This window comes from Vigna unguiculata, chromosome 6, assembly GCF_037176805.1.
Source record: "Vigna unguiculata cultivar grain cowpea cultivar isolate G323 ecotype 2 chromosome 6, ASM3717680v1, whole genome shotgun sequence".
In the NCBI taxonomy this organism is placed as follows: domain Eukaryota; kingdom Viridiplantae; phylum Streptophyta; class Magnoliopsida; order Fabales; family Fabaceae; genus Vigna; species Vigna unguiculata.
Window position 1 is genome coordinate 23,687,163 of NC_140797.1, and position 72,089 is coordinate 23,759,251.

Sequence of the window (72,089 nt, forward strand, 5' to 3'; positions counted from 1 at the left end):
TTTAAAAAGGAAGCTTGTTCATAGTGCTTTATTATGCAAAGTTTGTGGATGACTTTTGGTAGGCTTAAATTCAGTTACAATCAACCATTAAGTAGCGGATCATTATTAGCCTGAGTGGATTATTAATTAATAGCTTTAAGCATGTTGATATTGAAATTTATGTGTGTTTTATAATTCTGATGGTTAAAGCTCCTATATAAGTTGAACGTTTTTCATCAATGAAGGCAAGCTGAGTTTTATTCAAAAAATAAACGAGTTTTATCTCATCTATCTTAGTGAGAGTGATTCTCCTAAGTTCTTGAGTGATTCAAGAATCCATGAGTTTAATCAAAGGTCCTTTATCCCTTTGTGTCTTTCAACTCTTAGGCTTATCTTCCATTCTTGGAAGTGTGATGTCTATCAATTTCCATTCCATTTTCTCGTTTTAAATAATTTCTCAAATTTTTTGCTTGCTAGCATTCAAACAATGATAGATCAGTCAAACGAATCGAACTTGTGGATTCACATTGTTTGGTATTCAGAGCCTGGATACTAGATTTGAAATAGGAAACGAAGTTTATTATACAAAGTGTTTAACCGAAGGCCATCCATGTTTAGTTGCATTCGATTACGGAAGCGAAAACAATGTTGTGAGCCAAAGATTGGTGGAGAAACTCCAGTTACCAGCAACCTTTCATCTGGATGAAGCATGGATCAAATTCAGTACATGGCAATGTGTGAAAAAAGTATTATGTGATATTGCTCCCGTGGACTCTTGCCATCTTTATTTGGGATGGGCATGGCTTCGTTTTCAAACACTCCATCTTGATGAACGTTCCCTTTATTTGAGGCATGAGGGACATCAAAAGAAGTAGAAATTTATGACACCAAGACAAGTCAGTAAGGATCAACGTAGGCTGAAGGAGAAAATAGAGAAGGAAAGAATAGAAAAAGAAGTAATATAATCTGCAGAAGGAAGGGAAAATAAGAAAAAAGAAATGGAATTAGAGAAAAATATGATGAAAACTTTATTCGTCAATGTTTTTTCTTCTATAGTTTGTGATGTCATTTTACAGGAACAAAAGGATAAGCATGTGAATGAAACACACCAACTTCCATGTTTAAAAAGGAAGCTTGTTCATAGTGTTGTATTATGCATTTGGTACGTCGATAAGAAACAAATTCGTCAAACACAATGAATGGAATTATTTATTGTTACATATCAAGATGGGGTACCGTTGCCAAGAAATGTTATCGAGGGATTGCAACCATTGGAATGTAACAAATATCAAGTTGAATTTGATCCTGGAAGAAGAGAATTAGTTTCAACTTGTGAAAAAATAAAAGTCGTTCACAAGACCATAATAAACTTACATTAAAACTAGTGTCTTAAGATTCGGGACAAATCTTCTCAAAGAAGGAGGACATGATGTGAATTGCATATGGGTCAAATGGAGGATGACTTGCGCCGTGTTGGTGCAGTTTCTTTTATTTAAATAAGGGACCAATGCTTTGTAAAATTGGTTGACCAAATTGTGTTTGTCTTTAAGCAGGTTGATATTGAAATTTATATGTCTTTTGTAATTCTGATGGTTAAAGCTCCTATATAAGTTGAACGTTTTTCATCAATGAAGGCAAGCTGAGTTTTATTCAGAAAATAAACGAGTTTTTTCTCATCTATCTTAGCGAGAGTGATTCTCTTAAGTTCTTGAGTGATTCAAGAATCCATGAGTTTAATCAAAGGTCCTTTATCCCTTTGTGTGTTTCAACTCTTAGGCTTATCTTCCATTCTTGGAAGTGTGATGTCTATCAATTTCCGTTCCATTTTCTCACTTTAAATAATTTCTCAAATTTCTTTCTTGTTAGCATTCCAGCAATGATAGATCTGTCAAACGAATCGAACCTGTGGATTCACATCGTTTGGTATTCACAGCCTGGCTACTAGATTTGGAATAGGAAACGAAGTTTATTATACAAAGTGTTTAACCGAAGGCCATCCATGTTTAGTTGCATTCGATTACGGAAGCGAAAACAATGTTGTGAGCCAAAGATTGGTGGAGAAACTCCAGTTACCAGCAACCTTTCATCTGGATCAAGCATGGATCAAATTCAGTACATGGCAATCTGTGAAAGAAGTATTATGTGATATTGCTCTGATGGACTCTTGTCATCTTCTTTTGGGATGGGCATGGCTTCGTTTTAAAACACTCCATCTTGATGAACGTTCCCTTTATTTGAGGCATGAGGGACATCAACAGAAGTAGAAATTTATGACATCAAGACAAGTCAGTAAGGATCAACGTAGGCTGAACAAGAAAACAGAAAAAGAAAAAATAGAAAAAGAAATGGAACTAGAGAAAAATATGATGAAAACTTTATTCGTCAATGTTTTTTCTTCTATAGTTTGTGATGTCATTTTATAGGAAGAAAAGGATAAGCATGTGAATGAAACACACCAACTTCCACGATTAAAAAGGAAGCTTGTTCACAGTGCTTTATTATGCATTTGGTCCGTCGATAAGAAGCAAATTCGTCAAACACAATGAATGGAATTATTTATTGTTACATATCAAGATTGGGTACCGTTGCCAAGAAATGTTATCGAAAGATTGCAACCATTGCAATGTAACAAATATCAAGTTGAATTTGATCCTGGAAGAAGAGAATTAGTTTCAACTTGTGAAAAACTAAAAGTCATTCACAAGATCATAATAAACTTACATTAAAACTAGTGTCTTAAGATGTGGGACAAATCTTCTCGAAGAAAGAGGGTATGATGTGAATTGCATATGGGTCAAATGGAGGATAACTAATGCGCCGTGTTGATGTAGTTTCTTTTCTTTAAATAAGGGCCCAATGCTTTGTAAAATTGGCTGACCAAATTGTATTTTGGCTTAACCAATTAATGGGCTTTAGTTTTGCTTTATCTTCAAGTTGAAATAAGGGTCCATATGCCAACTTAAGAACCAACCTTTGGAAGATCAAGAGGACCCTTGCTCAAAGTTTGTGGATGACTTTTGGTACCCTTAAATTCAGTTACAATCAACCATTAAGTAGCGGATAATTATTAGCCTGAGTGGATTATTAATTAATAGCTTTAAGCAGGTTGATATTGTAATTTATGTGTCTTTTGTAATTCTGATGGTTAAAGCTCCTATAGAAGATAAACGTTTTTCATCAATGAAGGCAAGCTAAGTTTTATTCAGAAAATAAACGAGTTTTATCTCATCTATCTTAGTGAGAGTGATTCTCCTAAGTTCTTGAGTGATTCTAGAATCCATGAGTTTAATCAAAGGTCCTTTATCCCTTTGTGTGTTTCAACTCTAAGGCTTATCTTCCATTCTTGGAAGTGTGATGTCTATCAATTTCCATTCGATATTCTCGTTTTAAATAATTTCTCAAATTTCTTGCTTGTTAGCATTCCAACAATGATAGATCAGTCAAACGAATCGAACCCTGTGGATTCACATCGTTCGGTATTCAGAGCTTGGCTATCTAGATTTGGAATAGGAAACGAAGTTTATTATACAAAGTGTTTAACCGAAGGCCATCCATGTTTAGTTGCATTCGATTACGGAAGCGAAAACAATGGTGTGAGCCAAAGATTGGTGGAGAAACTCCAGTTACCAGCAACCTTTCATCTGGATCAAGCATGGATCAAATTCAGTACATGGCAATCTGTGAAAGAAGTATTATGTGATATTGCTCCCGTGGACTCTTGCCATCTTCTTTTGGGATGGGCATGGCTTCGTTTTAAAACACTCCATCTTGATGAACGTTCCCTTTATTTGAGGCATGAGGGACATCAAAAGAAGTAGAAATTTATGACACCAAGACAAGTCAGTAAGGATCAACGTAGGCTGAAGGAGAAAACAGAAAAAGAAAGAATAGAAAAAGAAGTAATATAATCTGTAGAAGGAAGGGAAAATAAGGAAAAAGAAATGGAACTAGAGAAAAATATGATGAAAACTTTATTAGTCAATGTTTTTTCTTCTACAGTTTGTGATGTCATTTTACAGGAACAAAAGGATAAGCATGTGTATGAAACACACCAACTTCCATGTTTAAAAAGGAAGCTTGTTCATAGTGCTTTATTATGCATTTGGTCCGTCGATAAGAAGCAAATTCGTCAAACACAATGAATGGAATTATTTATTGTTACATATCAAGATGGGGTACCGTTGCCAAGAAATGTTATCGAGGGATTGCAACCAATGGAATGTAACAAATATCAAGTTGAATTTGATCCTGGAAGAAGAGAATTAGTTTCAACTTGTGAAAAAATAAAAGTCATTCACAAGATCATAATAAACTTACATTAAAACTAGTGTCTTAAGATGCGGGACAAATCTTCTCGAAGAAAGAGGGTATGATGTGAATTGAATATGGGTCAAATGGAGGATAACTAATGCGCCGTGTTGATGCAGTTTCTTTTCTTTAAATAAGGGCCCAATGCTTTGTAAAATTGGCTGACCAAATTGTATTTTGGCTTAACCAATTAATGGGCTTTAGTTTTGCTTTATCTTCAAGTTGAAATAAGGGTCCATATGCCAACTTAAGAACCAACCTTTGGAAGATCAAGAGGACCTTTGCTCAAAGTTTGTGGATGACTTTTGGTACCCTTAAATTCAGTTACAATCAACCATTAAGTAGCGGATGATTATTAGCCTGAGTGGATTATTAATTAATAGCTTTAAGCAGGTTGATATTGTAATTTATGTGTCTTTTGTAATTCTGATGGTTAAAGCTCCTATAGAAGTTGAACGTTTTTCATCAATGAAGGCAAGCTGAGTTTTATTCAAAAAATAAACGAGTTTTATCTCATCTATCTTAGTGAGAGTGATTCTCCTAAGTTCTTGAGTGATTCTAGAATCCATGAGTTTAATCAAAGGTCCTTTATCCCTTTGTGTGTTTCAACTCTAAGGCTTATCTTCCATTCTGGGAAGTGTGATGTCTATCAATTTCCGTTCGATATTCTTGTTTTAAATAATTTCTCAAATTTCTTGCTTGTTAGCATTCCAACAATGATAGATCAGTCAAACGAATCGAACCCTGTGGATTCACATCGTTTGGTATTCAGAGCCTGGCTATCTAGATTTGGAATAGGAAAGGAAGTTTTTTATACAAAGTGTTTAACCGAAGGTCATCCATGTTTAGTTGCATTCGATTACGGAAGCGAAAACAATGTTGTGAGCCAAAGATTGGTGGAGAAACTCCAGTTAGCAGCAACCTTTCATCTGGATCAACTATGGATCAAATTCAGTACATGGCAATGTGTGAAAGAAGTATTATGTGATATTGCTCCCGTGGACTCTTGCCATCTTCTTTTGGGATGGGCATGGCTTCGTTTTAAAACACTCCATCTTGATGAACGTTCCCTTTATTTGAGGCATGAGGGACATCAAAAGAAGTAGAAATTTATGACACCAAGACAAGTCAGTAAGGATCAACGTAGGCTGAAGGAGAAAACAGAAAAAGAAAGAATAGAAAAAGAAATAATATAATCTGCAGAAGGAAGGGAAAATAAGGAAAAAGAAATGGAACTAGAGAAAAATATGATGAAAACTTTATTAGTCAATGTTTTTTCTTCTACAGTTTGTGATGTCATTTTACAGGAACAAAAGGATAAGCATGTGAATGAAACACACCAACTTCCATGTTTAAAAAGGAAGCTTGTTCATAGTGCTTTATTATGCATTTGGTCCGTCGATAAGAAGCAAATTCGTCAAACACAATGAATGGAATTATTTATTGTTACATATCAAGATGGGGTACCGTTGCCAAGAAATGTTATCGAGGGATTGCAACCATTGGAATGTAACAAATATCAAGTTGAATTTGATCCTGGAAAAAGAGAATTAGTTTCAACTTGTGAAAAACTAAAAGTCATTCACAAGATCATAATAAACTTACATTAAAACTAGTGTCTTAAGATGTGGGACAAATCTTCTCGAAGAAAGAGGGTATGATGTGAATTGCATATGGGTCAAATGGAGGATAACTAATGCGCCGTGTTGATGTAGTTTCTTTTCTTTAAATAAGGGCCCAATGCTTTGTAAAATTGGCTGACCAAATTGTATTTTGGCTTAACCAATTAATGGGCTTTAGTTTTGCTTTATCTTCAAGTTGAAATAAGGGTCCATATGCCAACTTAAGAACCAACCTTTGGAAGATCAAGAGGACCCTTGCTCAAAGTTTGTGGATGACTTTTGGTACCCTTAAATTCAGTTACAATCAACCATTAAGTAGCGGATAATTATTAGCCTGAGTGGATTATTAATTAATAGCTTTAAGCAGGTTGATATTGTAATTTATGTGTCTTTTGTAATTCTGATGGTTAAAGCTCCTATAGAAGATAAACGTTTTTCATCAATGAAGGCAAGCTAAGTTTTATTCAGAAAATAAACGAGTTTTATCTCATCTATCTTAGTGAGAGTGATTCTCCTAAGTTCTTGAGTGATTCTAGAATCCATGAGTTTAATCAAAGGTCCTTTATCCCTTTGTGTGTTTCAACTCTAAGGCTTATCTTCCATTCTTGGAAGTGTGATGTCTATCAATTTCCATTCGATATTCTCGTTTTAAATAATTTCTCAAATTTCTTGCTTGTTAGCATTCCAACAATGATAGATCAGTCAAACGAATCGAACCCTGTGGATTCACATCGTTCGGTATTCAGAGCTTGGCTATCTAGATTTGGAATAGGAAACGAAGTTTATTATACAAAGTGTTTAACCGAAGGCCATCCATGTTTAGTTGCATTCGATTACGGAAGCAAAAACAATGTTGTGAGCCAAAGATTGGTGGAGAAACTCCAGTTACCAACAACCTTTCATCTGGATCAAGCATGGATCAAATTCAGTACATGGCAATGTGTGAAAGAAGTATTATGTGATATTGCTCCGATGGACTCTTGTCATCTTCTTTTGGGATGGGCATGGCTTCGTTTTAAGACACTCCATCTTGATGAACGTTCCCTTTATTAGAGGCATGAGGGACATCAAAAGAAGTAGAAATTTATGACACCAAGTCAAGTTAGTAAGGATTAACATAGGCTGAAGGAGAAAACAGAAAAAGAAAGAATAGAAAAAGAAATGGAACTAGAGAAAAATATGATGAAAACTTTATTCGTCAATGTTTTTTCTTCTACAGTTTGTGATGTCATTTTACAGACAAAAGGATAAGCATGTGAATGAAACACACCAACTTCCATGTTTAAAAAGGAAGCTTGTTCATAGTGCTTTATTATGCAATTGGTCCGCCGATAAGAAGCAAATTCGTCAAATACAATGAATGGAATTATTTATTGTTACATATCAAGATGGGGTACCGTTGCCAAGAAAAGTTATCGAGGGATTGCAACCATTGGAATGTAACAAATATCTAGTTGAATTTGATCCTGGAAGAAGAGAATTAGTTTCAACTTGTGAAAAAATAAAAGTCATTCACAAGATCATAATAAACTTACATTAAAACTAGTGTCTTAAGATTCAGGACAAATTTTCTCGAAGAAGGAGGGTATGATGTGAATTGCATATGGGTCAAATGGAGGATGACTAATGCGCCGTGTTGATGCAGTTTCTGTTATTTAAATAAGGGCCCAATGCTTTGTAAAATTGGTTGACCAAATTGTGTTTGTGCTTAACCAATTAATAGGCTTTAGTTTTGCTTTATCTTCAAGTTGAAATAAGGGTCCATATGCCAACTTAAGAACCAACCTTTGGAAGATCAAGAGGACCTTTGCTCAAAGTTTGTGGATGACTTTTGGTAGGCTTAAATTCAGTTACAATCAACCATTAAGTAGCGGATCATTATTAGCCTGAGTGGATTATTAATTAATAGCTTTAAGCATGTTGATATTGAAATTTATGTGTGTTTTATAATTCTGATGGTTAAAGCTCCTATATAAGTTGAACGTTTTTCATCAATGAAGGCAAGCTGAGTTTTATTCAGAAAATAAACGAGTTTTATCTCATCTATCTTAGTGAGAGTGATTCTCCTAAGTTCTTGAGTGATTCAAGAATCCATGAGTTTAATCAAAGGTCCTTTATCCCTTTGTGTCTTTCAACTCTTAGGCTTATCTTCCATTCTTGGAAGTGTGATGTCTATCAATTTCCATTCCATTTTCTCGTTTTAAATAATTTCTCAAATTTTTTGCTTGCTAGCATTCAAACAATGATAGATTAGTCAAACGAATCGAACTTGTGGATTCACATTGTTTGGTATTCAGAGCCTGGATACTAGATTTGGAATAGGAAACGAAGTTTATTATACAAAGTGTTTAACCGAAGGCCATCCATGTTTAGTTGCATTCGATTACGGAAGCGAAAACAATGTTGTGAGCCAAAGATTGGTGGAGAAACTCCAGTTACCAGCAACCTTTCATCTGGATGAAGCATGGATCAAATTCAGTACATGGCAATGTGTGAAAGAAGTATTATGTGATATTGCTCCCGTGGACTCTTGCCATCTTTATTTGGGATGGGCATGGCTTCGTTTTCAAACACTCCATCTTGATGAACGTTCCCTTTATTTGAGGCATGAGGGACATCAAAAGAAGTAGAAATTTATGACACCAAGACAAGTCAGTAAGGATCAACGTAGGCTGAAGGAGAAAATAGAGAAAGAAAGAATAGAAAAAGAAGTAATATAATCTGCAGAAGGAAGGGAAAATAAGAAAAAAGAAATGGAATTAGAGAAAAATATGATGAAAACTTTATTCGTCAATGTTTTTTCTTCTATAGTTTGTGATGTCATTTTACAGGAACAAAAGGATAAGCATGTGAATGAAACACACCAACTTCCATGTTTAAAAAGGAAGCTTGTTCATAGTGTTGTATTATGCATTTGGTCCGTCGATAAGAAACAAATTCGTCAAACACAATGAATGGAATTATTTATTGTTACATATCAAGATGGGGTACCGTTGCCAAGAAATGTTATCGAGGGATTGCAACCATTGGAATGTAACAAATATCAAGTTGAATTTGATCCTGGAAGAAGAGAATTAGTTTCAACTTGTGAAAAAATAAAAGTCGTTCACAAGACCATAATAAACTTACATTAAAACTAGTGTCTTAAGATTCGGGACAAATCTTCTCAAAGAAGGAGGACATGATGTGAATTGCATATGGGTCAAATGGAGGATGACTAATGCGCCGTGTTGGTGCAGTTTCTTTTATTTAAATAAGGGACCAATGCTTTGTAAAATTGGTTGACCAAATTGTGTTTGTCTTTAAGCAGGTTGATATTGAAATTTATATGTCTTTTGTAATTCTGATGGTTAAAGCTCCTATATAAGTTGAACGTTTTTCATCAATGAAGGCAAGCTGAGTTTTATTCAGAAAATAAACGAGTTTTTTCTCATCTATCTTAGCGAGAGTGATTCTCTTAAGTTCTTGAGTGATTCAAGAATCCATGAGTTTAATCAAAGGTCCTTTATCCCTTTGTGTGTTTCAACTCTTAGGCTTATCTTCCATTCTTGGAAGTGTGATGTCTATCAATTTCCGTTCCATTTTCTCATTTTAAATAATTTCTCAAATTTCTTTCTTGTTAGCATTCCAGCAATGATAGATCTGTCAAACGAATCGAACCTGTGGATTCACATCGTTTGGTATTCAGAGCCTGGCTACTAGATTTGGAATAGGAAACGAAGTTTATTATACAAAGTGTTTAACCGAAGGCCATCCATGTTTAGTTGCATTCGATTACGGAAGCGAAAACAATGTTGTGAGCCAAAGATTGGTGGAGAAACTCCAGTTACCAGCAACCTTTCATCTGGATCAAGCATGGATCAAATTCAGTACATGGAAATCTGTGAAAGAAGTATTATGTGATATTGCTCTGATGGACTCTTGTCATCTTCTTTTGGGATGGGCATGGCTTCGTTTTAAGACACTCCATCTTGATGAACGTTCCCTTTATTTGAGGCATGAGGGACATCAACAGAAGTAGAAATTTATGACATCAAGACAAGTCAGTAAGGATCAACGTAGGCTGAAGAAGAAAACAGAAAAAGAAAAAATAGAAAAAGAAATGGAACTAGAGAAAAATATGATGAAAACTTTATTCGTCAATGTTTTTTCTTCTATAGTTTGTGATGTCATTTTATAGGAAGAAAAGGATAAGCATGTGAATGAAACACACCAACTTCCACGATTAAAAAGGAAGCTTGTTCACAGTGCTTTATTATGCATTTGGTCCGTCGATAAGAAGCAAATTCATCAAACACAATGAATGGAATTATTTATTGTTACATATCAAGCTTGGGTACCGTTGCCAAGAAATGTTATCGAAAGATTGCAACCATTGCAATGTAACAAATATCAAGTTGAATTTGATCCTGGAAGAAGAGAATTAGTTTCAACTTGTGAAAAACTAAAAGTCATTCACAAGATCATAATAAACTTACATTAAAACTAGTGTCTTAAGATGTGGGACAAATCTTCTCGAAGAAAGAGGGTATGATGTGAATTGCATATGGGTCAAATGGAGGATAACTAATGCGCCGTGTTGATGTAGTTTCTTTTCTTTAAATAAGGGCCCAATGCTTTGTAAAATTGGCTGACCAAATTGTATTTTGGCTTAACCAATTAATGGGCTTTAGTTTTGCTTTATCTTCAAGTTGAAATAAGGGTCCATATGCCAACTTAAGAACCAACCTTTGGAAGATCAAGAGGACCCTTGCTCAAAGTTTGTGGATGACTTTTGGTACCCTTAAATTCAGTTACAATCAACCATTAAGTAGCGGATAATTATTAGCCTGAGTGGATTATTAATTAATAGCTTTAAGCAGGTTGATATTGTAATTTATGTGTCTTTTGTAATTCTGATGGTTAAAGCTCCTATAGAAGATAAACGTTTTTCATCAATGAAGGCAAGCTAAGTTTTATTCAGAAAATAAACCAGTTTTATCTCATCTATCTTAGTGAGAGTGATTCTCCTAAGTTCTTGAGTGATTCTAGAATCCATGAGTTTAATCAAAGGTCCTTTATCCCTTTGTGTGTTTCAACTCTAAGGCTTATCTTCCATTCTTGGAAGTGTGATGTCTATCAATTTCCATTCGATATTCTCGTTTTAAATAATTTCTCAAATTTCTTGCTTGTTAGCATTCCAACAATGATAGATCAGTCAAACGAATCGAACCCTGTGGATTCACATCGTTCGGTATTCAGAGCTTGGCTATCTAGATTTGGAATAGGAAACGAAGTTTATTATACAAAGTGTTTAACCGAAGGCCATCCATGTTTAGTTGCATTCGATTACGGAAGCGAAAACAATGGTGTGAGCCAAAGATTGGTGGAGAAACTCCAGTTACCAGCAACCTTTCATCTGGATCAAGCATGGATCAAATTCAGTACATGGCAATCTGTGAAAGAAGTATTATGTGATATTGCTCCCGTGGACTCTTGCCATCTTCTTTTGGGATGGGCATGGCTTCATTTTAAAACACTCCATCTTGATGAACGTTCCCTTTATTTGAGGCATGAGGGACATCAAAAGAAGTAGAAATTTATGACACCAAGACAAGTCAGTAAGGATCAACGTAGGCTGAAGGAGAAAACAGAAAAAGAAAGAATAGAAAAAGAAGTAATATAATCTGTCGAAGGAAGGGAAAATAAGGAAAAAGAAATGGAACTAGAGAAAAATATGATGAAAACTTTATTAGTCAATGTTTTTTCTTCTACAGTTTGTGATGTCATTTTACAGGAACAAAAGGATAAGCATGTGTATGAAACACACCAACTTCCATGTTTAAAAAGGAAGCTTGTTCATAGTGCTTTATTATGCATTTGGTCCGTCGATAAGAAGCAAATTCGTCAAACACAATGAATGGAATTATTTATTGTTACATATCAAGATGGGGTACCGTTGCCAAGAAATGTTATCGAGGGATTGCAACCATTGGAATGTAACAAATATCAAGTTGAATTTGATCCTGGAAGAAGAGAATTAGTTTCAACTTGTGAAAAAATAAAAGTCATTCACAAGATCATAATAAACTTACATTAAAACTAATGTCTTAAGATGCGGGACAAATCTTCTCGAAGAAAGAGGGTATGATGTGAATTGCATATGGGTCAAATGGAGGATAACTAATGCGCCGTGTTGATGCAGTTTCTTTTCTTTAAATAAGGGCCCAATGCTTTGTAAAATTGGCTGACCAAATTGTATTTTGGCTTAACCAATTAATGGGCTTTAGTTTTGCTTTATCTTCAAGTTGAAATAAGGGTCCATATGCCAACTTAAGAACCAACCTTTGGAAGATCAAGAGGACCTTTGCTCAAAGTTTGTGGATGACTTTTGGTACCCTTAAATTCAGTTACAATCAACCATTAAGTAGCGGATGATTATTAGCCTGAGTGGATTATTAATTAATAGCTTTAAGCAGGTTGATATTGTAATTTATGTGTCTTTTGTAATTCTGATGGTTAAAGCTCCTATAGAAGTTGAACGTTTTTCATCAATGAAGGCAAGCTGAGTTTTATTCAAAAAATAAACGAGTTTTATCTCATCTATCTTAGTGAGAGTGATTCTCCTAAGTTCTTGAGTGATTCTAGAATCCATGAGTTTAATCAAAGGTCCTTTATCCCTTTGTGTGTTTCAACTCTAAGGCTTATCTTCCATTCTTGGAAGTGTGATGTCTATCAATTTCCGTTCGATATTCTCGTTTTAAATAATTTCTCAAATTTCTTGCTTGTTAGCATTCCAACAATGATAGATCAGTCAAACGAATCGAACCCTGTGGATTCACATCGTTTGGTATTCAGAGCCTGGCTATCTAGATTTGGAATAGGAAAGGAAGTTTTTTATACAAAGTGTTTAACCGAAGGTCATCCATGTTTAGTTGCATTCGATTACGGAAGCGAAAACAATGTTGTGAGCCAAAGATTGGTGGAGAAACTCCAGTTAGCAGCAACCTTTCATCTGGATCAACCATGGATCAAATTCAGTACATGGCAATGTGTGAAAGAAGTATTATGTGATATTGCTCCCGTGGACTCTTGCCATCTTCTTTTGGGATGGGCATGGCTTCGTTTTAAAACACTCCATCTTGATGAACGTTCCCTTTATTTGAGGCATGAGGGACATCAAAAGAAGTAGAAATTTATGACACCAAGACAAGTCAGTAAGGATCAACGTAGGCTGAAGGAGAAAACAGAAAAAGAAAGAATAGAAAAAGAAGTAATATAATCTGCAGAAGGAAGGGAAAATAAGGAAAAAGAAATGGAACTAGAGAAAAATATGATGAAAACTTTATTAGTCAATGTTTTTTCTTCTATAGTTTGTGATGTCATTTTACAGGAACAAAAGGATAAGCATGTGAATGAAACACACCAACTTCCATGTTTAAAAAGGAAGCTTGTTCATAGTGCTTTATTATGCATTTGGTCCGTCGATAAGAAGCAAATTCGTCAAACACAATGAATGGAATTATTTATTGTTACATATCAAGATGGGGTACCGTTGCCAAGAAATGTTATCGAGGGATTGCAACCATTGGAATGTAACAAATATCAAGTTGAATTTGATCCTGGAAGAAGAGAATTAGTTTCAACTTGTGAAAAAATAAAAGTCATTCACAAGATCATAATAAACTTACATTAAAACTAGTGTCTTAAGATGCGGGACAAATCTTCTCGAAGAAAGAGGGTATGATGTGAATTGCATATGGGTCAAATGGAGGATAACTAATGCGCCGTGTTGATGCAGTTTCTTTTCTTTAAATAAGGGCCCAATGCTTTGTAAAATTGGCTGACCAAATTGTATTTTGGCTTAACCAATTAATGGGCTTTAGTTTTGCTTTCTCTTCAAGTTGAAATAAGGGTCCATATGCCAACTTAAGAACCAACCTTTGGAAGATCAAGAGGACCTTTGCTCAAAGTTTGTGGATGACTTTTGGTAGGCTTAAATTCAGTTACAATCAACCATTAAGTAGCGGATCATTATTAGCCTGAGTGGATTATTAATTAATCGCTTTAAGCATGTTGATATTGAAATTTATGTGTGTTTTATAATTCTGATGGTTAAAGCTCCTATAGAAGTTAAACGTTTTCCATCAATGAAGGCAAGCTGAGTTTTATTCAAAAAATAAACGAGTTTTATCTCATCTATCTTAGTGAGAGTGATTCTCCTAAGTTCTTGAGTGATTCTAGAATCCATGAGTTTAATCAAAGGTCCTTTATCCCTTTGTGTGTTTCAACTCTAAGGCTTATCTTCCATTCTTGGAAGTGTGATGTCTATCAATTTCCATTCGATATTCTCGTTTTAAATAATTTCTCAAATTTCTTGCTTGTTAGCATTCCAACAATGATAGATCAGTCAAACGAATCGAACCCTGTGGATTCACATCGTTTGGTATTCAGAGCCTGGCTATCTAGATTTGGAATAGGAAAGGAAGTTTTTTATACAAAGTGTTTAACCGAAGGTCATCCATATTTAGTTGCATTCGATTACGGAAGCGAAAACAATGTTGTGAGCCAAAGATTGGTGGAGAAACTCCAGTTAGCAGCAACCTTTCATCTGGATCAAGCATGGATCAAATTCAGTACATGGCATTGTGTGAAAGACGTATTATGTGATATTGCTCCCACGGACTCTTGTCATCTTCTTTTGGGATGGGCATGGCTTCGTTTTAAAACACTCCATCCTGATGAACATTCCGTTTATTTGAGGCATGAGGGACATCAAAAGAAGTAGAAATTTATGATCCCAAGACAAGTCAGTAAGGATAATTGTAGGCTAAAGGAGAAAACAGAAAAAGAAAGAATAGAGAAAGAAGTAATATGAACTGCAGAAGGAAGGGAAAATAAAGAAAAAGAAATGGAACTATAGAAAGTTTATTCGTCAATGTTTTTCCTTCTACATTTTGTGATGTCATTTTACAGGAACAAAAGGATAAGCATGTGAATGAAACACACCAACTTCCATGTTTAAAAAGGAAGCTTGTTCATAGTGCTTTATTATGCATTTGGTCCGTCGATAAGAAGCAAATTCGTCAAACACAATGAATGGAATTATTTATTGTTACATATCAAGATGGGGTACCGTTGCCAAGAAATGTTATCGAGGGATTGCAACCATTGGAATGTAAAAAATATCAATTTGAATTTGATCCTGGAAGAAGAGAATTAGTTTCAACTTGTGAAAAAATAAAAGTCATTCACAAGATCATAATAAACTTACATTAAAACTAGTGTCTTAAGATTCAGGACAAATCTTCTCGAAGAAGGAGGGTATGATGTGAAATGCATATGGGTCAAATGGAGGATGACTAATGCGCCCTGTTGATGCAGTTTCTTTTATTTAAATAAGGCCCCAATGCTTTGTAAAATTGGCTGACCAAATTGTGTTTGTGCTTAACCAATTAACAGGCTTTAGTTTTGCTTTATCTTCAAGTTGAAATAAGTGTCCATATGCCCACTTAAGAACCAACCTTTGGAAGATCAAGAGGACCTTTGCTCAAAGTTTGTGGATGACTTTTGGTAGCCTTAAATTCAGTTACCATCAACCATTAAGGAGCGGATCGTGATTAGCTTGAGTGGATCATTAGTTAATAGCTTTAATCGGGTTGTAATTGAAATTTATGTGTCTTTTGTAATTCTTATGCTTAAAGCTCCTATATAAGTTGAACCATTTTCATCAATGAAGGCAAACTGAGTTTTATTCAGAAAAGAAACGAGTTTTATCTTATCTATCTTAGTGAGAGTGATTCTCCTAAGTTCTCGAGTTATTCAAGAATCCATGAGTTTAATCAAAGGTCCTTTATCCCTGATGGCTTCTTCTTGTCTCCATTGAAGCTTGCATGAAGAATGGAGGCTCCATGAATGGTGTTGGATGTGGAAGCATGAAAGAAAGAAGCTTAAGGTGTTTGGTTTGGTGTAGGTGAAAGGTTTCTTAAGAGAGGTGAGGCCAACTCCTAAGGAAGAAGACTAGAGTAAACTAGAGAAGAGTTTACTCTAAGGTGAGCTCAAAAGATATTTGTGCACAAATTTGGGCAACAATTCATTACTCAATTTCAAGCTGAAAAATACATCTCCTAAGCCTTCTATTTATAGCCTAAAATGAGACCAAGGGGTCTCCAAAAAGTGGAGGGAAAAAGGAGTCTAGAAAGTTGAATTTTGGAGCCAAAAAGGAGCATGTGGGAGGTGTGACTTGCCACCTAAGCAAGTCATACTTGTCTTACCATGGGAAGCTAACTCTCATCCTTGGAGAGCAAGTTTGAGAAGCTTCTAGGCTTTTCTAGAGTAGACACACTACTCTTGGCCCATTTGGCCCAATTCCCCTTTTTGGTCCAAAATTACTTCTAAAGCCCAATTTCCTCTAAGGCCCAATACATGGCCCAAACAAAACCCTATTCTACTGGGCCCAAAATACAAAGCCCAAAATAAAATCCTAATCTAGTATTTACAAGCAAAATGTCCTAGGTTAGGTCTTCACATCTTCCTTGGCCCATGTGAAGTTCATCTTGGGCCTTGCATGCGCATTTGAGGCTCATTCCTCTTGTATTCTCCTAGCCATGGCTCTTGTTGTAGGTCCCTTGGCTCGAGGCATCTCATCATCCCCTCCCTCTTGAGAAGGATTTGTCCTCAAATCTATAGTCTCTGCCTCATCATCTGTACCACCTGCAAAAGGTATTAAGTCAGCAACATTAAAGGTGGCATGCACATCATAGCCTTCAGGCAACTCTAGCTTATACGCATTATCATTTACTCTTTTCAGCACTTTAAAGGGACCATCACCTCGAGGACTAAGTTTAGACTTCCTTTGCTTAGGAAATCTATCTTTTCTAAGGTGTAGCCACACCCAATCCCCTTCTTCAAAAATCATTTCCCTCTTCCCCTTATTGTTGTACTTAGCATACCTCTCTGTTTGTTGCTAGATTTGGCTTTTAATCTTTTCATGCATTTTTTTAACAAAATCAGATTTTGCCACCCCTTCTTTATGAATAAAATCAAAAGATGTAGGAAGTGGTAGCAAGTCCATGGGAGTGAGAGGATTAAAGCCATAAACAGCTTCAAATGGAGAGATTTTAGTAGTCCTATGAACTACTCTATTGTAGGCAAACTCAATATGGGGAAGGCATTCATCCCAAGATTTGTGGTTCCCTTTCAAAATTGCCCTTAACATAGTAGACAAAGACCTATTAACAACTTCAGTTTGCCCATCAGTTTGTGGGTGACATGAAGTAGAGAAATTAAGCCTAGTTCCTAACCTTGACCAAAGTGTTTTCCAAAAGTGGCTAAGGAACTTGGTGTCTCTATCAGAAATTATGGTGCGGGGTATACCATGAAGCTTGACCACATCTCTAAAGAAAAGCCTAGCAATGTTGCTAGCATCATCCACTTTGTGGCAGGGTATAAAGTGTGTCATTTTGCTAAAACGATCTACCACCACAAAAATGGAATCAAAACCCCTTTGTGTTCTTGGGAGTCCTAAGACAAAATCCATACTTATATCTTCCCAAGGGGCTCAAGCAACAGGCAAGGGGGTGTATAATCCATGAGGCATTGTTTTAGACTTAGATTGTAAGCATGAAATACATCTATTACAATGCCTTTGGACATCCTTCCTCATATGGGGCCAAAAGAATTTCTCTTTTAAAAGACCTAGGGTTTTTTCTACCCCAAAATGACCCATTAATCCCCCTTCATGTGTTTCTTGAACAAGGAGTTTTCTTTGTGAACATAGGGGAATACAAATTTTTCCTTCTTTAAACAAATACCCCTCATTCACATAGAAACCTCCTTGAGGTCTTTCCATACATTCAGCATAAGTAGAGGAAAACTCAGAATCTTGATTATACATTTCTGGAATGTGATCAAATCCAAGAATTTGGGCTTCCAATTTTGAAAACAAGGTGTGCCCCTTCTAGACAAGGCATCAGCCACCACATTACTTTTGCCCTTCTTGTACTTTATCACATAAGGAAATTGTTCCAAGAATTCCATCCACTTAGCATGTCTTTTATTCAACTTATGTTGGCCCTTCAAATATTTTAGCGACTCATGGTCACTATGAATGACAAACTCTTTGGACACAAGGTAGTGTTCCCAAGTTTGAAGGGCCCTAACTAAGGCATACAATTCTTTATCATAGGTGGGATAGTTGAGGGAGGCACCATGAAGTTTTTCACTGAAATAAGCAATTGGGTGCCCTCCTTGCAACAACACAACACCTATTCCTATACCGGATGCATCACACTCTAGCTCAAAGGTTTTTGAAAAGTTTGGTAAAGCTAGAATGGGTGCATTGGTGAGATTTTCCTTGAGTTGTTGAAAAACAGACTCTTGTTTTTCACCCCAATTAAAAGATATATCTTTCTTGACAAGTTCATTGAGGGGTGAAGCCAAAGTAGAGAAGTTAGGAACAAACCTCCTATAAAAGCTTGCCAAACCATGGAAGCTCCTAACCTCTCCAACATTTTCAGGAGTAGGCCATTCTTGGATGGCCTTTATTTTTGTAGGGTCAACATGGACCCCATTTTTGTTCACAACAAAACCTAAGAAAACTACACTATCTACACAGAAAGTACATTTCTCTTTATTAGCAAACAAACTATTTACCCTAAGGATGGTAAGGACAGACCTCAGATGGTCTATGTGCTCATGCAAGCTCTTGCTATAAATCAAGATATCATCAAAATAGACAACCACAAAATTTCTTATACACTCTCTAAAGACATGGTTCATTAGCCTCATGAATGTGCTAGGTGCATTAGTAAGCCCAAAGGGCATCACCAACCACTCATATAGTCCAAATTTGGTCTTAAAAGCGATTTTCCACTCATCACCTTCTTTGATTCTTATTTGGTGATAACCACTCTTTAGATCAATTTTAGAAAACATGAGGGACCCATGCAACTCATCAAGCATGTAATCAAGCCTAGGGATTGGATGCCTATATTTAATGGTGATGTTATTTATGGCTCTACAATCACAGCACATTCTCCATTTCCCATCCTTTTTAGGTACTAACAAAACAGGCACAACACAAGGGCTAAGGCTCTTTTGAACCAAACCCTTCTCCAACAACTCTTGGACTTGAGACTCTATCTCCTTTGTTTCTTGAGGATTTGTCCTATAGGCTGGTCTATTTGGTAGACTAGCCCCAGACACTAAATCTATTTGATGTTCAATTCCTCTAAAGGGAGGAAGCCCAATAGGCCCCTCCTTAGGGAATATATCCTCAAACTATTTCAAAAGATTTTCAATTTTAGGAGGTAGATTCTGAAGTTCAAGAGCTGTGGCAGTACATGTGAGTGTTCCTTTACACAACAAGAGGCATGAAGGTTGTTCATCATTGAGAACTTGGTTCAAAGATTTTATAGTCAAAATGTTCTCATGTTGAATGACCTTGGGAGAAGGAACACCAATCTCTCCCACCTCAAATTCATCTTTAGTTACTCTTTTTGGGAGAGAGGGAGGACTTTTTTTTTATCCTCTTTTCTCTCCTTTTCCAACTTCTTTCTCATTTGGATTTGATCCTCTACCACTTGGGATGGTGATAAAGGATGCAAGACAAATTTTCTATCCTTGTGAGTGAAGGTGATTTCATTGGTAAGACCATTATGCATGGTTTTCTTGTCAAATTGCCAAGGTCTTCCCAATAAAACATGGCAAGCTTCCATAGGTACTACATCACATAGCACACTATCTTCATATCTCCCTATGGATAACTTGACCTTCACTTGATGTTGGACTGTCAAATCCCCACTTTCATTAAGCCAATGCAATTTGTAAGGTTTTGGGTGGGGAATGATAGTCAAAGCCAACTTATCAACCAACCTTGTACTACAACAATTGCAACATGAACCACTATCAACAATGAGAGAACAAATGTTTTCTAAAATTTTACATCTTGTATGAAAGATGTTCTCTCTTTGTGTTGGCTCTTTTGGAATGGGTTGGTTGCTAAGAAGTCTTCTAATCATTAGAAGGTCTCCTTCACAAGGATTGGCAATTTCCTTAGCCTCATCATTAGACTCCTCACTAGAAGTCTCACTCTCACTTTCCTACTCATCATGGCTACTATAGTGGTCAACACCCTTTAAGATCATGGTCTTTTTGGTGGGGCATTGAGATGCAACATGACCTCTACCAAGACACTTGAAACATTTGATTTCACTAGTGCGAGTGTGTGAAGATGTGCCTTACCTTGGTTTCTCCTTTTCCTTGAAACTTTTGGAGGGTTCCTCTTTGACTTGTTTACCCTCGCTCTTGAATTCTTTCTTGGTATAAGAGTTCGAGTAGTCATTTCGAAAATTTTTCCTTAGAATTTGTTGCTCTAGCTTTATGCAAAGTTGAACCAAGTCATTTAAGTCTTGGTAGGGCAACAATGCTACTCTATCTCTTATCTCAAGACTTAAGCCACTAAGAAACCTTGCAATGGTGGTATCCTGGGACTCCCTAATCCCAGCCCTCATCATATATAACTCCATCTTTTGTCTATATTCTACCACTTTCATTTTATTTTGATGGAGTCTTTGGAGCTTATCCATTAGCTCTCTATGATAATATGAGGGAATATGTCTTCTCCTAAGGGCTCCTTTGAGGTCATTCCAATATTTGACCTCGGGACTTTGATTGATTCTCCTATCTCTTTCGAGGGCAGTCCACCAATACATAGCATTGCCCTGAAAGCTAAGGGTAGCTAAGGGTACTTTCATCTCCTCACTTATTTGATGGCAAGCAAAGAGTTGCTCAACCTTCATTTCCTAATCAAGATAAGCTTCAACATCATCTTTCCCATAAAAGTGAGGGAGGTCTATTCTAATGGCTCTTGGTTCCCTAGGCTCTCTTCTTTCTTTTCTTAGAGGAGGAGGAGGTTGATAGAAGTTGTCAACTAGTCTACTATCTTCTTCATAGTGTGTGACTAGTGTTGGAGTGTGGGACTACAAATGTTGACTCCTATTACTCATCCTCTCATGCAACCTTTCCATATTTCTTGTTCCCCTCCTCTCTTCATCTAAAAGTTGATGAAACCTATCTCTTTCTTGTTTTTCCCTTTCCCTTGCAATTATTTCATCTTCCTTCCAACGTAGTAGTGCTCTCAAATCAAAGGCAATTTGTTTCAAACTTATTTCTTCTTCATTTGAAGCACTCATACATTGAGAAGGAGGTTGAGACATTTTTTTTAGAAGACTTTGGTCTTTAAAAGAAAATTTCAAAGAAGAAGTAGATAGCAAAAGCTTTTAGTTCTCCTCCAGGAAAGAGAGGTGAATCACTTAGATTGCTTACATACCAAGTCTTTCCTAACCAAGGGAACTTGAAACTTTTGTACAAAACTTCTTAAATGAAATTAATTCAAAGACTAAGTTGACACACGCTAAACTATCAAACAAGAAAATTAAAAACAAGAAAGATTATAAGCTATATGCGGCCTAAGTTTTGGTAGAAGTAGAAGGCACTTGGAAACTTCAAACTTCACCACTAAAAGCGCTTCACTAATGTATAGAAGAGGTTCTAGTTAGGAGATGGGATTGAGTACCTAAGACTCCCCCAAGACACCTAACTAGGCCATGAACACAAGAAGGAAAGCATTCCAATTTTACAACTCAATTTGAATACAATTAAAGTGCACAAAATGTAAAAGGTCTTCTTGGCTTTGTCTTCTTGGCTTGGTCCTACCAAGTGTTTCACTCTTGCACTTCCTCTTGATCTCACCAAAGAGGATTCTCTTTCGGGACTAGGTACTCCACCTCCTAGGATGCTACCTTAGGAAAATTATATCACCTCCAAAAAGAAGTATGCACCAAATATAGAAACCAAACCAGAAGAGGTCAAGAAATAAGGCAAGAAAAGCACAAAATTATAATTGCTAAACCAAAAGTGAATAATGCCATTACAAACTCAAAGGATTACCAAAGAAATGACAAACTAGAAATAAGGTAAAGAAACAAGATAAGCACTCAAATGAATTACCTAACGAATGGCACTAGAATGGATGAAAAACAACCAAAATAAACTAGAAAACTGCACTGAAATTTGAATTTTCACTCACTGCCAGTCCAAAAACGTGAATTCAGGCCTCTGCTTCAGATATTTTTCATTTTTTCAGTTCTCAACATTTTTCAATGATTCTTTTTTTCACTTTTTCGTCTATGTCTTAGCTAAAAGAGGAAAAAATTAGATTTGGATTTTCACTGGCCAATTTTTTATGATAAATCAAATACAAACAGTGTGCAGTCAGACAGAAACTGGAACAGCAGTAAAATGCAACAAAATAATGCTCTCAAACTCAAGTGATGGTAGTGATTCTTGTGTACTTCTTTTGCCACTTTGTTTTGATCTTTTCTTTTCATTCTTTTTGGCACTTGCTTGTATTCTTTTTGTGCTCTTTTTCTTTCTTTTTATAGCTCTTACAACAGCTAGTTTCCACCAAAAAACAGAATCACCACCACACTATGCTTGATCATTTGCATTTTAATGGAAACAAAAAGCACAAAGGAGAAGGAAACTTAAAGGAATCAAAAGAAGATCATGAAACACAATGAAACACAATGGAAATTGACTCTAAGACATTGCTAAGATCTAAATAGCAATCTGAACTCAAAAACAGAAATGAAAAAGCACCAAAGCACAATTAATTGAAAGGAAATTTAGTGTGGTTTATGGTGATTTTAAGCAAGCACAAGGAAAATTCCCACTGGACATTAAGATAACTAAGGTTATCTAGATGTGAAGGTTCATTTCCAAGGCTCAAAGAGAGAAGAGAATGTTAATTTTTAAGGATTAAAAACTGCACTCAAATCTGAAAAAAAAATTCAGCAACACATCACCAACAAATTCAAAGAAAATTAAAAGCTAAACAAGGAATTAATGACATATATGGACTAAACATGACTCTAGACAAAACATATAGATCTTAAAATCAAAATAAACTCAAGAATCAAGAGAATGAACTGAACAAAAACAACAAATACTCAATTAAAATGAAAAGTAAGCGGTAGAAACCAAATAGAACACCTAAAGCACACAAGGATGGTTCAAGATGAACCAAATGAAGATGAACCAAAGTAAAAAGACATTAATACTCAAAATAAAATGAACAAAAACAGCAAGACAAGTAGGAGAAGTGATGAACAACACAGAATTGAAAGAAAAATGGAGAAGAAGCACTTAACTCACTAAAACCAAGGCTCATGATACCACATGATGGCTTCTTCTTGTCTCCATTGAAGCTTGCATGAAGAATGTAGGCTCCATGGATGGTGTTGGATGCGGAAGCATGAAGGAAAGAAGCTTAAGGTGTTTGGTTTGGTGTAGGTGAAAGGTTTCTTAAGAGAGGTGAGGCCAACTCCTAATGAAGAAGACTAGAGTAAACTAGAGAAGAGTTTACTCTAAGGTGAGCTCAAAAGATATTTGTGCACAAATTTGGGCAGCAATTCATTACTCAATTTCAAGTTGAAAAATACATCTCCTAAGCCTTCTATTTATAGCCTAAAATGAGACCAAGGGGTCTCCAAAAAGTGGAGGGAAAAAGGAGTCTAGAAAGTTGAATTTTGGAGCCAAAAAGAAGCATGTGGGAGGTGTGACTTGCCACCTAAGCAAGTCACACTTGTCTTGCCATGGGAAGCTAACTCTCATCCTTGGAGAGCAAGTTTGAGAAGCTTCTAGGCTTTTCTAGAGTAGACACATACTCTTGGCCCATTTGGCCCAATTCCCCTTTTTGGTCCAAAATTACTTCTAAAGCCCAATTTCCTCTAAGGCCCAATACATGGCCCAAAGAAAACCCTATTCTACTGGGCCCAAAATACAAAGCCCCAAATAAAATCCTAATCTAGTATTTACAAGCAAAATGTCCTAGGCTAGGTCTTCACATCTTCCTTGGCCCATGTGAAGTTCATTTTGGGCCTTGCATGCGCATTTAAGGCCCATTCCTCTTGTATTCTCCTAGCCATGGCTCTTGTTGTAGGTCCCTTGGCTCGAGGCATCTCATCAATCCCTTTGTGTGTTTCAACTCTTAGGCTTATTTTCCATTCTTGGAAGTGTGATGTTTATCAATTTCCGTTCCATCTTCTTTTATGTCTCCATTTTCTCGTTTTAAATAATTTCTCAAATTTCTTGTTTGTTAGCATTCCAAAAAAGATAGATCAGTCAAACGAATCGAACCTTGTGGATCCACATCATTTGGTATTCAGAGCCTGGCTATCTAGATTTGGAATAGGAAAGGATGTTTATTATACAAAGTGTTTAACCAAAGGCCATCCATGTTTATAGTTGCATTCGATTACGGAAGCGAAAACATTGTTGTGAGCCAAAGATTGGTGGAGAAACTCCAATTACCAACAACCTTTGGACTAGATCAAGTATGGATCAAATTCAGTACATGGCAATGTGTGAAAGAAGTATTATGTGATATTGCTCCCATGGATTCTTGTCATCTTCTTTCGGGATGGGCATGGCTTCGTTTTAAAACACTACATCTTGATGAACGTTCCCTTTATTTGAGGCATGAGGGACATCAAAAGAAGTAGAAATTTATGACACCAAGACAAGTCAGTAAGGATCAACGTAGGTTGAAGGAGAAAACAGAAAAAGAAAGAATAGAAAAAGAAGTAATATAATCTGCAGAAGGAAGGGAAAATAAGGAAAAAGAAATGGAACTAGAGAAAAATATGATGAAAACTTTATTCGTCAATGTTTTTTCTTCTACAGTTTGTGATGCCATTTTACAGGAACAAAAGGATAAGCATGTGAATGAAACACACCAGCTTCCATGTTTAAAATGGAAGCATGTTCATAGTGCTATATTATTCATTTGGTCCGTCGATAAGAAGCATATTCGTCAAACACAATGCATGGAATTATTTATTGTTACATATCAAGGTGGGGTACTGTTGCCAAGAAATGTTATCGACGGATTGCAACCATTGAAAAGTAACAAATATCAATTTGAATTTGATCCTGGAAGAAGAGAATTAGTTTCAACTTGTCCAAAAATAAAAGTCCTTCACAAGATCATAATAACCTTACATTAAAACTAGTGTCTTAAGATTCAGGACAAATCTTCTCGAAGAAGGAGGGTATGATGTGAATTGCATATGGGTCAAATGGAGGATGACTAATGCGCCATGTTGATGTAGTTTATTTTATTTAAATAAGGGCTCAATGCTTTGTAAAATTGGCTGACCAAATTGTGTTTGTGTTTAACCAATTAACGGGTGATGAGTCATTATTTTCTTCTATTCCACTAGCATTTGTCCACCCATTAGACAGTTGATTAGTGCTTAATTGTGTGAAAGAAGTATTATGTGATATTGCTCCCATGGACTCTTGTCATCTTCTTTACGGATGGGCATGGCTTCGTTTTAAAACACTCGATCTTGGTGAACGTTCCATTTATTTGAGGCATGAGGGACATCAAAAGAAGTAGAAATTTATGACACCAAGACAAGTCAGTAAGGATCAACGTAGGCTGAAGGAGAAAACAGAAAAAGAAAGAATAAAAAAAGAAGTAATATAAACTGCAGAAGGAAGGGAAAATAAAGAAAAAGAAATGGAACTAGAGAAAGTTTATTCGTCAATGTTTTTTCTTCTACAGTTTGTGATGTCATTTTACAGGAACAAAAGGATAAGCATGTGAATGAAACACACCAAATTCCATGTTTAAAAAGGAAGCTTGTTCATAGTGCTTTATTATGCATTTGGTCCGTCGATAAGAAGCAAATTCGTCAAACACAATGCATGGAATTATTTATTGTTACATATCAAGGTGGGGTACTGTTGCCACGAAATGTTATCGACGGATTGCAACCATTGGATAGTAACAAATATCAAGTTGAATTTGATCCTGGAAGAAGAGAATTAGTTTCAACTTGTGAAAAAATAAAAGTCCTTCACAAGATCATAATAAACTTACATTAAAACTAGTGTCTTAAGATTCGAAACAAATCCTCTCGAAGAAGGAGGGTATGATGTGAATTGCATATGGGTCAAATGGAGGATGACTAATGCGCCGTGTTGATGCAGTTTCTTTTATTTAAATTAGGGCCCAATGCTTTGTAAAATTTGCTGACCAAATTGTGTTTGTGCTTAACCAATTAACGGGTGATGAGTCATTATTTTCTTCTATTCCACTAGCCTTTGTCCACCCATTAGACAGTTGATTAGTGCTTAATTGTTCATCATTAGCGTGTTTTTCATCTGTTGGGCTTTATTGGGCCATTGTTACGAATTTGGACTAATTTCACATTATTTGGCCTAATTTTTGTTTTTAATTATTTTTAGGTATTTGGGTGAAGCAATTTTGGAGCTTGGACATTAATATTTAGTTGAAGTGACTTTCCACATCATTGCCACATCATTTCCATGTCATTTCCACGTCAGCAAAGTCAATGGGTCAACATTTGAGGCCCAGAGTGGCATTTTTGTAAATCTGAGTGGCAGAGTGGCAGTTTTGTAAATATGAGTGGCATGGGTGATATGACCACGAATTAGGTCTGCATGAAAGGAGGCCAGCCGCTCCATCATCTTCAACCTCTCTTCAAAAACCTCCATTTTCGTTCTCCAAGCTTCCATGGACGCCCTTCTTGCGGATTTTCACGTTTTTGGCTCATTTTTACCGTTTTTATGCATATTTGACAGCACCCATTGAGGGTTTTACGTTTTGAATTCGTTTTCTTGCTTGGGCAGTTCATTTTGTGGGTTTTATTGAGTTGGAACATTACCCATTCATGGGGATTTCGCATTTATATATGACAACACCGTTTTGCATTCCATTTAGGCTTTGAAATCTCTATTTTTGCTCTTAAATTGCATTTTTCAGATTTCATAAGTTAGGGTTCTTGGTTCTGTTTTTGTAATTCCAGTTTTGAAGTGTTTAATTGCTCATTTCCATGTCTAGCTAAATTCGTGTATTGACTCCTTGATGAAAAATGAAATGAAGCTTTGAGGTTGTGCTTGTTTTGTGAAATCTGCCATGTTTTTTGTTCTGAATTCGTGGAATGCATGTAGTGAATCTGTTAATGCTTAATTTACAGAGTAATTACATATGTTTTGGTTAAGATACGTTCATGCTTAATGTATGTAGGTTGGGTGTCACGAATTTAAGGATGTGTGCATTGCTTAATTGCATAATGAAGCTAGATTGTAATTTTCGCTTAGTGAATTATTATCTAGTGGATTGAGACAAGGCAGAGTTGGTGTTAATTTGGTGGCCTATGATAAGTGAAATTGCGTTTGAATCAAGGATGTCAATATGGTTTTAATCACTGTAGCCTTTAATTTAATCTGTTGATTAGGATTCTGAATCTGTCTGCCAACCCCCCTGTGTTTTATTGTTGTGTTCATCTGGAAATTTCGCTTTGAATGAAAATATTGGTCGTTGGGAGACGACTTGGTTCACTTTCATGTACTGCATTTAATATGTTTTAATTTGGTGGGGTACGGCCTCTATCAAATTTGGCGTCGTTGCCGGGGACCAATCGTTTCGTTCAAAGTAAAATTTCCAGTGTGTTTGTGTTTTGTGTTTTGGTGTGTGTGTGTAGTTCAAGTGTGGTTGAGTTGGTATATGTTCATTGTGATGTTAATGTTGTGTTAAGTTCAGTGCCTGTTTCCATTCCTGTGTGTTTCTGTGTAGTGTAGTGAATAGTGTAGTGAATAGTGTCGCAGCGCGCATGCATAGTGTCATTTGTAATAGTGAATAGTGTTTGAATAGTGTCCGAATCTGGCATTTAACTTCTGGATTTTTGTTTTGGTAGTTACGGAGCTTGTTTTGACTTGAAATTTTTTTCCCCCACTTCTAAGACGTTGAACTTGATAGGAAAAATAGCTAGAGCAGTTGGTATGGTCTGAGTTAAGAGATTCAAAAAAATTTTGGACTGATTTTTAGTGAAACTTCAAAGGACCATAACTTTTGCTCTGGTTATCAGAATCACTATTATTTTATATGTATTTGGGGTAGAATTTGATTTCCTACGTTGTGGCAAACCGCTCAGCCCGTTTGCAAACTCAGATTCTCCAGAAAATGCCATTTTCTACATTTTAGCAATTTTTTTTTTATTTTTCTTCATTTTTTCCACTTTTGAAAAATTGTTAAAAATACTTGTGCTTTGAGTTTTGATCTGATTTTTTTTTTGTGCTTCTGTTTGACCACTCAAAGGAATATCCTACCAATTTTCAAGTCATTTGGAGGTCGTTTGAGTATACTTGTAGTTATACCCTTTGTTATGCCAATATCACTACAATTAATGCTTTTTGGTGCATGACTAGGGGAAACCCAAGTGAATTACAACCATTTGACCCTGAGATTGATAGGACATTCCACAGAGGAAGTATGCATCCTAGGAATCCATCTTTGCATGCTGAATATTCAGTGACATTTCCTGATTCTTCTGATTCTCATCACATTCCTGACACTCCTCATTCTTTGCATTCTGAGCATACTGTTTATTCTGAGCATTTTCATTTTCATACTGATAACATGGCTCAACCTCCTCCACCTCATGAGAGAACCATGAGTGAGCTCACTACACCAGAGTTCACTTATGATAGTTTATGCATACAATACCCTGAGGAGGAGGTTCGATATGTGCTGAAAACTGGTTTAATACACTTGTTGCCAAAGTTTCATGGTCTTGCAGGTGAGGACCCGTGCAAACACTTGAAGCAGTTTCATGTCGTCTGTTCCACCATGAAGCCTGCAGATGTACAGGAGGACCATGTATACTTGAAGGCTTTCCCTCATTCTTTGGAGGGTAATGCGAAAGACTGGCTGTACTACCTAGCACCCAGGTCCATCACAAGCTGGGATGACCTGAAGAGATTGTTCCTTGCCAAGTTCTTTCCTGCTTCAAGGACAATAGCCATAAGGAAGGAGATTTCTGGCATCAAGCAGCAATCTGGGGAGACCCTTTATGAGTACTGGGAGAGGTTCAAGAATCTCTGTTCAAGCTGTCCACACCATCAGATTTCTGAACATCTCCTTCTGCAGTATTTTATGAAGGCTTGCACCACATGGATCGAAATATGATTGATGTCGCAAGTGGTGGTGCCCTTGGTAACATAACCCCAGCTGCAGCCAGACAACTAATAGAGAACATGGCTTCAAATTCTCAACAATTTGGCACAAGGAGTGATGCCATAGTTGTTAGAGGTGTTCATGATGTAGGAGCAGCCGAGTACACAAAGAAGTTGGAAAGTAAGATTGATGCTCTTACTACACTGGTCAATCAACTTGCTTCCAATCAGAGAGCTCCAGCTACAAGAGTTTGTGGCCTTTGTACATCTGTTGATCATTTTACAGACTCTTGCCCAGCATTGCAACAACAGCCTTCTTCTTCTACACCAGTGGACACACCTCAGGCTTATGCAGCAAATATTTTCAACAACAATAGGCCTCAACAACAACAAAACCACCATGATTTGTGATGAGTCATTATTTTCTTCCATTTCACTAGCCTTTGTGTACCCATTAGATAGTTGATTAGTGCTTAATTGTTCATCATTAGAGTGTTTTTCATCTGTTGGGCTTTATTGGGCCATTGTTCCGAATTTGGACTAATTTCACATTATTTGGCCTAATTTTTGTTTTTAATTATTTTTAGGTATTTGGGTGAAGCAATTTTGGAGCTCGGACATTAATATTTAGTTGAAGAAACTTTCCACATCATTGCCACATCATTTCCACGTTAGCAAAGTCAATGGGTCAACATTTGAGGCCTAGAGTGGCATTTTTGTAATTCTGCGGCTCATAATGGCAGTTTTGTAATTCTGAGTGGCAGGGGGTGATATGACCATGAATTAGGTCTGCATGAGAGGAGGCCAGCCGCTCCATCATCTTCAATCTCTCTTCAAAACCTCCATTTTCGTTCTCCAAGCTTCCATGGACGCCCACCTTGCGGTTTTTCACGTTTTTGGCTCATTTTTACCGTTTTTATGCATATTTGACAGCACCCATTGAGGGTTTTACGTTTTGGATTCGTTTTCTTGCTTGGGCAGTTCGTTTTGTGGGTTTTATTGACTTGGAACAATACCCATTCATGGGGTTTTCGCATTTATATATGATAACACCGTTTTGCATTCCATTTAAGCTTTGAAATCTCTATTTTTGCTCTTAAATTGCGTTTTCAGATTTGATAAGTTAGGGTTCTTGGTTCTGATTTTTAGTGAAACTTCAGAGGACCATAACTTTTGCTCTGGTTATCAGAATCACTATTATTTTATATGCATTTGGGGTAGAATTTGATTTCCTACGTTGTGGCAAACCGCTCAGCCCGTTTGCAAACTCAGATTCTCCAGAAAATGCCATTTTCTACATTTTAGCAATTTTTTTTTTATTTTTCTTCATTTTTTCCACTTTTGAAAAATTGTTAAAAATACTTGTGCTTTGAGTTTTGATCTGATTTTTTTTTTTGTGCTTCTGTTTGACCACTCAAAGGAATATCCTACCAATTTTCAAGTCATTTGGAGGTCGTTTGAGTATACTTGTAGTTATACCCTTTGTTATGCCAATATCACTACAATTAATGCTTTTTGGTGCATGACTAGGGGAAACCCAAGTGAATTACAACCATTTGACCCTGAGATTGATAGGACATTCCACAGAGGAAGTATGCATCCTAGGAATCCATCTTTGCATGCTGAATATTCAGTGACATTTCCTGATTCTTCTGATTCTCATCACATTCCTGACACTCCTCATTCTTTGCATTCTGAGCATACTGTTTATTCTGAGCATTTTCATTTTCATACTGATAACATGGCTCAACCTCCTCCACCTCATGAGAGAACCATGAGTGAGCTCACTACACCAGAGTTCACTTATGATAGTTTATGCATACAATACCCTGAGGAGGAGGTTCGATATGTGCTGAAAACTGGTTTAATACACTTGTTGCCAAAGTTTCATGGTCTTGCAGGTGAGGACCCGTGCAAACACTTGAAGCAGTTTCATGTCGTCTGTTCCACCATGAAGCCTGCAGATGTACAGGAGGACCATGTATACTTGAAGGCTTTCCCTCATTCTTTGGAGGGTAATGCGAAAGACTGGCTGTACTACCTAGCACCCAGGTCCATCACAAGCTGGGATGACCTGAAGAGATTGTTCCTTGCCAAGTTCTTTCCTGCTTCAAGGACAATAGCCATAAGGAAGGAGATTTCTGGCATCAAGCAGCAATCTGGGGAGACCCTTTATGAGTACTGGGAGAGGTTCAAGAATCTCTGTTCAAGCTGTCCACACCATCAGATTTCTGAACATCTCCTTCTGCAGTATTTTATGAAGGCTTGCACCACATGGATCGAAATATGATTGATGTCGCAAGTGGTGGTGCCCTTGGTAACATAACCCCAGCTGCAGCCAGACAACTAATAGAGAACATGGCTTCAAATTCTCAACAATTTGGCACAAGGAGTGATGCCATAGTTGTTAGAGGTGTTCATGATGTAGGAGCAGCCGAGTACACAAAGAAGTTGGAAAGTAAGATTGATGCTCTTACTACACTGGTCAATCAACTTGCTTCCAATCAGAGAGCTCCAGCTACAAGAGTTTGTGGCCTTTGTACATCTGTTGATCATTTTACAGACTCTTGCCCAGCATTGCAACAACAGCCTTCTTCTTCTACACCAGTGGACACACCTCAGGCTTATGCAGCAAATATTTTCAACAACAATAGGCCTCAACAACAACAAAACCACCATGATTTGTGATGAGTCATTATTTTCTTCCATTTCACTAGCCTTTGTGTACCCATTAGATAGTTGATTAGTGCTTAATTGTTCATCATTAGAGTGTTTTTCATCTGTTGGGCTTTATTGGGCCATTGTTCCGAATTTGGACTAATTTCACATTATTTGGCCTAATTTTTGTTTTTAATTATTTTTAGGTATTTGGGTGAAGCAATTTTGGAGCTCGGACATTAATATTTAGTTGAAGAAACTTTCCACATCATTGCCACATCATTTCCACGTTAGCAAAGTCAATGGGTCAACATTTGAGGCCTAGAGTGGCATTTTTGTAATTCTGCGGCTCATAATGGCAGTTTTGTAATTCTGAGTGGCAGGGGGTGATATGACCACGAATTAGGTCTGCATGAGAGGAGGCCAACCGCTCCATCATCTTCAATCTCTCTTCAAAACCTCCATTTTCGTTCTCCAAGCTTCCATGGACGCCCACCTTGCGGTTTTTCACGTTTTTGGCTCATTTTTACCGTTTTTATGCATATTTGACAGCACCCATTGAGGGTTTTACGTTTTGGATTCGTTTTCTTGCTTGGGCAGTTCGTTTTGTGGGTTTTATTGACTTGGAACAATACCCATTCATGGGGTTTTCGCATTTATATATGATAACACCGTTTTGCATTCCATTTAAGCTTTGAAATCTCTATTTTTGCTCTTAAATTGCGTTTTCAGATTTGATAAGTTAGGGTTCTTGGTTCTGATTTTTAGTGAAACTTCAGAGGACCATAACTTTTGCTCTGGTTATCAGAATCACTATTATTTTATATGCATTTGGGGTAGAATTTGATTTCTCACCTTGTTCTAACCTGCTACGCCGGTTTGCAAACTCAGATTCTCCAAAAAATGTCATTTTCTACATTTCAGCAATGTTTTTTGTGATTTTTCTTCATTTTTTTTACTTTTGAAAAATTGAAAAAAATACTTATGCTTTGAGTTTTGATCTGATTTTTTTTGTGCTTCTGTTTGACCAGTCAAAGGAATATCCTACCAATTTTCAAGTCATTTGAAGGTCATTTGAGTATACTTGTAGTTATACCCTTTGTTATGCCAATATCACTACAATTAGTGCTTTTTGGTGCATGACTAGGGGAAACCCAAGTGAATTACAACCATTTGACCCTGAAATTGATAGGACATTCCATAGACGAAGTAGGCATCCTAGGAATCCATCTTTGCATGCTGAATATTCAGTGACATTTCCTGATTCTTTTGATTCTCATCACATTCCTGACACTCCTCATTCTTTGCATTCTGAGCATACTGTATATTCTGAGCATTTTCATATTGATAACATGGCTCAACCTCCTCCACCTCATGAGAGAACCATGAGTGAGCTCACTGCACCAGAGTTCACTTATGATAGTTTATGCATACAATACCCTGAGGAGGAGGTTCCATATGTGTTGAAAACTGGTTTGATACACTTGTTGCCAAAGTTTCATGGTCTTGCAGGTAAGGACCCGTGCAAACACTTGAAGCAGTTTCATGTCGTCTGTTCCACCATGAAGCCTGCAGATGTACAAGAGGACCATGTATACTTGAAGGCTTTCCCTCATTCTTTGGAGGGTAATGCGAAAGACTGGCTGTACTACCTAGCACCCAGGTCCATCACAAGCTGGGATGACCTGAAGAGATTGTTCCTTGCCAAGTTCTTTCCTGCTTCAAGGACAACAGCCATACGGAAGGAGATTTCTGGCATCAAGCAGCAATCTGGGGAGACCCTTTATGAGTACTGGGAGAGGTTCAAGAATCTCTGTTCAAGCTGTCCACACCATCAGATTTCTGAACATCTCCTCCTGCAGTATTTTTATGAAGGCTTGCACCACATGGATCGAAATATGATTGATGCCGCAAGTGGTGGTGCCCTTGGTAACATAACCCCAGCTGCAGCCAGACAATTAATAGAGAACATGGCTTCAAATTCTCAACAATTTGGCACAAGGAGTGATGCCATAGTTGTTAGAGGTGTTCATGATGTAGGAGCAGCCGAGTACACGAAGAAGTTGGGGAGTAATATTGATGCTCTTACCACATTGGTCAACCAACTTGCTTCCAATCAGAGAGCTCCAGCTGCAAGAGTTTGTGGCCTTTGTACATCTGTTGATCATTTTACAGACTCTTGCCCAGCATTGCAACAACAGACTTCTTCTTCTACACCAGTGGATACCCCTCAGGCCTATGCAGCAAATATTTTCAACAACAATAGGCCCCAACAGCAACAACAAAACCACCATGATTTGTCAACCAACAGATATAATCCAGGATGGAGGAATCACCCTAATTTGAGATGGGGAAACCAGGGAAACCAGGGTAACCAGCAGCCCCAACAATTTCAAAATGTGCAACCACCTCCACAACAAAGAGTTGCACCTGCACCACAAGCTGCTCCTGTTCCACCTGTACCCACACCAGCTCCTGCTGCAGCACCTGCACCTTCTTCTTCTACTTCATTGGAGGAGTTAGTCAGGATGATGACCCTTCAAAATATGCAATTTCAGCAGGAGACTAGGGCCTCAATCCAGAGTTTGACAAATCAAATGGGGCAGATGGCCACTCAGCTAAACCAGGCACAGGCTCAGAATTCTGACAAGCTTCCATCACAGACGGTGGAAAATCCTAGGAATGTGAGTGCCATTACTTTGAGATCCTAGAAGAACATTGAAGTTCCCACTTCCGAGCCTACACCTCCAAAGGAAGCCGACCCTGCCACACTTCAGAGAAAGCGTGATGCTCATGCAGCTGATCCTTCCACATCTGGTGCGACTTCTACACCTTCCACCTCTACTGCTGCACCTTCGATACCACTTCCTTTCCCTCCAAGAGCCATTCCAAGCAAAAAGATGGAAGAGGTTGACAGGGAGATCTTAGAAACTTTCAGGAAGGTGGAGGTGAACATACCTCTGTTGGATGCCATTAAACAGATTCCCAGATATGCAAAGTTCTTGAAGGAGCTATGCACGCACAAGAGGAGGCTAAAGGGAAACGAAAAGATCAGCATGGGCAGAAACGTGTCAGCATTAATAGGTAAATTTGTTCCTCAGATTCCTGAGAAGTGCAAGGACCCAGGTACATTTTGTGTACCTTGCATCATAGGTAATAATAAATTTGAAAATGCAATGCTTGATCTTGGTGCTTCAATAAATGTAATGCCTCTGTCTATTTTTAAATCTCTTTCTCTTGGACCCCTGCAACCTACGGGTGTGGTGATTCAGTTGGCAAATAGAAGTGTTGTCCACCCCGCAGGTTTGGTTGATGATGTTTTGGTTCGTGTCGGTGAATTGATTTTCCCAGCTGATTTTTACATTCTTGAAATGGAAGAGGGATTTTCACATGGTTTTGCACCAATCATTTTAGGCAGACCATTTTTGAAAACTGCACGAACCAAAATTGATGTCCATGCAGGTACTTTGTCCATGGAGTTTGATGATATTGTTGTGCGATTCAACATTCTGGATGCCATGAAACATCCTTCTGAGGATCATTCTGTTTTTCACGTGGATATTATTGATGATGTTGTTGATGGATTGATTTCTGATTTCCACTCTTTCCATACATTAAAACATTCATCCGTGTCCGAGTTATCTGAATTTGCATGCATTGATGTTCTTGATTCTTATTTTGATTCTGATGATGCTGAATATGATGTGGATAATGTTGAATGTACAGAGTTTGACTCTCTGGATGTTGTACCTATTCACTTTGATGTTATACAATCAGGTTGCACTAACCATGTTGCAGGAAGTACATATGCATCTGATTGTTATGCTCAGGTACAGGCTATGGAACCCATTTCTCCCTCCCCTCTGGTTCCTGATATTCAGCCAGCATCCAGTACTTTAGAGTTGAAACCACTGCCAAATAACCTCAAGTATGTCTACTTAGAGGAGGAGGACAAACTGCATGTCATCATTTCCACATCCCTCACTGCTGAACTTAAATTGCGTTTTCAGATTTGATAAGTTAGGGTTGTTGGTTCTGATTTTTGTGATTTCAGTTTTGAAGTGTTTAATTACTCATTTCCATGTCTAGCTAAATTCGTGTATTGACTCCTTGATAAAAAATGCAATGAAGCTTTGAGGTTGTGCTTGTTTTGTGAAATCTGCCATGTTTTTGTTCTGAATTCGTGGAATGCATGTGGTGAATCTGTCAATGCTTAATTTACAGAGTAATTGCATGTGTTTTGTTTAAGATACGTTCATGCTTAATGTATGTAGCTTGGCTGTCACGAATTTAAGGATGTGTGCATTGCTCAAGTGCATAATGAAGCTAGATTGTAATTTTCGCTTAGTGAATTATTATCTAGTGGATTGAGACAAGGCAGGGTTGGTGTTAATTTGGTGGCCTATGATAAGTGAAATTGCGTTTGAATCAGGGATGTCAATACGGTTTTAGTCACTGTAGCATTTAAATTAATCTATTGATTAACATTCTGAATTTGTCTGCCAACCCCCCCCCCCTGTGTTTTATTGTTGTGTTCATTTGGAAAATTCGCTTTGAATGAAAATATTGGTCGTTGGGAGACGACTTGGTTCACTTTCATGTACTGCATTTAATATGTTTTAATTTGGTGGGGTACGACCTCTATCAAATTTGGCGTCGTTGCCGGGGATGACTTTCCCGATGAAAGTTTGTTGACACTCTCTACTTCTTCCTCACCTTGGTTTGCTAACATTGTTAATTATCTTGCTGCTTCTATTTTTCCTCCCCTAGCATCCAGAGCTCAATGTGATAAACTCAAGAGCGATGCTAGGTATTACATTTGGGATGACCCCTATCTGTGGAAAATGTGCAGTGATCAGGTTACCAGGAGATGCATTCCGGACCATGAGATTGACTCGGTCCTCAAATTTTGTCATTCATCTGCACCTGGTGGTCACCTTGGCACGCAAAGGACAGCTCGTAAGGTGCTAGATTGCGGATTTTATTGGCCCACCATCTTCAAAGATGCGTGGAGGATTTGTAGCACATGTGAGGAATGCCAACGAGTAGGAGGAGCCATTTCTTGGAGACAATAGATGCCTCAACAACCCATGCTATTTTGTGAGGTGTTTGACGTCTGGGGTATAGATTTCATGGGCCCTTTCCCTGTCTTTTTTGGTTTCACTTACATCTTGCTTGCTGTTGATTATGTTTCAAAATGGGTGGAAGCCAAAGCCACTAGAACTAATGATGCTCGAGTTGTTGTGGATTTTGTTAGGTCTCACATATTTTGCAGGTTTGGAGTTCCTCGAGCTATTGTTAGTGACCAAGGCACCCATTTTTGCAACAGATCCTTGGGGGTTGTGCTTCAAAAGTACGGGGTTGTGCATAAACTTTCTACACCATATCACCCCCAAACTAATGGGCAAGCCGAGATCTCAAATAGAGAAATCAAGAGGATCTTGGAGAAGATTGTGCAGCCCAACAGGAAGGATTGGAGCAATAGACTTGAGGACGCTCTATGGGCTCACAGGACTGCTTACAAGGCACCTATCGGGATGTCTCCTTATCGGGTTGTCTTTGGTAAGCCATGCCACCTTCCAATGGAGATAGAGCATCGAGCCTACTGGGCTGTCAAGTCATGCAACTTCTCTCTTGATCAAGCTGGGGAGGAAAGGAAGCTGCAGTTGAACGAGTTGGATGAGATCCGTTTGGAGGCATATCAGAACTCTATGTTCTACAAGGAGAAGACCAAGAGATTCCATGATAGCTCCATTGCTAGAAAGGAATTTGTTGTTGGTCAGCAAGTTTTACTGTATAACTCCAGACTTGGACTCATGGGGGGTAAGTTGAGATCAAAGTGGATTGGTCCTTTTGTTGTCACTAATGTTTATCCTTATGGTACAGTTGAAATCAAAAGCCAGTCCACAGATAAGAGCTTCAAAGTGAATGGGCATCGTCTTAAGCCATTCCTCAGCAATCCTGCCTTGGTGGATACTGTTGTGGAGGAAACTTCCCTGCTTGACCCCACTGCTGTTTCACCATGATTCAGGGAGTTTTCTTTCCCCTTCTTCTTTACTTTTATTGCACTTGTCCAGGTTTTTCTGTCTGTTGTTGTTTCCGTTTGTTTGATTCCTTTTTGTTAATTTGTGTTAGTTAGTGTTATGTTTTTGCTTTCTATTTGGAACACTCACTTCACTTTTGGAGTATGAGTTGTTGGTTATTCTGTTAACTGATATCCTTGCTTTGTCTTTGCATGTCAAGTTACTTTTGGAATTGTTTTATCCTGTGTGAGAATTTGAGCCACTCTCTGTTCTTTGTTGTGTGATACTGCCTCTTGAATGCTTGCACAGTGGTCTTTGCTTGACTCTTTCTGATACTTTCCTGATACACATGCATGTTTGGATATGATTTAGGCAATTTTGTTTTGTGAGCCTATAGCCAGATGAGCCTACCTTGAACTATTTCTGTTGATACCCCTTTTTGAGCCTGCATACCCTTTCATTGTTCTACAGCTCATTACAAGCCCTTAGCCTGAAAAACCATGATTATTCCTACCTTAGGAAATTTTGGAGCTTTGGAATTGTTTTAGGAATGGGTGCTCAATTAAGTGTGGTTGCGCACAACAAGTGTGGTTGTGCGCGCACTTGTTGTTGGTTGGTTCTTGGAATTGCTCATTTGTACACCAAAGTGGGATTTCAAAATTGTTATTTCTCTGCATGTTCTTTGTATAAAAAAAAAGAGAGAGAAACAAAAAGAAAAGAAAAGAAAATAAAGAAAAGAAATAAAAAGTAGTTTGGATTTGAGCATTGTGTGAGAATCGAAGTTGGAAGTGTTGGTGTTTGGGATTACTTTCATGATTGATTGAGACTTATTCCCCATTGCTCCTCTATTTCCTTGGTTGCTTAGCTACTTATCCATATGTTCCACACCTTGTCCTCAGCCCAATTACAACCTTGAAAAGTCCTTCTGATCTTGATCTGCATGTGTTTCTGGTTTGGTTGTTTGTTCTAGAGGCTTGCCAAGTCTGTTTGATGTTTGTTTTTCAAGGGTGCTTTGAGAGTAAACAGTAGCCTACAGATTTGAGTGATACAGTGCATATTTCGTGAGGTTATGTTGCTTTCAATTCTCTCCTTAAGCTGAACTGAGTACTTGACATGTTTTGAACTGCTTGGATGATGTTCACGGATACCTTGCAGCTTTGAATCCTTCTGTGTTAGATGTGTTTCCATTTGTCTATGTCGAGTCCGTTTGTCATGTGTCTGTTTGTCTTGTGTCTTTTTGTCTCTCTTGTTATGTTTGTGATGTCCTTGCTTTGCTTTACTCTTTAATTTTGCCCAGGAGTGCAAAAGGGTAAGTGTGGTCGATTTTGACGAGTCATTATTTTCTTCCATTTCACTAGCCTTTGTGTACCCATTAGACAGTTGATTAGTGCTTAATTGTTCATCATTAGAGTGTTTTTCATCTGTTGGGCTTTATTGGGCCACTGTTCCGAATTTGGACTAATTTCACATTATTTGGCCTAATTTTTGTTTTTAATTATTTTTAGGTATTTGGGTGAAGCAATTTTGGAGCTTGGACATTAATATTTAGTTGAAGAAACTTTCCACATCATTACCACATCATTTCCATGTCATTTCCACGTTAGCAAAGTCAATGGGTCAACATTTGAGGCCCAGAGTGGCATTTTTGTAATTCTGCGGCTCATAATGGCAGTTTTGTAATTCTGAGTGGCAGGGGGTGATATGACCACGAATTAGGTCTGCATGAGAGGAGGCCAACCGCTCCATCATCTTCAATCTCTCTTCAAAACCTCCATTTTCGTTCTCCAAGCTTCCATGGACGCCACCTTGCGGTTTTTCACGTTTTTGGCTCATTTTTACCGTTTTTATGCATATTTGACAGCACCCATTGAGGGTTTTACATTTTGAATTCGTTTTCTTGCTTGGGCAGTTCGTTTTGTGGGTTTTATTGACTTGGAACAATACCCATTCATGGGGTTTTCGCATTTATATATGATAACACCGTTTTGCATTCCATTTAAGCTTTGAAATCTCTATTTTTGCTCTTAAAATGTGTTTTCAGATTTGATAAGTTAGGGTTCTTGGTTCTGATTTTTGTGATTTCAGTTTTGAAGTGTTTAATTACTCATTTCCATGTCTAGCTAAATTCGTGTATTGACTCCTTGATAAAAAATGCAATGAAGCTTTGAGGTTGTGCTTGTTTTGTGAAATCTGCCATGTTTTTGTTCTGAATTCGTGGAATGCATGTGGTGAATCTGTCAATGCTTAATTTACAGAGTAATTGCATGTGTTTTGTTTAAGATACGTTCATGCTTAATGTATGTAGCTTGGCTGTCACGAATTTAAGGATGTGTGCATTGCTCAAGTGCATAATGAAGCTAGATTGTAATTTTCGCTTAGTGAATTATTATCTAGTGGATTGAGACAAGGCAGGGTTGGTGTTAATTTGGTGGCCTATGATAAGTGAAATTGCGTTTGAATCAGGGATGTCAATACGGTTTTAGTCACTGTAGCATTTAAATTAATCTATTGATTAACATTCTGAATTTGTCTGCCAACCCCCCCTGTGTTTTATTGTTGTGTTCATCTGGAAAATTCGCTTTGAATGAAAATATTGGTCGTTGGGAGACGACTTGGTTAACTTTCATGTACTGCATTTAATATGTTTTAATTTGGTGGGGTACGACCTCTATCAATTTGTCAACCAATAGATATAATCCATGATGGAGGAATCACCCTAATTTGAGATGGGGAAACCAGGGTAACCAGCAGCCCCAACAATTTCAAAATGTGCAACCACCTCCACAACAAAGAGTTGCACCTGCACCACAAGCTGCTCCTGTTCCACTTGTACCCACACCAGCTCCTGCTGCAGCACCTGCACCTTCTTCTTCTACTTCATTGGAGGAGTTAGTCAGGATGATGACCCTTCAAAATATGCAATTCCAACAGGAGACTAGGGCCTCAATCTAGAGTTTGACAAATCAAATGAGGCAGATGGCCACTCAGCTAAACCAGGCACAAGCTTAGAATTCTGACAAGCTTCCATCACAAACGGTGGAAAATCCTAGGAATGTGAGTGCCATTACTTTGAGATCTGGGAAGAACATTGAAGTTCCCACTTTCGAGCCTACACCTCCAAAGGAAGCCGACACTGCCACACTTCAAAGAAAGCGTGATGCTCATGCAGCTGGTCCTTCCACATCTGGTGTGACTTCTACACCTTCTACACCTTCCACCTCTACTGCTACACCTTCCATACCTCTTCCTTTCCCTCCAAGAGCCATTCCAAGCAAAAAGATGGAAGAGGTTGACAGAGAGATCTTAGAAACTTTCAGGAAGGTGGAGGTGACCATACCTCTGTTGGATGCCATTAAACAGATTCCCAGATATGCAAAGTTCTTGAAGGAGTTATGCACGCACAAGAGGAGGCTAAAGGGAAACGAAAAGATCAGCATGGGTAGAAATGTGTCAGCATTGATAGGTAAATCTGTTCCTCAGATTCCTGAGAAGTGCAAGGACCCAGGTACATTTTGTGTACCTTGCATCATAGGTAACAATAAATTTGAAAATGCAATGCTTGATCTTAGTGCTTCAATAAATGTAATGCCTCTATCTATTTTTAAATCTCTTTCTCTTGGACCACTGCAACCTACGGGTGTGGTGATTCAGTTGGCAAATAGAAGTGTTGCCCACCCCGTAGGTTTGGTTGATGATGTTTTGGTTCGTGTCGGTGAATTGATTTTCCCAGCAGATTTTTACATTCTTGACATGGAAGAGGGATTTTCACATGGTTCTGCACCAATCATTTTAGGCAGACCATTTTTGAAAACTGCACGAACCAAAATTGATGTCCATGCAGGTACTTTGTCCATGGAGTTTGGTGATATTGTTGTGCGATTCAACATTCTGGATGCAATGAAACATCCTTCTGAGGATCATTCTTTTTTTCACGTGGATATTATTGATGATGCTGTTGATGGATTGATTTCTGATTTCCACTCTTTGCATGCATTAAAACATTCATCCGTGTCTGAGTTATCTGAATTTTCATGCATTGATGTTCTTGATTCTGATACTGATTCTGATGATGCTGAATATGATGTGGATAATACTGAATGTACAGAGTTCGACTCTCTGGATGTTGTACCTATTCACTTTTATGTTATACAATCAGGTTGCACTAACCATGTTGCAGGAAGTACATATGCATCTGATTGTTATGCTCAGGTACAGGTTGTGGAACCCATTTATCCCTCCCCTCTGGTTCCTGATATTCAGCCAGCATCCAGTACTCTAGAGTTGAAACCACTGCCAGACAACCTCAAGTATGTCTACTTAGAGGAGGAGGACAAACTGCCTGTCATCATTTCCACCTCCCTCACTGCTGAACAAGAGCAGAGGTTGTTGCAAGTTCTTAAGAAGCATAAGAAGGCAATTGGATGGACATTGGCTGACATCCCTGGTATTAGCCCATCAACATGCATGCACAGGATATTGTTGGAAGATGGAGCAAAGCCAGTGAGACAGCCACAAAGGCGACCCAACCCTGTTATCTCGGATGTTGTAAAGAAGGAGGTGACCAAGCTTCTACAAGCTAGGATCATCTACCCCATTTCTGACAGTCAGTGGGTTAGCCTCATCCATGTTGTTCCAAAGAAGATTGGCCTCACTGTAGTCAAGAATGAAAAAGAGGAGTTGATTCCAACAAGAGTGCAAAACAGTTGGAGGGTTTGCATTGACTATAGAAGGCTAAATCAAGAAACTAGAAAAGACCACTTCCCCCTGCCTTTTATTGATCAGATGCTTGAGCACTTGGCAGGTAAGTCCCACTATTGCTTTCTTGATGGGTTTTCTGGTTATTTTCAAATTCACATTGCACCTGAGGACCAAGGAAAAACCACATTCACCTGCCCCTTTGGCACTTTTGCCTATAGGAGGATGTCGTTTGGCCTATGCAATGCCCCTGGCACATTCCAGCGGTGCATGCTTAGCATTTTTAGTGATTTTCTTAAAAAATGTATAGAGGTGTTTATGGACGACTTTACTGTATATGGGTCCTCATTTGATGCATGTTTGGATAGTTTGGACAGAGTTTTAAACAGGTGCATCCAATCTAACCTTGTTCTCAATTTTGAGAAATGTCATTTCATGGTAGAACAAGGCATAGTATTGGGGCACATAATTTCAAAAAAGGGCATTGAAGTTGACCCTGCCAAGATCTCAATTATTTCACAATTTCCTTACCCCTCTTCTGTGCGAGAGGTTCGTTCTTTTCTTGGCCATGCAAGGTTTTACAGGCGCTTCATTCTAGACTTCAGTAAGAAGGCCCTCCCACTGTCCAACTCATTGCAAAAAGATGTTGACTTCATCTTTGATGAAGGATGCAAAGAGGCTTTTGATTGCCTCAAGAAGGCCCTGACCACAACTCCAATCATTCAGGCGCCCGACTGGACAGCCCCATTTAAGCTTATGTGTGATGCATCCAACTATGCATTAGGGGCTGTTCTAGCTCAAAGGATTGATAAGCAGCCGAGGGTAATCAACTACGCCTCCAGGACATTAGATGTTGCCCAAGCAAACTATACCACAACAGAAAAGGAGCTCCTTGCGGTAGTTTTTGCACTTGAAAAGTTTTGATCTTATCTGCTTGGTTCTCCTGTTGTTCTGTTTACTGACCATGCAGCTCTTAAGTTGGTGAAGGATTATCTTGTTTCCTTTTAGAGTTATGAATATGGTGAAGTTGTTTAAGAAAGCTTTTTGAAAATTCCCATTGGACATTAAGATAACATGCTATCTAGATGTGAAGATTCATTTCTCAAGCTCATGAAAGGAAGAAGAGAGCTGGATTCAAGCTTAAACACACACAGCGATAATAACACTAAAGAGCAAAATGAAAGAAGAAACAATAAAAATGGAAAGCATAGAAGATGAAGAATGGAAGAAGCACGCCACTCATAGGGGGGGATCTAAGCCAACCAAGCCCTAGAGATGAGTGATGGTGCCGCCACTTGCAAGCAAGATAAGGCAAAGGTGAGTTCACTTCTAGGAAGGAGAGCTCACGAAAACTGGTGGTTGAATGCACAAAGTTTATAACAAAATGATCAACCCTTTTACAAGATAAGGAGCACCCTTTAAATAGGAGTTCATAGGGGTCCTTTAGCAAATACAAAAACATGAAAAAAGATTAACTAGCAAACCCTAAACCTAATGTTAGAGTGAGTCTTGGCCAAGTGAAGGGAGATGATTGGTGGAGGCATTCCCATGAGGATTCTAGGCCAAAAGAGGAAGGAGACCAAGTGACCTTCTAAGGCATAAACCACAAAGGCAAAAGGAGACAAGGTACATGTCTACTTTTGCTTTTGCTTTATGCTTTTTGCTTTCCTCTCTCTTCCACTTCATCCAAGTGCTCCAATCACCAAGTGCCACCTAGCCATGCTCAACTTTCTCTTAATTACCTACAAAACAAGACAAACAAGGATTAACATGTTGGTTTAAGTTAATCTAATCTTGGTCAAAGGTCAACTTTGGATCAAAGTCAACAAGTCAACCAAAATAAATCAACTAGAAACCAACTTAGGGAATTCAAACTAAAGTAATGCAAAACAAAGATAAAGGTGAAGGAATAGAAGACTCCCCTCTAGACATGCTTCTAGTGATCCTTCTTGAGGGAGCTTCTAAGGAGGTGGTCATGTCTTCATCATCCTCCCCTTCTTGGAGAGAATTCGACCACGAATTTTTAAACCTTACATCAAAAGGAGAAAGGTCACAAACATTAAATGAGTTACTTATGTTGTAGCTTGGGGGTAAGTTTAACTCATAAGCATTGTTGTTAATTCTCCTAATGACTTGAAAGGGGCCATCCCCTCTAGGGAGGAGCTTAGACTTCCTTTGAGTAGGGAATCTCTCCTTTCTCAAATGAAGCCAAACCCAATCTCCCTCTTGGAAGATGACTTTCTTTCTTCCCTTATTACCATCCTCTTGTTGTTTCTTAACTCTCCTCTCAATGGTTTCCTTGACTTGTGAATGCAAGTCTTGGATGTACTTGGCTTTGGCCTCACCATCTTGGCAAGTCCATGCCTCATGAGTGGGTAGGGGAAGGAGGTCTAAGGGAGTTAGGGGATTGAACCCATACACAACCTCAAAAGGGGAATGAGAAGTAGTGGAATGCACAACCCTATTGTAGGCAAACTCTATGTGGGGAAGAAGTTCCTCCCACTCTCTAATGTTTTGCACTATCATACATCTTAGCATTTGCCCTAGGGTTCTATTAACCACCTCGGTTTGGCCATCACTTTGGGGATGACAAGTGGTGGAGAAAAGAAGCTTGGTGCCAAGTTTACCCTACAAGGTTCTCCAAAAATGGCTTAGGAACTTGGAGTCCCTATCACTTACAATGGACCTAGGTAGGCCATGTAGTCTTACCACTTCCTTGAAGAAAAGATTTGCAATATAAGTTGCATCATCAATCTTATGGCAAGGAATGAAATGGGCCATCTTAGAGAACCTATTCACCACTACAAAAATGGAATCCCTACCTTTTTTGGTCCTTGGGAGGCCTAAGACAAAATCCATAGAAATGTCAACCTAAGGCTTGGAAGGGATAGTGATATCGCTGTCGTTAGGCGATCAAATTACCACTACTTTAGCAACTTCAGTATTGCCAGTTAGTAGTGAACAAAATAGTTAGGGTTAAGATAACCCTGAGTCGTCTCACAACGAATACGGAATTGATCTCAAATATTTGATTCTTAAAAATGCAATTAAAACTAGCAATTATAAAAATATGGGGGTTTTGATATGCAAAGAAAATGACACGGAAGATTGTAAACACAGTAATAGTAAATAGGTCAATTCCACTGCTTTTTCTAAATAAGATTCTTCATTGGTTATCTAGAGATTATTGTTAAATTAATTATTGTTGTTGATTTACAAATCAATCAATGTAAATACTCAATTCATTTGTTGGCATCCTCACTTTTAATCAAAGTACAGTCTCAATTAAAAGTGAGAATTGTTAGATTATCCATAGTAAATTCAATCAAAGTACAGTCTCAATTAATTTTACTATGCCTAATCATGTCTATTCCTTTGTTTCTTTACCAAATAGAAAACTTAATTAATCAAAGTAAAGTCTTGACTAATTTTAGTTAAAGTAATTACCTCTAATCAAATTAAAGTCTCAATTATTGGCAAAAACTTATTTAATCAAATGAAAGTTTCTAAACAAAATCAAAGTAAAGTCTCAATTTAATTTAAAAACCTTTTAACTCATATGATTAGCATGCATGTAGATTTAAAATCATTATTTTCTATTCGATTAAGAAGCAAAGGACATAGATAAACAAAAACCACAACAATAATCAAAATAACAAAACATATAAATTCATCTAACCTCAGAATCCAGTTAAGAAATTACAGTGGAATCAACCCCTAAAAGCTTAGCCCTCCATGGCTTTGATGGAATACATGATAATATGATGAAGGAAAGAAAATAAAAGAGAGAATGAGAGATGTGGTGGAGACGGTATCTGCCGAAACCGGAGAGTTCTAAGTCTCTAAGCTGTAAGTTGTAAATTGTGTCACTTCTGCTCCCTTAAGTCTCTTTATATAGGCTTCCACTGGACTTTGGGCTTTATCTGTCAGTTGCTAAAATCTTTTATTTTTATTTAATTAATTAGCAACTTAATTCCTGTCAAATTTCCAATTCTGCCCCTCTTATTTAAGCATTTTTACAAAATTGATCAGAATTTGACCAGAGTTTGACCAGTTGACCAGAGTTTGACCAGTTGACTGCCTATCAGATGCTGACACGTGGCGTAGAGTGCACTTTCCAGAATTAGGGTTTCACTTTCACACTCTTCTCCCTCCCTCGTGACGGCGCGGCTGCTCCGACGTGGTGGCTTCTCTTCCGGCGAGGACAGGTGCGTGAACGGAGAAGACGGAACTGTGGTGGTGTTGCGGAGGCGCGCTGCAGAGGTTGGATGCGGCTGCCATGGCTGGAACGCTGCAGAGATGGTGAAGCTGCGATGGAGATGCGCTCACCGGCGTGAAGGTGCAGATTCGTGGCTGCTGGTACGCGGTGGTTCAAGCGAAGGTGGCGGAGGTTTGTGGACGCTGCTGGTACGCGAATGATGGTTGCAGGTGCTCGCGGAGAAGATGATCGCGATGGATGGTGTGGCAGTTTCCATGGCTATTGTTGCGGTGCGAACGTGGTAAGGACAACAAACGATGGTTCTGCATCAATGGTGGATTCAAAACTGGTGTAGCCATGGCTGCTGCGTGAGGAAGAAGAACTTGCTCCATGGCTGCTGCGTGATCTGTGGTGCGCGAGGAAGAAGAAGCTCGCTGATGGTTGACGATGGAAGAAGATGGTGGTGCTGCCATAGAGTGCGCGAGGTGCAGAGAACTTGAATGGTGCGGTGGAGATGGAGGTTGAAGATGGTTGGTGGGAAAACAAGCTTCCATGGTGGATGACGGAGATGGCGGCGTGAAGGTTGCGAGAATGGAGGCTGCTGTTTCCGGCGAGTTGCAGTGGTGGCCGGCGAGGAGATGGCGGCGGCGGCTGCAATGGTGGGTGGAAGGAAAATTAGGGTTAGGGTTTCATGTGTGAGATGGAGGAGATGATGACGTGGCAAGATCTGAGTGGTCAATTTGGTGAGTGGAGGATTATGACGCGTGACAGCTTATGGTTGGCTAATTTTAAAAGGTGAGGATTGCCACATGGCATGATCTGGTTGAGTGGAGTTTAAGTGGTAGGAGGGGTGCAACTTAGTGAAAACTGGGGGTGCAGAACAGGGTTTTTGGTGGTCCACTTTGCAGGAGTGTGCAAATAAAATCTGGGGGTGCATTTAGCTCCTGATTTATTCTTTTCCAGAATTTCCTGATTTTGGACTTATTTTGTAACTTTAAATATTTTAAATCCACGCTATTAATGACCAAAAATAAATTCCAGCTGCATTAACAAACGTTAGAATATCCAATAATATTTTATGCAACTAAAATCAATTTTTACGCCACTTTTACCAAACTTACTCAAAAAATCCAATAATCAAAAATCCTAATTAAATCAATATTTTAGCACAGAAAATTCAATTAAATCCCCAAATTTAAATATTAAATGAGGGCAAAAATTTGAACTCATCACACACCCACACTTATCCTTTTGCACTCCTGGGCAAAATTGAACAATTTCAAAACTTTTTTCTGAGGTCTTTTATTCCATATTTTCAGTGGATTAAAGAAATTAGGGTTAAGTATGTTTTTAGTCCCTAAACTTTGATTCAAAATTGGAATTCGTCCCTGTCCAAAACTTCAATATATTTTGGTCCCTAAACTTTAAAAATGAATGAATATAGTCCTTTTAACTCAATTACGTTAATTTTTTTTAAAGTGTGAAACATATTTATCAGTAGATATTGAACTAAGAATGTATCAAACAATGTAAAAAACTCCAATACTAATATGAAAAGTGTTCGACATGTCAAAAAAAGTTAACATAATTGGGTTAAAAGGACTATATTCATTCATTTCTAAAGTTTAGGGACCAAAATGTATCGAAGTTTCAGACAGGGACAAATTCCAATTTTGAATCAAAGTTCGGGGACTAAAAACATACTTAACCCAAGAAATTAATACCAATGGAAACAGATCAAACTTCTAGAAATCATGTTGTCATGCACATACAAATGGATAAAATTCTGTTTTTCACACATGAGTTAATCTTTTGAGTTTACAAGATAATCAAATATGAAAGAGAAACACTCAAGTCAAATGTGTATTTTCTCACCAAGATTCGCTCAAGTGTTTTGGCTTGTGTTTTCACTCAAAATACCCATGCAAGTAAATACTCTCAATGCTTAGCAAGACTCTAATATTCACAGCTTTCAGAAAACATGCATTCAAAAGTCATGAGGACTTTTCACAGGTTATAATGAGGCCAAGGCAAAGGTAGGAAAAACTTTAGGATTTGTGTGTTTTTGAAATAGTAGGGAAGTAAGAGTTATGGAGCATAATTTCAAAAACAATCCTTACTTCTCTTTTTTTCTTTTATCCTTTGTTGCTCTTTTTCAGACAACAATCACTTTTCATTTCAACACTCTGTCATCAACAATTATTTTCCTTTTTGCCATTTTTATAACTTTGTGGGGGAAATACTCACCCCCACACTTTATTCCTCAACCAATCTCAACATAATCCACTAGCTCCTTCTTTCTCCCTAAGGTAAGGAAAAACATGGTCTTTTTCTTTTTAAGGTTTAACAGTATGCTCAAAACAAGAAAAAGAGGTTTAAGCTCAAGGGGCTACCAATGGATCAATGTCATGGTTAGCTTATTTGGCCAAGTAGCTAAAAACAAGAAATGCCTCAGTCATATCAAATCATGCATGTTCACCTAAGATGCAAAACAACAGAATCAAGCTAAACATTTGAGTACCGACAAGACATGAGCAAATCACACAAGAAAAATAGGCATGACACACGGTAGTTCATCCTTACAATAAAGCTCAAAACTCACAAGGTCAAAAACTCTTTAACAAAAGATTTATTCCAGAAACTCTCAAATCAACTTAATCAAGTAAATCACAGAAACAATCCATTCATAGCACATGACTCTTATTTTCCCAGAATTATGACCGTTCCAATTAGTAAATCAAATCCAAAAATCCAATGTCAATATGTTTTATTGAAAACAAAAACTTTTTTTTAAAAAAAAAAAAATAGAAAAGGAAAAACAAAACAAATAGAAAACAAAAACAGAAAAGGGGGAAATCTCCCCACACCCCCACACTTTATCCATGCATTGTCCTCAATGTATTCAATATGCATAAAATGCAAAGAAAAAGTATGAAGTGTACTTACCTCCTCAAGGTGGAAGGTATGAGGGAGAAGTCAAGTTCATCCCATCCATCGTCTTGTTCAACATATCTTAATTTTCATTGAATATCCGAAGACGATGCCCATTAACTTTAAAAGTTCTTGCTGATGATTCTTCCTTGATCTCCACTGCTCCATAAGGGAAGACTTCTGTAACAATGTATGGTCCTTCCCAAGTAGAACGCAACTTACCACTCATGTGACCAAGCTTGGATTTGTATAGTAACACCTTCTGGCCTACCTTGAAATCCTTTCTAGCCACAAGCTTTTGGTCATGGAACTTCTTGGTTTTCTCTTTGTAGAACTTTGAATTTTCATAGGCTGCAAGCCTAATCTCCTCTAGTTCTTGCAACTGAAGTTTTCGCTCATTTCCTGCTTCTTCCAAATCCAAGTTGCATGCTTTCACGGCCCAATAGGCCCAATGTTCAATCTCCACAGGTAGATGACAAGCCTTTCCAAAAACCACCCTGAAAGGTGACATACCTATAGGTGTTTTGTAGGCTGTCCTGTGTGCCCAAAGTGCATCATCCAATCTTGTGGCCCAATCCTTTCGACTAGGCTTCACTACTTTCTCTAATATCTTTTTAATCTCCCTGTTAGAGATCTCTGCTTGCCCATTAGTTTGGGGGTGATATGGTGTAGCAATGCGATGTGTCACCCCATACTTCTTCAACATGTTCTTAAGTAGCCTATTACAGAAATGAGTCCCCTGGTCACTGATGATGGCCCGTGGTATCCCAAATCTGCAGAAAATGTTAGACCTGACAAAACTCATAACAACTCGAGAATCATTAGTCCTTGTAGCTATGGCTTCCACCCATTTGGAGACATAGTCTACAGCAAGCAAAATATAAGAAAACCCAAAAGAAGGAGGAAAAGGACCCATAAAATCAATACCCCAAATATCAAATACCTCACAATACAGCATGGGTTGTTGAGGCATTTCATCCCTTCTTGTAATGGATCTGGCTGCCCTTTGGCACTGCTCACAATTTTCATATACCCTTTGTGCATCTTTAAAAATGGTAGGCCAATATAATCCACAATCCAACACCTTCCTACCTGTTCGTTGTGTTCCATAATGTCCACCAAAAGGAGACGAATGACAGAACTCAAGCACATGAGGTATCTAGATATCTGGAACACACCTCCTTATGACTTGGTCACTACCAATGCGCCATAAGATTGGATCTTCCCAGATATAGTACTTTGCCTCACTTTTTAGCTTGATTCTTTCATATTTGGAGAAGGAAGGAGGAATAGCAGAAACAACCAAATAGTTAACAATGTCAGCAAACCAAGGTTCAGGAAACATACCTTCAACAGCAGACAATGCTAGGAGGACTTCATCAGGAAAGTCATCCTTAATAGGAATGTTATCTTCTCCATTCTCAATCCTGCTAAGATGATCAGCTACCAAGTTATGTGCTCCACTTCTGTCTAGAATCTCAATGTCAAACTCTTGGAGCAGTAGCATCCATCTGATCAACCTTGGTTTCGAATCTGCTTTCTTCAGAAGGAATTTTAATGTTGCATGATCAGTATAAACAATTACCTTGGAACCAAGTATATACGGTCTGAATTTGTCCAAGGCAAACACAACAGCCAATAATCCCTTCTCAATAGTGGTGTAGTTAGCCTGCACTGTGTCTAATGTTCTAGAAGCATAATATATCACATGTGATAGCTTCCCATCTTTTTGTGCAAGCAACGCTCCTACTACAAAGTTTGATGCATCACACATCAACTCGAATGGTAATATCCAATCAGGTGGTTGGATGATAGGAGTGGTGGTAAGCGCCTTTTTCAATGTATCAAACGCATCTTTGCACCTCTCTCCAAAGTCAAATACTACATCCTTTTGCAACAAGTTGGAGAGAGGGTTGGCTATCTTGTTGAAGTCCTTGATAAACCTCCTGTAAAATCCTGCATGTCCAAGAAAAGATCGAACCTCTTTCATAGAAGAGGGGTAAGGCAATTGTGAAATAATATCAATTTTAGCAGGATCTACAGATATACCATTCTTGGAAACAACGTGACCTAAAACTATACCTTGTGCCACCATAAAATGACATTTTTCAAAATTTAGAACAAGGTTAGTTTCTTCACATCTCTCCAAGACTCTAGCAAGATTAGACAAGCAGTGATCAAAAGATGAACCATATACACTAAAATCATCCATAAAAACCTCAATACAATGCTCCAACAAATCTGTAAAAATACTCACCATACATCGTTGAAATGTTCCAAGAGCATTGCAAAGGCCAAATGGCATTTTCCTATAAGCATATGTACCGAATGGACAAGTAAAGGTTGTAACACCCCAACTAAAATTTGGTGCTACTAGATGTTCTTTACTTGTCTAATGTATCATTTACTTATGTAAGAAAAATTTATTTGTATTCATTTAACAAATACCAAACAAAAAAATATAATAATACATCACTCGAATGTTTCATCTGTTAAACATACATGATATTTATGCGAATAAAATGTTAACATACATATAACTGTTTGTAACAGAAGTTTGTTTATACTTTTACAACCAACTAAAGGTACTTTTAGTTTTAAATACGTCACAAACAAGTTACACCATATCAGTTGTAGCTTTAACATAATCCAAAGTTACAAGAAAAGTTAAACTAGACAATCTCATTGTTACATTCTAGGTCTCCAATTTCTTCCTCTGAAAAATAAAGAAAGTAAGGGTGAGTCTTTCCCTTAACTCCAAAACTTCATCATAACGTTTCAAAGTATGGTCATTTGAATAAACTTTCAATTGAATGAAACATTTTCACAAAAGTTTAAATCTCCATAATGTCATAACTAACCATGCCAAAAATATCAAAATCAAATTAATCAATAAAATAATCATTTCCGTATGTTTTAAATTTAGGATATCAAAATCCTCATTATCAATCTTTTAATAATCATATTTGTATAATTCCGAGTTTTAACTCATCAGTATATTCATCTCATGTTCTTTCTTTATATACTTTGGGTTCCAAACACTGCCATTAGATTTTTTTTCCGAATCATAATGGTCTTACGCCAATATGGATAGTGCCAGCAGGCTAAACGTTCTCACGGATACAACGTGTACGTTATTCCACCTTCCTGGTCTTAAAGTATAGTCAAGAGGACGGTCGAGAATAGAGTGTGAGGCCTGTGAATTTTCGAATACCCGGCTAATTGTATACGTCAATCCAGGGTATCTATATCACCACCCTCGATTCTCCTAGGTCTATCAGACCTTTCTCTGGACTCTATACCCAGTGTATCTCTGTACTATCCATACAGTCCTTTTTATTCTTTATTTATGTACTTTAATTTACAATCATCCTTTCGCATTATCTTTATAATTCTTGAGACTTTCACAAAATTTTGGCAGCATAACAACTGCGTTTTTAATTTGTCACAATTTTCAAAATAGTAAAAACAACCAAGTTAAAAAGAATTTAAAATAAACAACCAAGCATAAATCATTCTTTCACAATAACTTTACAGAAAATTAATCAAAACAGTAATCATAATTAAAACATAATTTCCGTATAAAATTTTATAAGTAAAATAGCAAACTTGTTTTAATTGTAACTTTTTGTGTAAAACTCCAAATAAGATGATTCTTGAACTTAACCCTAGGTTTTCATACCCAAGGAATCCATTTTTCAACTCAAAATTTCAAGATAATGTATAAAAATTTCAGAATCAAGAAGATAGATTGTATACTTAAAGAAAACTTGCTAAGATAAAGACTTAGAGATTTGAGATAGACCCCCCATACCTTGAAGATGCTAAATATACTCTAAGATGAAAATGAAGACCTCAAGATTCTGGATTTTCCTCTCCTACTTCAATTTTCTCCCAAGAGTTTATACCTTTCCTTCTCTATTGTTTTGGATTTTGTGAAGAAGATGTGTAAAGTGAAGTCCTATTTATAGGAAAAATCTTGGACAAAGGGATAAGGATGTATTGATGGTAAATTTATGAGATTCCTTAGTGAGGATAAGTTTATCTTGACCATATAGAGAAGCTTGGTCGAAATTCTCATTGTAGGAGACTTCATGGTAGTTGCAAGAAGACTTGTTGACTTTCTAGAAGACTTGTTTTCACTCCAAAGTGTAAAATTCATATCTCTTAATACACAGCTCTATTTGTAAATCCAAACGGTGAAACTAAAGACCTATGTCTGTAGAACAGGTCGAACAAATTGGAACTCCATCCAACGGTTAATAAAACTGGAATCAAATTTTTACTAAAATAACCCAAAACAGGACGTAACTGACGCTAGTTCAAACTGCAAGAATTATTTCTATCACCACAGATCTCTAAATACAAATCCAAACGGTCAACATTTAGTGCTATGTCTTAATAACTTTGTATAAAAATTTCATCTTGATCCAACGGCTAAAGAAGCGGGAATAAAATATTTACTAAGGTAACTCAGAACTGGACAGCAGCTGGAGACCTTACTTTTACACTAAAGTGCGGAACTAACTGCTCCTTGCATACACCTCCAATTCAAAATCTCACCGTTCATATTGAAGAACTATATTTTAAGAATGCTCTATAAAAATTTCAGCCTAATCCAATGGGTAATGAAGCCTTAATCACAATTTTACTTACACGACTCAAAATAAGTAGTAGTTAACACCCAAAAGATAACATCTTTTACATTGTATAAAGCCCTTTGTCAATTTACTTATGAAATCATAAAATTACTTCATACTATATATTTAAACAAGAAAATTAAATATATTAATATAAAATAGAGGGTGTTACAAAGGTAGTTTTATGTTGATCCTCTAGGGCAATACAAATCTGAAAATACCCAGAGTATCCATCAAGAAAACAGTAATGAGACTTACCTGCCAATCGATCTAACATCTGGTCCATGAATGGTAAAGGGAAGTGGTCCTTCCTGGTGGCCTGGTTTAGTCTTCTATAATCAATACAGACCCTCCAGCTATTCTGAATACAAGTAGGAATCAACTCGTTCTTCTCATTCTTGACCACGGTGATCCCAGATTTCTTGGGGACCACATGTACAGGACTCACCCAAGTGCTGTCAGAAATAGGATATATAATACCTATTTGTAGCAACTTGGTGACTTCTTTCTTCACAACCTCCATCAGTTGAGGATTCAGTCTCCTCTGAGGTTGCCTTACTGGCTTAGCATCCTCCTCCAAGAGTATTCTGTGCATGCAAAAAGAAGGACTAATACCGGGAATATCTGCCAAAGTCTAGCCTATTGCTCGCTTGTGATCTTTGATAACCTGCAATAGCTTTTGTTCCTGCTCGTCAGTAAGCAAGGCAGATATAATAACAGGGAGTTTCCCATCCCTCTCAAGATAAACATATTTTAAATGAGATGGTAAAGGTTTCAACTCCAAAGTGGGTGGCTGTTCCACAGATGGCAACATTTTACTGCCTAAGGTAATTTCAGCCACCTCAGCATCACACTCGGACGCCACAGAGGTATCAAATAGTGACACCGCGTCCTCAACATCACCGGTTTAAAAATTCTCTTTCGTCTAAAATTGAGCCCGAAATATTCGAAAGAGAAAAATCCAAAGAAGAAGAAAAACCAGATAGAACGTCCAAAAGTCCAAAAGCATAATTGTTCACTACATTACTCAATAAATCAATACAAAACAAAGAATGATCTTCAATTGGGTGTTTCATGGCTTTTAGCACATTGAACTGCACCTTCTCATCTCCTATCTCCATAGTCAAGAATCCTGCATGCACGTCTATCTTAGTACGTGCTGTCATCATGAATGGTCTTCCCAAGATGATTGTGGTTGAACTCATTCCTTCATCATCCTTCATATCCAAGATGTAGAAATCTGCAGGAAAAATTAACTTGTCCACGCGGACAAGCACATCTTCTAGCACACCTGCAGGGTTAACTGTGCTACGGTTGGCCAATTGAATGACCACACCAGTAGATTTAAGAGGTCCAAGATGAAGTGAAGTAAAAACAGATAAAGGCATTACATTAATGGAAGCTCCTAAATCTAACATAGCATTATCAAACTTAGTACTTCCTATAATGTAGGGAACAGAAAACATACCTGGATCCTTACACTTTTGCGGCATTCTGACTGCAGGCTTCTTAATTAAGCTAGAGACGCTTCTTCCCATGTTCACTACCTCTTTGTCCATAATACGCCTTTTATGTGTACATAATTCTTTTAGAAACTTGGCGTATTTAGGAATTTGTCTCACAACATCCAACAAAGGGATGTTTATCTCCACTTTCTTGAAAGTATTCAGGATTTCTTTGTCTAACTCCTCCATCTTTTTAGTTTTTGGTTTCAAACGGTTTGGATAGGGAGGAGGAGGAGAATAAGGAGAAGGATTTTCAGAGGAAGTATTAGGGGATACCAACCTGGAGTTATCACTGGGTGCAGGCATCTCAGATCTTGCTTGTGTTGCTTCATCTAATCTTCCTCTTTCATCATTAGGTACAACTTCATTGTCCTTATCTTCATCTTCTTGGGCATCCCCAAGGCCTTGTATTTGCTTACCCGATCTTAAAGTAATAACACTTACATTTCTCAGGTTGATTACAGTTTGTGCAGGCAAATTGCTTGAGCCTTGTTGAGACTTCATCTGATTTAACTCATTTGCCATTTGTCCAATCTGATTTTGCAAATTTTGATTGGTTGCTTCCATTGTCTGTTTCAACTCATTGATTTGTCCCTTCATCATGTCAGCCATCATTTTCATCATTGCTTCCATGTTTGAATCACCAGAGGTTGCAGCTGGTTGTGGTTGTTGCCTCTGTTGAGGTGGAACACAGACTTGTTGGTGTTGAGGCTGTTGATTTCCCCATTTCTGGCTGGGATATTCCTTCCAATCTGGGTTGTACTTGTTGGAGGACAAATCATGGTTGTATTGCTGCCGAGGTGGTCTATTATTGCCATAGATGTTTGCAGCATATGCTTGAGGTTGTTCATTGTCTAACGTCCCTGTCTCTTTTAACATAGAACAAGCTTCTGTAGGATGATTAGTAGAAGCACAAATTCCACATAAAGTAGAAGGGATAGGATTTTTCTGTAAGTCTGTCAAGGTCCTTACCATTGCCGCTAAGTCATCCAACTTCCCTTCTAATTTCTTGTGATCTGCAACATATGAAGCTTCTACTCCATGGGTTCCCTTCAATAGAGTTATAGAATTACTCCTTGTGGAAAATTGTTGATGGTTCGACGCCATAGTTTCAATCAATTGTCTTGTATTTGTTGGCGTTTTGTCCACCAATGACCCTCCACTTGCAGCATCTATCATTTGTCTATCCATGATACTCAATCCCTCATAGAAGTACTGAATGAGGAGATGCTCGTTTATTTGGTGATGAGGACAGGAAGCACATAACTTTTTGAATCTTTCCCAATACTCGTGAAGACTTTCTCTTTCTTGTTGCCTTATCCCATAAATATCTTTGCGAATAGCAGCAACTCTAGATGCTGGAAAAAACTTTTCCAGAAATAATCTTTTCAGAGTCTCCCAAGTATTGATGGATCCTGGCGGAAGGCAGTATAACCAATTCTTAGCGGCATCTTGCAATGAGAATGGAAAAGCCTTAAGCTTGATATGTTCCTCTGTCACTGTTGTAGGTCTCATGGATGAACAAACAACATGAAATTCCTTCAAGTGATGGTATGGGTCTTCTCCTGCTAATCCATGGAATTTGGGTAAAAGATGGATTAACCCAGACTTAAGCTCACATTCTCCATCTGGATATTGGATGCACATGTTTTGTGTAATGCTGCATCCGGTGAAGCCAACTCTCTTATTGTTCTTTCTTCCATTCTATCTTCTTGAATTTTTGGTTCAGGTGACGGATCAGAAGATATGTTAATCACCGGAGGTGATTCTAGTGGTACACTTTCAGTGGTAGGTTCAGATGATGATGGTGCTCCTTCAGTAGAACACCTGAGTTCAAGTCTCCTACGTGATTTACGCAAGTTCCTTTCAAGTTCTGAATCAAGTTGATAAAATTGACCCGGATTGGCCCGAGTTATGCACTATGCAGTCCACCTGAAAGTGTTTCCCTATGTGTTTTTTTTTTCTTCCTATTCTTGTTTTGGAGAAAGATTTCAAGAAAGAAATGAGTTAAGATGTCGTTGGGTCTACTCCCAGGAAAGAGAGGTGCGTCACAATGGACAACTTAAATACCAAGTCTTTCCTAGACAGAGTTTTCCAAACTAGTCTCAAAAATTTCTTAAAAGAAATTCTTAATCAAAACAAAAATAGAACTTTGCTTGGAATATATTAACAGAAAACTAGATACTACAAAATAACAAACTATATCAAACGTATATGCATAAAATAGATAAAAAATAAAAATAAAAAATAAAATAAAATAAAATAAAATAAAATAAATAAAAACAGAATCAAAATAAAAGAAATACTAACCGTATTCCCCGGCAACGGCGCCAAATTTGATATCGCTGTCGTTAGGCGATCAAATTACCACTACTTTAGCAACTTCAGTATTGCCAGTTAGTAGTGAACAAAATAGTTAGGGTTAAGATAACCCTGAGTCGTCTCACAACGAATACGGAATTGATCTCAAATATTTGATTCTTAAAAATGCAATTAAAATAGTGGAATCACAACAATAGGACATAGATAAACAAAAACCACAACAATAATCAAAATAACAAAACATATAAATTCATCTAACCTCAGAATCCAGTTAAGAAATTACAGTGGAATCAACCCCTAAAAGCTTAGCCCTCCATGGCTTTGATGGAATACATGATAATATGATGAAGGAAAGAAAATAAAAGAGAGAATGAGAGATGTGGTGGAGACGGTATCTGCCAAAACCGGAGAGTTCTAAGTCTCTAAGCTGTAAGTTGTAAATTGTGTCGCTTATGCTCCCTTAAGTCTCTTTATATAGGCTTCCACTGGACTTTGGGCTTTATCTGTCAGTTGCTAAAATCTTTTATTTTTATTTAATTAATTAGCAACTTAATTCCTGTCAAATTTCCAATTCTGCCCCTCTTATTTAAGCATTTTTACAAAATTGATCAGAATTTGACCAGAGTTTGACCAGTTGACCAGAGTTTGACCAGTTGACTGCCTATCAGATGCTGACACGTGTCGTAGAGTGCACTTTCCAGAATTAGGGTTTCACTTTCACACTCTTCTCCCTCCCTCGTGACGGCGCGGCTGCTCCGACGTGGTGGCTTCTCTTCCGGCGAGGAGAGGTGCGTGAACGGAGAAGACGGAACCGTGGTGGTGTTGCGGAGGCGCGCTGCAGAGGTTGGATGCGGCTGCCATGGCTGGAATGCTGCAGAGATGGTGAAGCTGCGATGGAGATGCACTCACCGGCGTGAAGGTGCAGATTCGTGGCTGCTGGTACGCGGTGGTTCAAGCGAAGGTGGCGGAGGTTTGTGGACGCTGCTGGTACGCGAATGATGGTTACAGGTGCTCGCGGTGGTGGCTGACGGAGAAGATGATCGCGACGGATGGTGTGGCAGTTTCCATGGCTGTTGTTGCGGTGCGAACGTGGTAAGGACAACAAACGATGGTTCTGCGTCAATGGTGGATTCAAAACTGGTGTAGCCATGGCTGGTGCGCGAGGAAGAAGAAGCTCGCTGATGGTTGACGATGGAAGAAGATGGTGGCGCTGCCATAGAGTGCGCGAGGTGCAGAGAACGTGAATGGTGCGGTGGAGATGGAGGTTGAAAATGGTTGGTGGGAAAACAAGCTTCCATGGTGGATGACGGAGATGGCGGCGTGAAGGTCGCGAGAATGGAGGCTGCTGTTTCCGGTGAGTTGCAGTGGTGGCCGGCGAGGAGATGGCGGCGGCAGCTGCAATGGTGGGTGGAAGGAAAATTAGGGTTTAAGGTTTCATGTGTGAGATGGAGGAGATGATGACGTGGCAAGATCTGAGTGGTCAATTTGGTGAGTGGAGGATTATGACACGTGGCAGCTTATGGTTGGCTAATTTTAAAAGGTGAGGATTGCCACATGACATGATCTGGTTGAGTGGAGTTTAAGTGGTAGGAGGGGTGCAACTTAGTGAAAACTGGGGGTGCAAAACAGGGTTTTTGGTGGTCCACTTTGCAGGAATGTGCAAATAAAATCTAGGGGTGCATTTAGCTCCTGATTTATTCTTTTCCAGAATTTCCTGATTTTGGACTTATTTTGTAACTTTAAATATTTTAAATCCACGCTATTAATGACCAAAAATAAATTCCATCTACATTAACAAACGTTAGAATATCCAATAATATTTTATGCAACTAAAATCAATTTTTACGCCACTTTTACCAAACTTACTCAATAAATCCAATAATCACAAATCCTAATTAAATCAATCTTTTAGCACAGAAAATTCAATTAAATCCCCAAATTTAAATATTAAATGAGCGCAAAAATTTGAACTCATCAGATAGGCAAGGGGGTGTAAAGACCATGGGGTTGGACTCTAGACTTGGCTTTCATGCATGCTATGCAACCTTTGCAATGCCTATCTACATGCTTCCTCATGTGAGGCCAATAGAAGTGTTCTTTCAAGACTTCCAAAGTCTTGTTTGGCCCAAAATGCCCCATTAATCCTCCCTCATGTGCCTCTCTAATGAGTGAGGCTCTTAAGGAACCTTGGGGAATGCAAATCTCTTACCTTTGAAAAGATATTGATTGAGAAGGTAAAAGTCTTTGTAAGCCCCTTGGTGGCACTCACTAAGAATGGGGGAGAAATCAACATGCTTTGGATACAATTCCTTAATATGATTAAAACTAAGAAATTTAGTTTCAAGAATGGAAAGGAGGGAATGCCTTCTTGAAAGTGCATCCGCCACAATGTTAGCCTTTCCTTGCTTATGTTTGATCACATATGGGAATTGCTCTAAGAACTCTACCCACCTAGCATGTCTCCTGTTTAACTTGCCTTGGCTTTTCAAAAATTTGAGTGACTCATGGTCACTATGTATCACAAACTCCTTTGAAAGAAGATAGTGTTGCCAAGTTTGCAAAGTTCTCACAAGGGCATAAAGCTCTTTGTCATAAGTGGAGTAGTTGATGTGACTCCCCTTGAGTTTCTCACTAAAATAAGCTATGAGGTGCCCTTCTTGGAGAAGCACGGCCCCAATGCCTACATTGGATGCATCACACTCAATTTCAAAAGTTTTGGAGAAGTTAAGGAGGGCTAAGAGTGGTGCATTGATCAATTTTTGTTTCAAAGTTTCAAAAGCCTTTTCTTGATCTTTGCCCCACTTATAGGCCACACCTTTCTTGACCAATTCATTGAGAGGGGCGGCTATGGTGCTAAAGTTTGGCACAAAGCTCCTATAGAAACTAGCTAACCCATGGAAAGACCTAAGCTCACTTACATTCTTTGGGGGAGGCCAATCCTTGATGGCCATCACTTTTTCTTGGTCCACATGGACCCCATGTTGATTTATTTTGAAACCTAGGAAGATCACATGATCCATCCCAAATACACATTTCTCCATGTTAGCATACAAGGATGCCTTCCTTAAGGTTTCTAACACACTCCTTAAATGATGCAAGTGGTCATCTTGAGACATACTATAAATGAGAATGTCATCAAAGTACACCACAACAAACTTCCCTAAGAACTCTCTAAGAACATGGTGCATGAGTCTCATGAATGTACTAGGTGCATTGGTCAAGCCAAAAGGCATGACTAACCACTCATATAATCCAAACTTAGTCTTGAAAGAGGTTTTCCATTCATCACCTTCTTTGATTCTAATTTGATTGTTCCCACTCTTCAAGTCTATTTTGGAAAATATGGTTGCACCATGTAACTCATCAATCAAATCATCTAATCTAGGAATAGGATGCCTATACTTGATGGTTATGTTGTTGATAGCCCTACAATCTATGCACATTCTCCATGTTCCATCCTTTTTGGGGACAAGAATCACGGGCATTACACAAGGACTCATGCTATGTTGCACCCACCCCTTTTCTAACAACTCATTCACTTGTTTTTGAATTTCCTTAGCCTCCTCGGGACTAGTCCTATAGGCTGGCCTATTAGGCAAAGATGAGCCTTGTATGAAATCAATTTGGTGTTCTATACCTCTTAGGGGTGGGAGACCCTTTGGAGGTTCTTGAAAAACATCTTTGAACTCATCTAAGACTAATGACAAGTCTAAGGGACATCTAAAGTGAGGGTTTTGGAAGGAGGGGGAAGATTCACTAGGATAAGCTAGGAAGATGGGTTTTTGGGCAAACATTACCTTCTTCACCCCTTTGAGGGTGATCATGATCTTCTTGGACTCATTGCCATGCCCTTGCGCCTTCTTTTGCGCCTTCTCTTCTTTTCTTTTCTTTATCATTTGCAATTGGTCCTCATTGACTTCTCTTGGTGAAAGAGGTAGTAATGTGATCTTTTTGCCTTAGAAGCTAAATGTAAATTTGTTGGCATGGCCATCATGAAAAGCTTTCCTATCAAATTGCCATGGCCTTCCTAATAAAATGTGGGTTGCTTCCATGGACACTAAGTCACATAATACCTCATCTTTGTAGTTTCCAATGGAGAAGTTAATAAGGACTTGTTTGTCCACTTTAATCTCACCTTCCTCACTAAGCCAAGAAAGCTTATAGGGCTTGGCATGAGGGATGGTTTTCAAGCCAAGCTTGTCCACAACCCTTGTGCTAGCCACATTAACACAACTTCCACTATCAATTATGAGGGAGCAAGTTTTGTTGTTGATTTGGCACCTTGAGTGAAAAATATTTTCTCTTTGGTTTTCAAATTCTTTAGGAACTTGGCCTAGCATGCGCCTAACCACCAACAAACCACCTTCATTAGGTTTGATTTCATCCTCACTTGAAGATTGGGAAGAAGTGTGGGAGGAAGAACCTTTAGGGGAGGGGGGAGAAGAATGTTCACTTTCAACCTCTCCTTTAAGGTTCAAGATCATGTTCCTCTTTGTTGGGCAATTTGAAGCAATGTGACCATAGCCCAAACACTAAAAACATTTGATGGAACTAGTTCTTGAACTTTGAGAAGAGTTTGCACTTTCATGGGAGGTTCTAGACGAATTAGTCCTAGGTGGGTGGTCTTTGGAAGGTGGTTTCTCATCCTTTCTTTCTTTTCCTTTCCAAGTTCTAGAGTAGTATTCATTGTATGAAGTATTCCTCTTGGCCTCTTGTTTCTTTTTTAATTGACTTTCAACTTTTAAGGCCAAGTGTAAAATTTTGTCAAGAGTGGAATACTCATACAACTCAACTACATCTTGAACTTCTCTTCTAAGACCACTCACAAATCTAGCTACCTTTTCTTCTTCACTTTCAAATTGGAGTCCTACTTTGAGAAGCATGGACTCCATCATTTTAAAATATTCATTCACACACATAGACCCTTGTTGAAGCCTTTGGAGCTTCAAAAGAGTCTCCCTCCTATAGTAGGAAGGAACAAATCTAGCGCACATCAAAGTTTTAATGTCCATCCAAGAGGCCGCGGGTGGCTCTTGGTTAATATTGTCCATACACAATTGATGCCACCATGTCATGGCATAATCTTCAAATTCTAAAACTACTAAATCTACTTGTTCTTGATCACTAACTAAATGAATATTGAAGATTTGGTCCACTTTTTCCTCCCACTCTATGTAGAGGTTTGGGTCATTCTCCCCCTTGAACTTTGGAATCTTGATTGGTGGAGGTTGTCTTTGTGGGAGTTGATTGCGCCTTCCACCACCATCATAGCCGTGACTTCTTCTTCTTCCACCATGGCTAGAGTCCTCGGAAGAGGACCTCCTCCTTCTCCTCTCATCTTCCCTAAGCTCAAGTCTTTGGATGTACTCTTGTAGGAAGATCTCACTTTGCCTCCTATCTACCCTCAATTGGTCAAAAGTTTCTCTCCTACTCACTTCCATCTCACGTAAGATGTTGGCAAGGGTCATTTGTTCACTTTCTTGGGCCATAGGAGTCACCATGGGAGGGGAATAAGGTGAGACCGACTCCTCCTCTTCTTCTACCTCCAAGATTGGATCCATATTCATGTTCCTACACCAAATACTCACCAAAAACCGAGACAAGGAAGAGGTTAGCTAACAAAAAATTCCAAACCCGAGACCAAGTGTGGTCTTCTCAAGCACCCAAGTGTTTTTGATCACACTCCCAAAGCACACAAGCAAGGCTAGCACTCAAAAACCTTCCAAACAAGTGAAAATACCTTTAAAGAGATGAAAACCTTTTCAAAGCTCAAACAAGTGGCTCGACCACAACACTCTAGGAAGACAAGGAAAAGAAAACTACTAAGACAAAACAAAGATTACCTAAAGACAAGCAAACAAAGCTCAAAAAACAAGAAAGTTTAACTTCTAAGGAAACTTGTTTTTAAAGACAAAACTTGAACAAGACTAAAGCAATGAAAAGCACTTTCAAAGACTCTATGGAAAGCATTTGAACAAGCCAAGATTATACCTCAAATTATGCATACACCAAGAAAGATCATAACCAAGTTAAAGAATGGAACTAATTTGCCAATATCACCCAAAATCCAAGTATAAAATTTGGTAGCATAACACTTAGTAAAAATGGCCAAATGGATTCACCAAGCAACACATTAACTCCCGGCCAAACTGTTTTTGGTCATGAAAATAATTTTTCTTTTCAAAACTAGGTACTTAAGATGATGAGAAGGATACTTTAGGGTGTCTTGAACACTTAGTTCCCAAAAAAATTAGGTCAAAATCAATTTCAAGGAGCATACAACAACAAAAGGCATAAATCTCATGCAATAGCTCAAATACTTAGAAACAAGAACAAGAAAACTCAAAGAAGCATATGATAAGAGACTCGAGCATCCAAAGACATGTTATCCAACCACATTTAGGAGCAATAGAGTCACAAAACCGAAGCCAAAATTGCCACAACATAACCTGAAAACGTTGTTTTTCGCATTCTCGGCAGCTCTGACCTTTGCTCACTCATTTGACCATAACTCTCTCCACTGAACTCCAAATGAGTTAATTCTTTTTTTTTGGAAACTCGACTCACAGAGCTTTCTTTTGATATAAAGAACGTTACTTTTGGACCACTGAGCTAGCTGTAGTATTTTTTTCAAAAACGCACACGTTGCTGCCAGCACTGTTTTTATGTGGACCATTCAAAGATAGCTACACAAGACAAGGTTAGAACATGAAAACACCATATTCAAGGACAACCAAAGCTCGAGATACCAAATGGTGAAGGATTATCTTGTTTCCTTTTAGAGTTATGAATATGGTGAAGTTGTTTAAGAAAGCTTTTTGAAAATTCCCACTGGACATTAAGATAGCATGCTATCTAGATGTGAAGGTTCATTTCTCAAGCTCATGAAAGGAAGAAGAGAGTTGGATTCAAGCTTAAACACACACAGCAATAACAACACTAAAGAGCAAAATGAAAGAAGAAACAATAAAAATGTGAAGCATAGAAGATGAAGAATGGAAGAAGCACGCCACTCATAGGGGCGGATCTAAGCCAACCAAGCCCTAGAGATGAGTGATGGTGCCGCCACTTGCAAGCAAGATAAGGCAAAGGTGAGTTCACTTCTAGGAAGGAGAGCTCACGAAAATTGGTGGTTGAATGCACAAAGTTTATAACAAAATGATCAACCCTTTTACAAGACAAGGAGCACCCTTTAAATAGGAGTTCATAGGGGTCCTTTAGCAAATACAAAAACATGAAAAAAGATTAACTAGCAAACCCTAAACCTAATGTGAGAGTGAGTCTTGGCCAAGTGAAGGGAGATGATTGGTGGAGGCATTCCCATGAGGATTCTAGGCCAAAAGAGGAAGGAGACCAAGTGACCTTCTAAGGCATAAACCACAAAGGCAAAAGGAGACAAGGTACATGTCTACTTTTGCTTTTGCTTTATGCTTTTTGCTTTCCTCTCTCTTCCACTTCATCCAAGTGCTCCAATCACCAAGTGCCACCTAGCCATGCTCTACTTTCTCTTAATTACCTACAAAACAAGACAAACAAGGATTAACATGTTGGTTTAAGTTAATCTAATCTTGGTTAAAGGTCAACTTTGGATCAAAGTCAACAAGTCAACCAAAATAAATCAACTAGAAACCAACGTAGGGAATTCAAACTAAAGTAATGCAAAACAAAGATAAAGGTGAAGGAATAGAAGACTCCCCTCTAGACATGCTTCTAGTGATCCTTCTTGAGGGAGCTTCTAAGGAGGTGGTCATGTCTTCATCATAAGTACCTGTTGAAGAAGGCAGAATCAAAACCTCGGCTGATAAGATGGATGCTCTGGCTCCAAGAATTCGATTTGGAGATCCGTGAGAGCGGAGCACAAAACCTGGTTGTAGACCACCTAAGCAGGATTGAGAGGTCTACTGATGATGCTTCACCGATCCGGGATGACTTTCCCGATGAAAGTTTGTTGACACTCTCTACTTCTTCCTCACCTTGGTTTGCTAACATTGTTAATTATCTTGCTGCTTCTGTTTTTCCTCCCCTAGCATCCAGAGCTCAATGTGATAAACTCAAGAGCGATGCTAGGTATTACATTTGGGATGACCCCTATCTGTGGAAAATGTGTAGTGATCAGGTTACCAGGAGATGCATTCCGGACCATGAGATTGACTCGGTCCTCAAATTTTGTCATTCATCTGCACCTGGTGGTCACCTTGGCACACAAAGGACAGCTCGTAAGGTGCTAGATTGCAGATTTTATTGGCCCACCATCTTCAAAGATGCATGGAGGATTTGTAGCACATGTGAGGAATGCCAACGAGCAGGAGGAGCCATTTCTTGGAGACAACAGATGCCTCAAGAACCCATGCTATTTTGTGAGGTGTTTGATGTCTGGGGTATAGATTTCATGGGCCCTTTCCCTGTCTCTTTTGGTTTCACTTACATCTTGCTTGCTGTTGATTATGTTTCAAAATGGGTGGAAGCCAAAGCCACTAGAACTAATGATGCTCGAGTTGTTGTGGAATTTGTTAGGTCTCACATATTTTGCAGGTTTGGAGTTCCTCGAGCTATTGTTAGTGACCAGGGCACCCATTTTTGCAACAGATCCTTTGGGGTTTTGCTTCAAAAGTATGGGGTTGTGCACAAACTTTCTACACCATATCACCCCCAAACTAATGGGCAAGCTGAGATCTCAAACAGAGAAATCAAGAGGATCTTGGAGAAGATTGTGCAGCCCAACAGGAAGGATTGGAGCAATAGACTTGAGGACGCTCTATGGGCTCACAGGACTGCTTACAAGGCACCTATAGGGATGTCTCCTTATCGGGTTGTCTTTGGTAAACCATGCCACCTTCCAGTGGAGATAGAGCATCGAGCCTACTGGGCTGTCAAGTCATGCAACTTCTCTCTTGATCAAGCTGGGGAGGAAAGGAAGCTGCAATTGAACGAGTTAGATGAGATCCGTTTGGAGGCATATCAGAACTCTATGTTCTACAAGGAGAAGACCAAGAGATTCCATGATAGCTCCATTGCTAGAAAGGAGTTTGTTGTTGGTCAGCAAGTTTTACTGTATAACTCCAGACTTGGACTCATGGGGGGTAAGTTGAGATCAAAGTGGATTGGTCCTTTTTTTGTCACTAATGTTTATCCTTATGGTGCAGTTGAAATCAAAAGCCAGTCCACAGATAAGAGCTTCAAAGTGAATGGGCATCGTCTTAAGCCATTCCTCAGCAATCCTGCCTTGGTGGATACTGTTGTGGAGGAAACTTCCCTGCTTGACCCCACTGTTGTTTCACCATGATTCAGGGAGTTTTCTTTTCCCCTTCTTCTTTACTTTTATTGCACTTGTCCAGGTCTGTCTGTTGTTGTTTCCGTTTGTTTGTTTCATTTTTGTTAATTTGTGTTAATTAGTGTGATGTTTTTGTTTTCTGTTTGGGACACTCACTTCACTTTTGGAGGATGAGTTGTTGGTTATTCTATGAACTGTTATCCTTGCTTTGTCTTTGCATGTCAACTTGCTTTTGGAATTAGTTTACCCTGTGTAAGAATTTGAGCCACTCTCTATTCTTTGATTGTGTGATATATGCCTCTTGAATGCTTGCACAGTGGCCTTGGCTTGACTCTTTCTGAATGCCTTTCTGATTCACATGCATGTTGGGATATGATTTAGGCAATTTTGTTCTGTGAGCCTACAACCAGATGAGCCTACTTTGAACTGTTTCCGTTGATACCCCTTTTTGAGCCTGCATACCCTTTCATTGTTTTATAGCTCATTACAAGCCCTTAGCCTGAAAAACCATGATTATTCCTACCTTAGGAAATTTTGGAGCTTTGGAATTGTTTTGGGAATGGGTGCTCAATTAAGTGTGGTCACGCACAACAAGTGTGGTTGTGCGCGCACTTGTTGTTGGTTCTTGGAATTGCTCATTTGTACACCAAAGTGGGATTTCCAAATTGTTGTTTCTCTGCATGTTCTTTGTATAGAAAAAGAAAAAGAAAAAGAAAAAAAAAAGAGAGAGAAAACAAAAAGAAAAGAAAAGAGAATAAAGAAAAGAAATAAAAAGGAGTTTGGATTTGAGCATTGTGTGAGATCCGAAGTTGGAAGTGTTGGTGTTTGGGATTACTTTCATGCTTGATTGAGACTTATTCCCCATTGCTCCTCTATTTCCTTGGTTGCTTAGTTACTTATCCATATGTTCCACACCTTTTCCTCAGCCCCATTACAACCTTGAAAAGTCCTTCTGATCTTGACCTGCATGTGTTTCTGGTTTGGTTGTTCGTTCTAGAGGCTTGCTAAGTCTGTTTGATGTTTGTTTTTCAGGGGTGCTTTGAGAGTAAACAGTAGCCTAGAGATTTGAGTGATACAGTGCATATTTCGTGAGGTTATGTTGCTTTCAATTCTCTCCTTAAGCTGAACTGAGTACTTGACATGTTTTGAACTGCTTGGATGATGTTCATGGATACCTTGCAGCTTTGAATCCTTCTGTGTTAGATGTGTTCCCATTTGTCTGTGTCGTGTCTGTTTGTATTGTGTCTTTTTGTCTCTCTTGTTATGTTTGTGATGTCCTTGCTTTGCTTTACTCTTTAATTTTGCCCAGGAGTGCAAAAGGGTAAGTGTGGTCGATTTTGATGAGTCATTATTTTCTTCTATTCCACTAGCCTTTATGCACCCATTAGACAGTTGATTAGTGCTTAATTGTTCATCATTAGCGTGTTTTTCATCTGTTGGGCTTTATTGGGCCATTGTTCCGAATTTGGACTAATTTCACATTATTTGGCCTAATTTTTGTTTTTAATTATTTTTAGGTATTTGGGTGAAGCAATTTTGGAGCTTGGACATTAATATTTAGTTGAAGAGACTTTCCACATCATTGCCACATCATTTCCATGTCATTTTCACGTCAGCAAAGTCAATGGGTCAACATTTGAGGCCCAGAGTGGCATTTTTGTAAATCTGAGTGACAGAGTGGCAGTTTTGTAAATATGAGTGGCATGGGTGATATGACCACGAATTAGGTCTGCATGAAAGGAGGCCAGCCGCTCCATCATCTTCAACCTCTCTTCAAAAACCTCCATTTTCGTTCTCCAAGCTTCCATGGACGCCCTCCTTGCGGTTTTTCACGTTTTTGGCTCATTTTTATTGTTTTTATGCATATTTGACAGCACCCATTGAGGGTTTTACGTTTTGAATTCATTTTCTTGCTTGGGCAGTTCATTTTGTGGGTTTTATTGAGTTGAAACAATACCCATTCATGGGGTTTTCGCATTTATATATGACAACACCGTTTTGCATTCCATTTAAGCTTTGAAATCTCTATTTTTGCTCTTAAATTGCGTTTTTCAGATTTCATAAGTTAGGGTTCTTGGTTCTGTTTTTGTAATTCCAGTTTTGAAGTGTTTAATTGCTCATTTCCATGTCTAGCTAAATTCGTGTATTGACTCCTTGATAAAAATGTAATGAAGCTTTGAGGTTGTGCTTGTTTTGTGAAATCTGCCATGTTTTTTGTTCTGAATTCGTGGAATGCATGTAGTGAATCTGTTAATGCTTAATTTACAGAGTAATTACATATGTTTTGGTTAAGATACGTTCATGCTTAATGTATGTAGGTTGGGTGTCACGAATTTAAGCTAGATTGTAATTTTCGCTTAGTGAATTTTCGCTTAGTTGCATAATTGCATAATGAAGCTAGATTGTAATTGCATAATGAAGCTAGATTGTAATTTTCGCTTAGTGAATTATTATCTAGTGGATTGAGACAAGGCAGAGTTGGTGTTAATTTGGTGGCCTATGATAAGTGAAATTGCGTTTGAATCAAGGATGTCAATATGGTTTTAATCACTGTAGCATTTAATTTAATCTGTTGATTAGGATTCTGAATCTGTCTGCCAACCCCCCTTGTGTTTTATTGTTGTGTTCATCTGGAAATTTCGCTTTGAATGAAAATATTGGTCGTTGGGAGACGACTTGGTTCACTTTCATGTACTGCATTTAATATGTTTTAATTTGGTGGGGTACGGCCTCTATCAACGGGCTTTAGTTTTGCTTTATCTTCAAGTTCAAATAAGGGTCCATATGCCCACTTAAGAACCAACCTTTGGAAGATCAAGAGGACCTTTGCTCAAAGTTTGTGGATGACTTTTGGTAGCTTTAAATTCAGTTACAATCAACCATTAAGTAGCGGATCGTTATTAGCTTGAGCGGAGCATTAATTAATAGCTTTAGGCGGGATGATATTGAAATTTATGTGTCTTTTGTAATTCTGATGGTTAAAGCTCCTACATAAGTTGAACCATTTTTATCAATGAAGGCAAATTCGTCAAACACAATGCATGGAATTATTTATTGTTACATATCAAGGTGGGGTACTGTTGCCACGAAATGTTATCAACGGATTGCAACCATTGGAAAGTAACAAATATCAAGTTGAATTTGATCCTGGAAGAAGAGAATTAGTTTCAACTTGTGAAAAAATAAAAGTCCTTCCCAAGATCATAATAAACTTACATTAAAACTAGTGTCATAAGATTCAGAACAAATCTTCTCGAAGAAGGAGGGTATGATGTGAATTGCATATGGGTCAAATGGAGGACGACTAATGCGCCGTGTTGATGCAGTTTCTTTTATTTAAATAAGGGCCAAATGCTTTGTAAAATTGGCTGACCAAATTGTGTTTGTGCTTAACCAATTAACGGGCTTTAGTTTTGCTTTATCTTCAAGTTGAAATAAGGGTCCATAAGCCCACTTAAGAACCAACCTTTGGAAGATCAAGAGGACCTTTGCTCAAAGTTTGTGGATGACTTTTGGTATCTTTTAATTTAGTGACAATCAACCATTAAGAAGTGGATCGTTATTAGCTTGAGCGCATAATTAATTAATAGCTTTAGGCGGGATGATATTGAAATTTATGTGTCTTTTGTAATTCTGATGGTTAAAGCTCCTACACATGTTGAACCATTTTCATCAATGAAGGCAAGCTGAGTTTTATTCAGAAAATAAACGAGTTTTATCTCATCTATCTTAGTGAGAGTGATTCTCCTAAGTTCTTGAGTGATTCAAGAATCCATGAGTTTAATCAAAGGTCCTGTACTGTACCTAGCCAAACCCAGTCAAGTAAACAGTACACACGTTAAAACCACATACCATCTAGTACCCGGACACAACCGGCACTAGTCATCTAGGCAGGTAGCCGGCCAAAACCGACTACTTGCCTAGAAGGTTAACCCACTTCAATACACCTCTGGAACCTGTTTTAGGACCAGGTCCACTCATAGCCCAAGCTGGGGCCCAAGCTAGAGTCCAAGCTAGAGCCCAAGCTAGAGCCCAATCTAGAGCCCAAGCCAAGGCCCAGCCCATGAAATGGTCAAACATCATTAATGTCTATAAATACACGTGGACCCCATCATTTAGAGGTACGCATTCATTAATTGCTGATTTGACTCTTTGAGAGCTTTGACTTACTTGAGCTTCGGAGATTCTTCTGTAGGTAACCCCTCCTGGGTTCAAGCCGACATGTATCGAATGGGAAGAGGCCTACTAAGGAGATAGCGAACTACATGGTAAGGTGACTCTTGTGTCTGACTTCTTGTTTGTTCCTTGCAGGAACAATTGGCGCCCATCGTGGGGCACGAGACAAACATCCTTAGTACCCGTTTTTCTCCGAAGATGGTTTCTACTCGCAGCAAAGCTGGAGCTAGCAGGCAAGTTGACGCTGGTCCCTCTGGACCTCCTGGCGTCACCCCTGACTTGGCTGCTATTCTAGACGGCCAAATGAAGATGCAACAGGAAATCGCAGACCTGAAGAAGCGCAACGCTGAAGAGATGGAAGCGCTCAAACAAGAGAACTCCTGCCTCAGGAGGACAATCGAGGCAGATGCCGACCTAAAGGGAAAAGCCAAAGAGACCTCTGAAGCCGTGAAGTCTCCGGCTTTCCAACCTACAGAGGAAGAGAGCGAATACAACCCCACCCCCCACACCTTCACCTCCACCCAACAAACCCCTCTCACTACCACACACCCCCAACACCTCCCACCCAATCACCCAGGGCTTACAGCACCCTCAACAACCCATATCTCCCCACAACCAACATCCCGCCTCACAACATTATCTCCACTTTCCCTACCATGATCAACCACCCACCACCACCCCACATTCCCACCCCTCACCAACCCAAACGCCGCCACCCGTTCACAGACTTTAT

The 72,089-nt window shown here is 38.4% G+C and overlaps 3 non-coding genes and 2 pseudogenes across 3 annotated transcripts; 2 read left to right on the forward strand and 3 right to left on the reverse strand.

Moving 5' to 3' along the window:
- The first annotated feature begins 28,177 nt into the window (after nt 1-28,177).
- LOC146885660 (uncharacterized) lies at nt 28,178-29,348 on the forward strand (annotated as a pseudogene).
- On the reverse strand, nt 28,783-28,889 carry LOC114189303 (small nucleolar RNA R71). Its single transcript, XR_003605607.1, has one exon. It is a non-coding gene; the product is annotated as a small nucleolar RNA R71 (small nucleolar RNA).
- A 1,106-nt stretch (nt 29,349-30,454) lies between the features above and the next one.
- On the forward strand, nt 30,455-43,237 carry LOC146885661 (uncharacterized; annotated as a pseudogene).
- Nucleotides 31,060-31,166, reverse strand: LOC146885662 (small nucleolar RNA R71). The gene has a single exon (XR_014996179.1). It is a non-coding gene; the product is annotated as a small nucleolar RNA R71 (small nucleolar RNA).
- On the reverse strand, nt 33,328-33,436 carry LOC146885663 (small nucleolar RNA R71). The gene has a single exon (XR_014996183.1). It is a non-coding gene; the product is annotated as a small nucleolar RNA R71 (small nucleolar RNA).
- Nucleotides 43,238-72,089: the final 28,852 nt, after the last annotated feature.